The following is a 72,089-nucleotide window of genomic DNA, read 5'->3' as shown; positions in this document are numbered from 1 at the left end:
GACACCGTCCTACTCCTAAAAACACCTTGAGGGGCAACCCCGGGTGTGCGGTCGGACCCAAAACACCGACAGCTGGCGCGCCAGGTAGGGGGTGTGTCGACGATCCAAGCTAGCTCAATGGCCGTCACCTTCCACAGCAAGATCACCCTTCGTCCCGGATCCGTATTCTGCTTCGGAACAATCTCATCCGTAGCAGATGAAGAGGGAACTTTACACCGCATTGCAGATCTGCCGAAAAAGAAGTCTCCTCCAACAAACTCCGAAAATGTCGGAGAAGCGCAACCTCCAGCTCTCCGGAAAAAGATCGCCTTCGGAAAGTCAGGGGCCGAGAGCCCGCTGACCCGGAGAACTCCACTGTCTGCTTCCCCGACAAAAGAATGGACACAGATCGCGAGGAAGAAGGAGACCAAGGGGAAGCAAGTTGTTCTTTCCGTTCCTCCGCCCTCAAAGGAGAACGGAAAGAAGGTCGCCATGACAGCAGCACCATTCTATCCCGACGTCCTCTTCATCGGGAGAGCGGAGTCGCCTCCCGTCTCCGACGACGAGCCGACCGCACCCGGAGAAGAACCACCTCAACGAGAATCCCGCCGACGGAGAAACCGGCGCCGGAACGTTCGGCGACATCACGAGGCCGGAGAACGGGATCCGGAGCAACCTGTCTCGCGGGACGAGGTCTCGGAGATAGGAGAAACTCCGGAGGAGCGCGTCTTCAGGGAACGAAGGAACTCCCGACGACGTGATCGCCGCCGAGCTCAAGAACAAGCTGAGCAAGACGCAAGGCAACGCCAGGAGAATCCACTCTTCGGGCGCAACCTGAATCCCGACTTCGCCCGAGCCATGAACACGCCGAGCGAAGTTGGGGGAGTACTAGCTCGGATAGCTGATGGACTCCCTCGGACTCCCGACACCGAGGGCTATCGACGATTGTTCACTCAGGCAGCCAACCATCTTCTACCGCTCGCTCACCCGCCGAACGATCTACGACACGCTATCAACAGCCGTCGGGATGCGCGAAGATCCATCAATGCTTCGCGTGAACGACGGCACGAGAACGAGATTCGCCGCCGGGAGGAGTACGACAGGGATCATGGCATCCCAGCTCGGAGCCAGGCCAATAGAACTGAGTCGGCAACAGCCTCAACTGGCGGTACTACCCGGGGACGGTCGAGGAACCACAACAATTACTCCCCTCCCCGGGACAGACATCATCCCCGACGACAGGAGGACACGTGTGGAGTGTCTGCTCTTACTCCATGCCTTAGGGCCATCCAATGGCCTCCTAACTTCAAGGTATCCAATGTCGATAAATATGAACCTAAGCAGGATCCAGGGGGCTGGCTAGCTGTCTACACCACCGCTGCTCGAGCTACCGGGGCGTCCAAAGACGTGATGACCGCGTACTTACCCATTGTCCTCGGGCAAGACGCGCTGCAATGGCTGCGACATCTACCCCGACATTGCATCGACGACTGGGGCGACTTCAGCCGACGCTTCACCGCCAATTTCCAGTCCCTCTCCGACAAACCGGCGCAACCGTGGGACCTCAAATCCATGAAGCGCCGGGGAGACGAAACTCTCCGGTCATACCTCAAAAGATTCCAGACCATGAGAAATCGTATCCCTGAGGTCACGGAGGCGGCCGTGATCGAGGACTTCTACAGAGGATCCAATGACTCGGCCTTCGTCCGAGCCATATTGCAAAAGGCGCCGACTACCTCCGAGGAGCTGTTTCGGGAAGCCGACCTCTACATCACCGCCGACGAGCGGGCCCAGGACCTCATCGGAGGAGCGAAGCCCGCACCGGCGGCACCACGACGCGACGCGAACCAGCAACCCGACAAACGCTGGGAGAAGAGGCCCCGCGAAGAAGTACACGCCGCCGGGCCACCAGCCTCTCGCGCCCGAGGAGGACCTCGCGGAGGCGAGCGCACGCTGGACGACATCCTCGACGCCCCGTGCCCGTACCACAAGGACATGCGCCACACTCTTCGGAACTGCCGGGACTTCAAGCACTCCGTCGGGCACGACCGACCCTTCCAACCTCTACCTCCTCCTCCGCCGAGGGGAGGACCAGAAGAACCGCGACAACCCCATCAGCAGGAGGAGGGAGGAGGAGGAACTTTCCCGCGCGTTGACAGGGAGGTCAACGTCATCTTCGGCAGACACGGGTCGCAGGAGAACAAAAGACAACAAAAGCTCAACGATCGCCAGATACTGGTGGCGACCGCCGGTCCTCCCGCCCCATACCGGTGGTCGGAGCACCCGATCACTTTCACTCGGGTGGATCAATGGCTCAACTTCGACCACCCTGGCAAATACCCGCTCCTCGTCGATCCGGTGATCCGAGAGAGCAGGGTGAAGAAGGTGCTAGTGGACGGGGGGAGCAGCATCAACGTCATGTAACACCCTGAATTTTGGGTATAAATTTTCTTTCCTAATATCCACCAAATTCAGGTGTTACCCTCTTCTTCACTTGATTTTCTTCTCCCTTTGTTGTTTCTAAATAATGGACATTAACTTTATTATATGTATATATGTGAGTTTTTGGCGTAGTAAAATAAAATCCTTGAGAAACTTTGATTGTTGCATTCATGTCGTTGCATAGTGTTTATGAGTGCAAAGTTTTTTTTCAAACTAAATCGAATTATCTTGATCTTGTTTCCGAAATTTTTTGGGAACCTTCGAAATGTTTCTTCGAGTATTAAAATATGAATTTTAGTTGTTCTAATATTATTTAAATACCAAAAAATTAGTATTTGTAAAAAACTACGAAATCTTGGAAACGCGATTATATATATATATATATATATATATATATATATATATATATATATATATATATATATATATATATATATATATATATCCTCCTCTCGTCGAACCTGTTCCAGATCTTGTACCCTTTTTTCGTGAGATCATCGAACCGCGTCTTCTCGCGAACGGCATGCTGTTCGCGTTGGCTATCCTCGTCATCTTGGGCCCGCAGGACAGCTCTGACCGTCTTCGTCTAATTTTATCTAACCTTGTCTGCTACCTGTCTGACTCAGTCTCCGTCTTACACTATCTCGCGCAATTCGTCCCGCTACAGTCTCCTTTGCTCGATCAGAACGCAATCTGCGACAAATTTTGCAACCGTCTCCACATCCTCTCTTTTCTATAAATATATCCGTAGCCGTCGCATAACCCCTCGCCTTGCCCTCAGATCCAGATCGTGCGAGCCCTTCGGTTACCAGGTACGCTACTTTCGTCCTTCTCTCTCTGCGTTGGTCTCTACGCGCGTAGACCAGGCTGACCCGACGGCGTCTTTGTCCCTTGCCCCTACGCTCCTCCCTGCGCGCAGCGCAGCACGCAGCCAGCATGGCCAGGCCCGACGTCACGGCACGGCCAGCCTCGACACGCGGGTGCGCGGAGGTTTCGGCATGGCCCGCGGCAGCCAGCGCGGCGGCGGCTTGCCCGGGCGCCTGGACCCCCTGCGCCCTCGCGCAGCGGCGCACTCGTTTGCCCAGCGCGAGTGGCCTGGCTCCCAGTGCCGCCCGCAGCCCCGCCGTCCTCGGCAAGTCCCCTGCTCCAGCCGGCGTCCTCGACGAGTCGTGCCATGGCTTGGCTCAAGCTCCCTCGCACGTGAAGTCTAGGTCCTGGCCACAGCTCCCCATTGGTCCCTGCTGTGCTAAGGCGCCGAGCGGGCGAGCGTCCACAGTTCCTATTGACCGGCAACAAGGCGCCATGGGTGGCCCTTCTCCTTCCCCTCTTCACCTTCCTGTTATTCCTATGGAGACCGGAGAAGAAGAGAAGACGCTCGTGCAGTTACAGGCTTTTAGAAAAAATAGAAAAAGTGACGTGCGTACATGCCTAGAGAAGAAAGCAATGGCCCACGTCCTGCCCCAAATCTAATTTTCTGCGCATACTATCCTTGTAGCCATCCGTATGGCAAATTTCACAGCCGATAAAAATGCGCCACGTCGCCACTAGTTTGTGATAAATTAAATATGCGATATCTTTTGTGTTACAAATCTGATCCTTTCTGTCCAAATTGCGTTAGATTTATATTAACATTGTCTACCTATTAAAAATGTTGTGTCATCATTTCTCATGTTTTAGATAATTTATTAAATATTTGTTTCACTAATGTTTTAATATTAGTTTTTTCCATTGAAGCTAATTTACTGTTTTCTACCCGCGCTTTTATAAATAAATGCTAACTTAATTATTACCAACTTAAATGTTTCGATGCAATACTTCTTTAGTATAAACATGTCATCTAATTAGTTTTTCTCCGCCTGTCGCGTGGGCTGTTCCGCATGCGGTGGCCTGCTGTTTCATGTGTCGTTGCGTGCTGCTTGTACGTCGTCGTTCGTTCGCGCGTTCGCGCCACACGTATGGTTCGCGTGTTGTCGCTTGCTGTTCGCGCGTGTCGTCACGCGTCAGTCGCACATGGTCACGCGTTGTCGTGCGCGCTGTCCGTGTACTCATTCGCGCGTGCCGTTCAACACGTAGTGACGTGCTGGTTCGCGCGTCGTTCGCGTTGTTTGCGCACGCTGTTGCGGGTGTCGCCAGCATGCTATGTCGCGCGTGTCCGCACGTCGTTTGCACGCTGTCGTGCTGTGTTACATGTGTATTTTATCTCGCTCCACTAATTCGTCCCGCTTAGAGTCACTGGTATTTAATTTACTTATTTAACTAAGAATTATTAGTGTGGTCAGCTAATTAAGATTGTGTGATAGCTCTAATTTTTATTTTAAATAAATATCGATTAATATAATCAGATCAAACTAAATGTTATGATTAATATTCGTTTAGTGTAGACGCGATAGCTTCTCGACCGTAGTTCTGACTGTCGTGTTTCTTCTTCCTCGCAGAACTGTAGAAGCGCTCTCTATTTTATATTGCTTGCTTTTATAATGTTTTATCTTGTATGGTTTAATGTTCTTATGTGTATATATATGTTTGTTTGCTTGTGCCTGTTCGTCTTCGCTTCGCGTTGCGAATAGATCGCAATCTGTTTCCGAGCTTCGACGGATCGAAGATCAAGTGTTGGTGACCAAGTGATCTGATTCTTCGAGTTCTGCAAAGTTGAAGACTCTGAGCATCTGTTTGGTGAAGGCAAGTGTCCTCTGACCCATTATGTCTCATTTACTTTATAATACACTGTCCCGCATACTATGAACAACCTAAGGATTTACTAGCTTTCTATTTACCTGGTCCTTGATTTACCTTTTGGGTTACTATGGTCAGCTACATGCTAGCGCTTTATTTTAATCAATGAACATGATGAGATACAATGATGATACTATGATTTTATTCTGGATATGATGATATACTTGTGGCATTTAAGGGGACTCGGGTTGTTTCCCGAGTACCTCTCCGTAAGGACCTATTCGTTGAGAGACCACCCGGGATAACAGTGCAACCATGAGGGTGAAATGGGATGCCCTTAGCTAATTAATTAGAGGAACTAGAGGTGTAGTTGCTTCGCCGTCATGCCGTCAATGGGGTCCAGGCACAGTGTTTGCTCTACCGAGGCTGGGTGCCGAGGTTCTTTCATTTTGCTTTTGTTAGTCACCCCTCTTCGGGGAGAGGTACTGTGTTTATCAAACTGGAGAAACCTAACGGGCGGCTATGACCTCTAGAGAATCTTTGTAAAGGCTACGTAGTGATACCCGGCCGGACCACCTAGGAAGTGATCAATGGGGAGTCATGATCCCCAGGCAAAACGGGAATCACGGCTCATGGGTAAAGTGTGCGACCTCTGCAGAGGGTAATGAAACTGATATATCAGTCGTGCTCACGGTTATGAGCGGCCTTGGGATCCTCTTTGATTAGAGATACAGATGATCTTAGATACAATGGTTCTATTTATGGTTTTGGTTCGATGATAATAATGATGTTCCTCGATAAGGAAATGATTCATGGGTTGGTTATTGCTAAAACTTGGCTTCCACTAATAATAAATACTTGACCAACTAAAAGCAACTGCTTTGACCTTAACCCCACATAAAGCTAGTCCACTACAGCCAAACGGGACATTTGCTGAGTACGTTGATGTGTACTCACCCTTGCTTTCACAAAACACCAGGTTGCCTTTGGTGCAATCTATGCTCAGGTAAAGAAGGTGTCGAGGCGAATCTCCAGGAGTTCCAAGACTTCGACGAGTCCGAGGATTAGGCTAGCGACCTCCCCCAGTCAGCTGCCTGTGGTGGGTTGTTTACGTTGGCTATGTTTCGATTCTGTGTACTTTGATTTATATTATGTAAATGGCTCTAGTCTGTAATATTATTACTTACTCTTTATTGTAATTCGAAGCATTGTGCTATGATGAGTCATTTATGTAATCGCTGTGTACGTGAATAACTGATCCTGGCACGTACATGGTTCGCATTCGGTTTACCTTCTAAAACCGGGTGTGACATAAGTGGTATCAAAGCCAGGTTGACTGTAGGACCGCTGACCTAGAGTAGCATTGGCCGTTTTAAGGACTTATTGATTATTACTTCACCTCATCCTTGATTCAGCTTCAAAATATTAGTCATCTCGACTAATTCTATGTTATGTTCTTATATGCCCCCTTGCCAAACTATTTTATTCTAGTATGATCCATACTTTTCTCAATCTATTAGATCTGATCTCACTCTTGTGCTTGCGACATCTTTGTAGATGCCCCCTGACCAATAACCTTTTGTCTGTTGGGACTCTTCCCACCACTGTCATTAAATTGCTACCCTTTGACTATCTTTATTCCCTTAGTATTGGCATGCTCGTACTTCTAGATTTTTCAATACTCTTGTTTCAAATGCTTAAATCATAATTTGTATTGCCTACTTGAACACTTCAGTTTATATGTCCATGATCACCTTGTCTTTTGAGACCCTTTCCTATTCTGTTGTTAAGTCGTTATCTTTCGGCAATTCTACTCCCTTGATCTTGGTGTGCTCGCACCGAATCTCGCATACTCTTACTTTTTATATAAATGCTTACCTTTATACCCTAGTGTATGTTTAAGATATTCCAGTTTACATGCCCTTGACCACCCTTGTTTCTTGATGACCCATGAGCAATCATTTCATTTTGCACATCCTTGGTAATCTCGTTGCTTCCTTATAACTTCCCTCGGTAATGAATTCTTACTTCAACCATTTTATTGAAACATCACCTATCTTACCTTGATTGTTTTCTCCACTTCGCTATTTCGTGAGTCTTGCCTTAACTCTATCCTTAGTTATGACTTTCGTTATTATCACCTTTGCCTTTGACACCTCTACATCTTACCTTGATGCTTATATTATACCTGGCCTTTAAAACCTTCTCTCTTCCATCTCAATTTTATAGTTGTATTTAACCTATTTTCCCTTGGTCGTATACTATTCCTTGTCGCTTGCAAGTTTTAACTCCATCCTTGGTCGTGCTCCAGTTGGGTATTACCTTTACCTTTCTCATCTTTTAATCTCACCTTGGTGATCAAACTATGTCCATTCCCTAAGATCCTCAATCTCCTATCCTAGTTTGGGAGCTGTGAGTTACCTATCTCTCCCTTGATTTTTTTCACTCCTTGTCGCCTTACAAGTTTTGTCTTAATTCCATCCTTTGTTGTGTTTATTTGCTATGACCATCCCCTTGTCATCCATCGATCCCTCCCTGATACTTACATTTATTCTTGCTCTTTAAAAAAATCCCCTCTTTTCCACCTCAAGTTGAGAGTGGCAATTTACCTATATGGTCCTTGGACGTACCCTCTCCTCTTTCACTTGCAGGACCAATCTTAACCTCATCTTTTATGGTATTCATATCCTTTGTTCCTATGCCTATTTACCTCCTCTCCTACATCCTTGTCCGTTATTACCTTTAAAACCATTGTAATATCTATTCCCTTACCTTCATGCTTCCTTTGAACCTACCCTTCAAAGCCTCCTATTTTTTTATCCCTGTTCGAGAATAATGCCTCACCTACTTCATCATTGACTACTCTTCCTTCTTTGACACCTTGCAAGTTTTGTTTAAACACACCCCTTGCTGTGTGTTTGTCTGTTATCACCTTAACCCTTCTCATCCCTCGATCTTTACCTTGATGTATAACCCGTGCTTGCATTTTGATGTCGCCTCTCCCATTTCATTCCAAGAGTGATGTCTTGCACATCCCGCTCTTGGTCGTTTCTTTTCCTCTTTCGCATTGCAAGTCTTAGCTTTTGTTTGATATCACCCTTACCTTTGTAATCACTAGATCCTGTTTGGATGCTTATCTCATATCTGCTTTTTGGAATCTCCCCTTGTCTATCTCAACTCGAGAGTAGTGTTCTGCCCATTATACCCTTGGTCATATCCTTTTCCTGGTCGCCTACAATGCTTTCTTTAGCTCTATCCTTTATGGTGCTTGTGCCCCTATCCTACACGTCTTGTTCTTCTCCTCCTCATTCAACAACCTTAGGGAGTAGTTATTTTTTAAGGAAAGACCACTATCTAGTTAACATTAATGTGTAGCAATGAGATGTTTGTTGCTGTGTGCTCATGATTCTTGTCTTTGTGTGATGACTGATTTGCTTCTTTGTGATGAGTGTTGATGTGTTGTGGCCCTTGATCCGCAATGACATCAGTGTACTAGCTGAGTGCCATAGAGTTAGGTAGTTGGGTGCTCTCCCTTTTCGCTCTTTAATCCATCTATGCTTACCTTGTCTATCCATACCCTTTCCTCCTGGACCTGTCCGGTTGGCAACCTTCAACCTCTCTTAATCAGTCAAGATCAGAGTTGGCAGCATCTTCACCATGTGCATATCAACGCTCCTATTAAGGGGGTTAGCCGCTAACCCCAATGAAGACAATGCGATCAACATCAACCAACAAGATCAGAGCGGCGCAGCAAAAGCGTGTGTGGGTCCTAACCCACAGGTCTAGGAGATCCTCAAGAATTGCCTTAGCTGGTCATGATCATCTGAAGGTCAAAGCAACCAATTCGCAAGTTAAGCTGGAAGAATCAAAGTTGAGTTAAAGAACCTAAAAAAACCAATAAAACAATCTCATTTTCTTGCTAGCCTCTTCTTGAATCTCGAGGGCGAGATTCCTGTTAAGGGGGTTAGATTTGTAACACCCTGAATTTTGGGTATAAAATTTCTTTCCTAATATCCACCAAATTCAGGTGTTACCCTCTTCTTCACTTGATTTTCTTCTCCCTTTGTTGTTTCTAAATAATGGACATTAACTTTATTATACGTATATATGTGAGTTTTTGGCGTAGTAAAATAAAATCCTGGAGAAACTTTGATTGTTGCATTCATGTCGTTGCATAGTGTTTATGAGTGCAAAGTTTTTTTCAAACTAAATCGAATTATCTTGATCTTGTTTCCGAAATTTTTTGGGAACCTTCGAAATGTTTCTTCGAGTATTAAAATATGAATTTTAGTTGTTCTAATATTATTTAAATACCAAAAAATTAGTATTTGTAAAAAACTACGAAATCTTGGAAACGCCATAATATATATATATCCTCCTCTCGTCGAACATGTTCCAGATCCTGTACCCTTTTTTCGTGAGATCATCGAACCGCGTCTTCTCGCGAACGGCATGCTGTTCGCGTTGGCTATCCTCGTCATCTTGGGCCCGCAGGCCAGCTCTGACCGTCTTCGTCTAATTTTATCTAACCTTGTCTGCTACCTGTCTGACTCAGTCTCCATCTTACACTATCTCGCGCAATTCGTCCCGCAACAGTCTCCTTTGCTCGATCAGAACGCAATCTGTGACAAATTTTGCAACCGTCTCCACATCCTCTCTTTTCTATAAATATATCCCTAGCCGTCGCATAACCCCTCGCCTCGCCCTTTAGATCCAGATCGCGCGAGCCCTTCGGTTACCAGGTATGCTGCTTTCGTCCTTCTCTCTCTGCGTTGGTCTCTACACGCGTAGACCAGGCTGACCCGACGGCGTCTTCGTCCCTTCCCCCTACGCTCCTCCCTGCACGCAGCGCAGCACGCAGCCAGCATGGCCAGGCCCGACGTCACGGCACGGCCAGCCTCGACACGCGGGTGCGTGGAGGCTTCGGCGTGGCCCGCGGCAGCCAGCGCGGCGGCGGCTTGCCCGAGCGCCTGGACCCCCTGCTCCCTCGCGCAGCGGCGCGCTCGCTTGCCCAGCGCGCGCGGCCTGGCTCCCAGTGCCGCCCGCAGCCCCGCCGTCCTCGGCAAGTCCCCTGCTCCAGCCGGCGTCCTCGACGAGTCGTGCCATGGCTTGGCTCAAGCTCCCTCGCACGTGAAGTCTAGGTCCTGGCCACAGCTCCCCATTGGTCCCTGCTGTGCTAAGGCGCCGAGCGGGCGAGCGTCCACAGTTCCTATTGACCGGCAACAAGGCGCCATGGGTGGCCCTTCTCCTTCCCCTCTTCACCTTCCTGTTATTCCTATGGAGACCGGAGAAGAAGAGAAGACGCTCGTGCAGTTACAGGCTTTTAGAAAAAAATAGAAAAAGTGACGTGCGTACATGCCTAGAGAAGAAAGCAATGGCCCACGTCCTGCCCCAAATCTAATTTTCTGCGCATACTATCCTTGTAGCCATCCGTATGGCAAATTTCACAGCCGATAAAAATGCGCCACGTCGCCACTAGTTTGTGATAAATTAAATATGTGATATCTTTTGTGTTACAAATCTGATCCTTCCTGTCCAAATTGCGTTAGATTTGTATTAACATTGTCTACCTGTTAAAAATATTGTGTCATCATTTCTCATGTTTTAGATAATTTATTAAATATTTGTTTCACTAATGTTTTAATATTAGTTTTTCCATTGAAGCTAATTTACTGTTTTCTACCCGCGATTTTATAAATAAATGCTAACTTAATTATTACCAACTTAAATGTTTCGATGCAATACTTCTTTAGTATAAACATGTCATCTAATTAGTTTTTCTCCGCCTGTCGCGTGGGCTGTTCCGCATGCGGTGGCCTGCTGTTTCATGTGTCGTTGCGTGCTGCTTGTACGTCGTCGTTCGTTCGCGCGTTCGCGCCACACGTATGGTTCGCGTGTTGTCGCTTGCTGTTTGCGCGTGTCGTCACGCGTCAGTCGCACATGGTCACGCGTTGTCGTGCGCGCTGTCCGTGTACTCATTCGCGCGTGCCGTTCAACACGTGGTGACGTGCTGGTTCGCGCATCGTTCGCGTTGTTTGCGCACGCTGTTGCGGGTGTCGCCAACATGCTATGTCGCGCGTGTCCGCACGTCGTTTGCACGCTGTCGTGCTGTGTTACACGTGTATTTTATCTCGCTCCACTAATTCGTCCCGCTTAGAGTCACTGGTATTTAATTTACTTATTTAACTAAGAATTGTTAGTGTGGTCAGCTAATTAAGATTGTGCGATAGCTCTAATTTTATTTTAAATAAATATCGATTAATATAATTAGATCAAACTAAATATTATGATTAATATTCGTTTAGTGTAGACGCGATAGCTTCTCGACCGTAGTTCTGACTGTCGTGTTTCTTCTTCCTCGCAGAACTGTAGAAGCGCTCTCTATTTTATATTGCTTGCTTTTATAATGTTTTATCTTGTATGGTTTAATGTTCTTATGTGTATATATATGTTTGTTTGCTTGTGCCTGTTCGTCTTTGCTTCGCGTTGCGAATAGATCGCAATCTGTTTCCGAGCTTCGAGGGATCGAAGATCAAGTGTTGGTGACCAAGTGATCTGATTCTTCGAGTTCTGCAAAGTTGAAGACTCTGAGCATCTGTTTGGTGAAGGCAAGTGTCCTCTGACCCATTATGTCCCATTTACTTTATAATACACTGTCCCGCATACTATGAACAACCTAAGGATTTACTAGCTTTCTATTTACCTGGTCCTTGATTTACCTTTTGGGTTACTATGGTCAGCTACATGCTAGCGCTTTATTTTAATCAATGAACATGATGAGATACAATGATGATACTATGATTTTATTCTGGATATGATGATATACTTGTGGCATTTAAGGGGACTCGGGCTGTTTCCCGAGTACCTCTCCGTAAGGACCTGTTCGTTGAGAGACCACCCGGGATAACAATGCAACCATGAGGGTGAAATGGGATGCCCTTAGCTAATTAATTAGAGGAACTAGAGGTGTAGTTGCTTCGCCGTCATGCCGTCAATGGGGTCCAGGCACAGTGCTTGCTCTGCCGAGGCTGGGTGCCGAGGTTCTTTCATTTTGCTTTTGTTAGTCACCCCCTCTTCGGGGAGAGGTACTGTGTTTATCAAACTGGAGAAACCTAACGGGCGGCTATGACCTCTAGAGAATCTTTGTAAAGGCTACGTAGTGATACCCGGTCGGACCACCTAGGAAGTGATCAATGGGGAGTCATGATCCCCGGGCAAAACGGGAATCACGGCTCATGGGTAAAGTGTGCGACCTCTGCAGAGGGTAATGAAACTGATATATCAGCGGTGCTCACGGTTATGAGCGGCCTTGGGATCCTCTTTGATTAGAGATACAGATGATCTTAGATACAATGGTTCTATTTATGGTTTTGGTTCGATGATAATAATGATGTTCCTCGATAAGGAAATGATTCATGGGTTGGTTATTGCTAAAACTTGGCTTCCACTAATAATAAATACTTGACCAACTAAAAGCAACTGCTTTGACCTTAACCCCACATAAAGCTAGTCCACTACAGCCAAACGGGACATTTGCTGAGTACGTTGATGTGTACTCACCCTTGCTTTCACAAAACACCAGGTTGCCTTTGGTGCAATCTATGCTCAGGTAAAGAAGGTGTCGAGGCGAATCTCCAGGAGTTCCAAGACTTCGACGAGTCCGAGGATTAGGCTAGCGACCTCCCCCAGTCAGCTGCCTGTGGTGGGTTGTTTACGTTGGCTACGTTTCGATTCTGTGTACTTTGATTTATATTATGTAAATGGCTCTAGTCTGTAATATTATTACTTACTCTTTATTGTAATTCGAAGCATTGTGCTATGATGAGTCATTTATGTAATCGCTGTGTACGTGAATAACTGATCCTGGCACGTACATGGTTCGCATTCGGTTTACCTTCTAAAACCGGGTGTGACAACGTCACCTTCCCCCGGACACTCCAAGGCTTGGGAGTTCACCTCAAAGAGCTCCACGAGTCGGACACTCCCTTCTTCGGCATCGTGCCGACTGAAGGGGAATACCCGCTGGGCCACATCTACATGCCCGTCACCTTCGGAACTCCGGAGAACTACAGGACCGAGTTCCTGAGGTTCGAAGTGGCGAACTTCGACTGCGGGTATAACGCCATCATCGGGAGGCCGGGATTGGCCAAGTTCATGGCCATTCCTCATTACACGTACATGATACTGAAGATGCCAGGATCACAAGGAATCATAACTGTGCGCGCCGACTTCCAAGGCGCCGTAGAGTGTTTCCGAGTGGCCATCCAAGCGGCCCTCACCACCAAGCCGTCGACGATTTCTTCAACACAGGCGAACTCTAAGCCTGAGGAGGACCTTGCAGTACCGACAAACGAAGCTTAGGCCGCGACCTCTATGCGGCCGACTGAAGAAACTAAAAGGATCAACCTAGGGTTCGCTGATGAACGCAAGACTGCCATCATCAGCTCCAGCCTGGACGACAAATAGGAAAGCGCGCTCGTCCAGTTTCTGCAAGATAACCGAGACGTATTCGCGTGGCAACCTGCGGATATGCCGAGAGTCCCAAGAGAACTGGTCGAGCACAAACTGAAGGTCTATCCCCAGGCAAGGCCGATCCGGCAAAAACTACGACGTTTCACGCCCGACAAGAGAGAGGCCATTCGCGTCGAGCTAGCTCGCTTGGTCGCGGCTGAATTCATTAGAGAGGTGTTACACCCCGAGTGGTTAGCCAACCCTGTTCTTGTACTCAAAAAGAATAAAGTGGATTGGCGCATGTGCGTTGACTATACTGATCTCAACAAACATTGTCCAAAGGATCCCTTCGAGCTCCCGAGGATAGACCAGGTGGTGGACTCCACCGCTGGATGTTCTATGCTGTCTTTCCTGGATTGCTATTCCGGATACCATCATATTAGTTTGGCAAAGGAAGACAAGGAAAAAACAGCGTTCATCACTCTGTTTGGTGCTTTCTGTTATACCTCCATGTCGTTCGGTCTCAAAAACGCTGGAGCAACTTATCAGAGAGCTATTCAAACATGCTTAGCCGATCACTGGGGCAAGCGTGTGGAGGCCTACGTAGATGATGTGGTAATCAAAACGGAGAACTCGGAAAACTTCATCGAAGACTTACAACTGGTTTTTAACAGTCTGAGGCGGTATCGATGGAAGCTTAATCCCGAAAAATGTGTTTTTGGGGTACCAGCAGGAAAGTTACTCGGGTTTATTGTCAGCCACCGGGGAATTGAGGCTAATCCGGATAAGATTGAAGCTATCATGAAGATGGAAGCACCTCGATCACAAAAGAAGGTTCAGCGACTTACTGGATGTATGGCAGCTCTGAGCAGATTTATATCCAGGCTGGGAGAAAAAGGTTTACCGTTTTACAAGCTACTCAAGAAAGTGGATAAGTTTCAGTGGACTTCAGAAGCACAGGAAGCTCTAGATGCACTGAAGAAATTCTTGACGACACCACCAGTGCTGAAGCCGCCACGACGAGCCACGTCAACTCAACCAACTGAAGATCTGCTACTGTATATCTCTTGCACGACTCACGTGGTAAGCACCGCGTTGGTAGTCGAGCGAGCAGAAGAAGGACATGCCTACCCAGTGCAACATCATGTTTACTTCATCAGTGAAGTTCTGGGTCCCTCGAAGAAAAAGTATCCTCAAGTTCAGAAGCTATTGTATGCAGTACTTCTAACTGCCCGCAAGCTACGTCACTACTTTGACGACCACAAAGTCATAGTGGTTACTGGTTTTCCAATAGGGGATATTCTTCACAACAAGGAAGCCATTGGCCGAATAGCCAAGTGGGCCTGCAAACTGGGATCTCATGACATCGAATTTCGACCTCGCACTGCCATTAAAACTCAAGCATTGGTTGACTTCGTATCAGAGTGGACTGAACAGCAAGTACCAGATAACCCAGAGACTGCAGAAGTATGGCGAATGTATTTTGATGGCTCGCTGAAGCTGCAGGGAGCCGGAGCAGGAATTCTCTTCACCGCGCCTGGAGGCGAGCACCTCAAATATGCCCTCCAGTTGCTGTTTCCGGCCTCCAACAAGGCAACCGAGTATGAAGCTCTGATCCATGGATTGAACATTGCCATATCATTGGGCATCAAGAGACTGATGGTGTACGGAGACTCTCTGGTAGTCATTAGCCAGATAAACAAAGAGTGGGATTGTTCAAGCGATTCAATGGGAAAGTACTGCACTGTCGTCCGAAAGCTAGAAGATAAATTTGAGGGTCTGGAATTTCATCATGTAGAAAGAGATCGGAACACGGCAGCCGATGTATTGTCCAAGCTAGGATCCAGTCGAACTCAGGTCCCACCTGGAGTCTTTGTACAAGAAATACTACAACCGAGCATCTCAATGAATCAAGCAGAGGAGTGTAATATTGTGAATCAACTAGAGTCAGACTTTGATGAGTGGAGAAGGCCAATCATCAGGTATATAAAGAATGAAGAGGAACCAGATGACAAAAATGTGGCCGAACGTATTGCCAGGCAGTCAGCTCACTACACACTCATTGGGGAAACATTATATAGAAGGGGTGCATCAGGCGTCCTTATGAAGTGCGTTCTCTCATCTACTGGGAAGCAACTTCTGGATGAGGTCCATTCTGGGCAGTGTGGAGTACACGCAGCATCTAAGACACTAGTCAGGAAGGTCTTCAGGTCAGGATTCTATTGGCCAACAGCGAAGAGTGATGCAGCCGAATTAGTTCAGAGGTGCGAAGCTTGCCAGTACTTGTCAAAACAACAACATTTACCAGCACAGCAACTGCAGACCATACCAGTGACTTGGCCCTTCGCGTGCTGGGGACTGGATATGATTGGACCTTTCAAGAAGGCTCAAGGAGGATACACTCATGTACTGGTAGCAATCGACAAATTCACTAAATGGATAGAATTCAAACCCATTGCCTCTTTGACCTCAGCTAAGGCCGTGGAATTCATACAAGACATAATATTCAGATTCGGGATACCAAACAACATCATAACTGACCTAGGATCCAACTTCACAAGTTCAGAGTTCTTCGACTTCTGCGAGCAAAAAAGCATTCAGATCAAGTATGCTTATGTAGCACATCCAAGAGCCAACGGGCAGGTTGAGCGAGCCAACGGGATGATACTGGAGGCACTCAGGAAAAAGGTCTTTGATAAGAATGAAAAGTTCGCAGTAAAATGGATAAGGGAATTGCCCTATGTCGTCTGGAGCCTAAGAACCCAGCCTAGCCGAGCTCTGCATGGAAACACTCCTTTCTTCATGGTCTATGGGTCAGAGGCAGTATTACCAGCCGACCTCAAGTTCGGAGCGCCAAGGTTGATCTTCTAAAGCATAGCAGAAGTCGAAGCCACCAGGCTAGAGGACATTGATGTACTCGAGGAAGAACGGCTGAATGCAGTAATCCAATCAGCACAATACCAGCAGACTCTAAGGCGCTATCACGACAAGGTCGTGCGGCAGCGATCCTTCTCAGTAGGAGATCTCGTCCTCCACCGAATTCTAACGGGGGAGGGACGGCACAAGTTATCACCCTTATGGGAAGGACCCTTCATAGTAGCAGAAGTCACTCGGCCAGGATCATATCGTCTCACTCAGATGGACGGCACAGAAGTCGGGAACTCCTGGAATATAGAACACCTCAGGAAGTTTTATCCCTAGCTGTATTTCAAAAGCTATCGGGACGACGATGTACTCTGTAAAATGGAAATATGTCATCAATAAAAAAAGGGCTTCAAAGATACTCAGTTTGTTCATGATTAACTTGCATTCTTACTTAACTCGGGGTGACCACTATGCCCTGCTGAACGGAGCAATCGGCTTAAGTCGGCAACAACTTAAACCGGTGCAACATGCTCGCGCTTACTTAACTCGGGGTGACCACTATGCCCTGCTAACGAAGCAATCGGCTTAAGTCGGCAACGACTTAAACCGGTGCAACATGCTCGCGCTTACTTAACTCGGGGTGACCACTATGCCCTGCTAACGAAGCAATCGGCTTAAGTCGGCAACGACTTAAACCGGTGCAACATGCTCACGCTTACTTAACTCGGGGTGACCATTATGCCCTGCTAACGGAGCAATCGGCTTAAGTCGGCAACGACTTAAACCGGTGCAACATGCTCGCGCTTACTTAACTCGGGGTGGCCACTATGCCCTACTAACGGAGTAATCGGCTTAAGTCGGCAATGACTCAAGCCGGTGCAACATGCTCGCACTTATATAACTCAGGGTGGCCACTAAGCCCTATGAACAAAAGCAACCGACTTAAGTCAGTAGCAACTCAAGGCGATCTGACGCGCTTACGATTACTCACATAGGGATGGCTTCTATATCCCGCAAACAAGTTTCAAAACCATCGCACATCATTTTACTACTGCAAATTTACGAACTGATGAATTCTGAAACAATAGGAGAATAACAATGCCATTTAAGTACTGAAATGACGTCCTCTAACAAATGTCTGACCATGCTAACCGCGCGCTCAAAGCACGCAAAGTGTTTCTCTATTTTGTGATATCTTTCTTAGGAGCAATCGACGAGGAAGGGCGACTCGAGGAATCAGGAGCAGCATTCACGTCAGCCCTTATATCTTCGGGAACAACCACGCCGGGTCTCCTCATCAAGATTCGCCCCGCCCGAATGGCCTTATCCATGGCTCTGTCACGCTGGGCTCTGAGAGTAACGGAAGTTTCTTCAGCAACCTTGACAGCCAACCGAGCAGCTTCTAACTCCTGGGCGATGGATTTCTTGGAAGCATGGAGTTCTTTGATAGTAGCATCCTTCGCTGATATCAATTGCTTGAGCCGAGTCACCTCATCCGTGGATTCCTGCAGCTTACAGCGTTGGTTGTCTAACTCTTCCATGGTGAAGCGATGGCTCCTCTCCAGGATGGTCAGCGAGTTGCTAGAATCGCGATACAATCTGTCAAGACTATCGCGAGAAGCAGCAAGGATACGTTTTTCTTCCTACAAACAAAAGTCAACTCCCTCAAGCATCAAGCAAGCAATAAGAGCACAACAAGGCAAGGCACAGTTTCATAAGTCACCTTTTCAGAATTAAGCTGAGCGTGAAGGGAAGAGCTCAGTGCATTGGCGTCATCTAAGGCAGCAGAGACCTGAGCTAGTTCAGTCTGACTTTGAGAATACTTTTCTTCAAAGTCAGAGCACCGCTGGACCAATTCAGCCTGATCTCGAGAATGTTTTTCTTCAAGAGTGGAAATCTGCTGAGTCATACCTATCAGGAGACAATCAAACAAAAGGGGTTAGAATGTAAAGCAGTTTAATAGTGAAGACAAAGAGAAGCAAAAAAGCACTAACCAGCATTGGTCGCCTCCAAGTCAGAGACACGATGTTGAAGTAACACTGGATTCCAACGTGCAAGAGACGAAGCTACTTCTGGAACAGAAGCACCCTGTAACCTCAGCTGGCTAGCCATCCCGTCCACCAAAGCCTGATAAGGAGAACAGATGAGTGTAATGACAACAGTTCATGCGGTGTAAAAATCTAGCTAAAGTACATCACAGTACCTGGAGGTTGGAAAAGAACGAAGGGATCCCCAAATCATGAGAGATCAATTGATGACCGGGCGTAAGGCCGCCACCCGAAGTAGCTTGCAACGAACTAGCAGGAACCAACTCGGTGCCATCAACAGAGCCCAAAACTCGGTCAGCGGGGACGCTGCCCTCTAAAGCGACTCCCTGGTCCAAAGCTTGGGCCACCACCATGCAGCCGGAGTGCGGAGGCGATCCCGCATGAACGTCCATGGAAGTACAAGAGGGAGACCCCACTCGGACACCCTCGGGGGCTGGGTCATAGTTTGCACTGCCCACTTGAGTCGGATCATCCCCGGCAGCACCCTCGGGGGCTGGGCAGTGGCTTGCGTTTCCCACCCTAACCAAGTCATCCCCGGCAACATCCTCGGGGGCTGGGTAAGTGTCAACACCATTCCTGGGGTCCAAGTTCTCTGCGGTAGCCACCTCTAAGGCTGATGGGCCCTCAGTTACTTCCATGGGACCGGGACGATCCAAGTCAGTCTCCTGACCCTCGAGATCGCGCTCTAAGGTCGACGAGGCACGGGATGACCTCAACCCAGCATCAAGCACATCAGCGCAAACCTCCATCACACCATCATCTGCTGACTCTGATAACAAATCCTCTGGAACCATATCCTCAAGAGTCTGATCAAAATTCGCCAGGGACAATTCTTGCAGACCAATGAGAGCAGACAAAGCAGGAGAAGGAACTCCACTACTTTCACCACTAGCGATGAACTGCCGACTGTTTTTCCGAGTCAAAGGAACTTCATCCTCTTCCTCCCCGTCGTCTTCATTAGCAACACAGGCAGCACCCCCATTGGGATCAGCAACAATGGAGCACCCACATTGGGATCAGCAGCAGATTGGGCACACCCATTGGGGTCAGCGTCAATAAATTCAGTCACGGGCGCTTCTTCAGCAGCAGGAACCGAAGTACCAATGTCCTGACCCAAACTGGATACTCGCCGGAGGCGTCTCTTTTTCTTTTTCCGCTCATCAGCAGAAGGATCAGGTTGATTGGCTTGGCAAGGGCGCCTCGGGCGAGTACTGGCAGGCTTCTGAATATCCAAGGTCGTACCAGCCTCTGGGAGGGGTGCCACCACCAATGTCCCAGCAGGAGCAGCATCAGAAGAGTCCTCAGCCAGCAAATCAAGCATAGCACTTATTTCTGCATCACTAGGATTCAGGGGCACCTCAAAATGGACCTGCCGTTCATCATCAGGAATCTCCCCGAGCGAGGCAACCAAGGCACTAACTTCTTCAGCAGAGGGCCGCACTCTAAGGCCCAAACTGCCATCAGTGACAGGTGGATTCGACACAAAAAGGGTGAAGGCTTTGGGAGGAGGCAAGTTCCAGGCTGAGTATGCCACTGGGGCACCAACATTTGACACCTTGCCTCTAAGGATCATCTCAAGTCGGTTCACCAAGTCTACAGAGGGAATTCTTCTGTTGGTAATCCGAGTTGAGTCGGCTAGGCCTCGATACAGATAAGCCGGGTATGCCCTGTCCTTCAACGGCTGAATATTCTTGAAGACAAAATCAGCAACCACAGCTTCAGCAGCCAGACCCCTCTCCTTCAGCAATCCAACTTCAGCTAGCAAAGCACCTGCCTCAGCTACCTCCTGATCCGTGGGGGACTCGGTCCAACTCGGGGTGCGAACGTCCGGTTGTCTTCCTGACCGAGGGGGAGAGAGTTTCCATAATTCTCAACAATGAACCACTCCAAGCGCCATCCCTTGATGCTGTCTTTGAGAGGGATTTCAAGATACTCAGTCTTCCTCCCGCGACGCATCTCCAAGCTAGCACCCCCAACCAACTGATGTTGTCCTTCGGCCATCCCAGGGCGACAGTGATACAAGTACTTCCACAACCCAAAATGTGGCAACACGCCAAGAAAAGCTTCGCATAAATGAACGAAAATGGAAATTTGCAGGATAGAATTGGGATTCAGATGGGTCAAGTTAAGATGGTAGAAATCAAGGAGGCCGCGGAAAAAGGGAGAAATGGGAAGACCGAGGCCGCGGAGAAGGAAAGGAGCGTAAATCACGGACTCATGGGTATCCTCTGTCGGGACAGTGACCCCATGGCAAATCCGCCAAGAACAGAGCTCCCTCGGGGAAGGACCCCGATGGACACAAGGTGGAGAAGTTCGGGCTCGAAGATGACAAACATGTGGTTACCTGCGGAAGGCAACTAGCTGTTGGGGTCGATTGGAGGAATCACTGCGGCAGACGAACTCGAGGCTTTCCTCTTGGGCGCCATCTCGATTCTACCGGCGAGCAGAGTGGGAGGCGAATTGCAGAGAGGATTCGGAAGCAAGAAAGCAAGAACTAGGGCACGGAAAGCAGAGGCGGCTAAAAGCGCAGCACTTATAGGATATTCCCGAGCCAGATACCGTTTCAAAAAGCGCCCAGTCAGCACCCGGCGGTTATTTCCAAAACACCGGCGTGCCACGTCATCACCCGGCAGTTATTTCCAAAACAACGGTGCACCACATCATCACTCGGCCATTATCCTCAAAGTGGCCCACGCAGCCCGCTATCGCTCGGCGTTACCTCTAAAACGCTGATGTCGTCTTCAAATCGCTCGATGTTACCTCTAAAACGCTGACGTCGCCCTTAAGTCGCTCGGCAGTTGACTCTAAAACTCCGACATCGTGTTCAGTCACTCGGCGTCACCTCTAAAATGCTGACGTCGTCTTCAAGTCGCTCGGCGTTACCTCTAAAACGCTGACGTCACCCTCAAGTCGCTCGGCAGTTGACTCTAAAACTCCGACATAGTGTTAAGTCGCTCGGCGTTACCTCTAAAATGCTGATGTCGCCCTCAAGTCGCTCGGCAGTTGACTCTAAAACTCCGACATCGTGTTCAGTCACTCGGTGTTGCCTCTAAAACGCTGACGTTGTCTTCAAGTCATTCGGTGCTACCTCTAAAATGCTGACGTTGTCTTCAGTCGCTCGGCAGTTACCTCTAAAACTCCGACGTCGTCTACAAGCTACTCGGTAGCTACCTCTAATCGAAATGATGCCAGAGTTATTTACTTACAAACTCCAAGGAAATCAACTTCACAAATAAGCAGGATAATTGGCACAGAGAAGGCAACATAATTTCTTCATTAAAGGGAAGATATCATACTTACAAATCAACTCAGTATGAGTTGATACTTCCCTACTACTACTACATTACATTATACTACTACTACTACTACACTACACTATACTACTCTACACTACTAAATACTACTACATTATTCTAACTATACTATACTAACATCTAAGGACCAGTGGCATCTAGCCACTGGCCCTGTTGCTGCCTCTGCCGCTGCCGCCCCTGTTGCTGTCCCTGCTGCTGCCGCCGCCGCCATCCTTGCTGCCGCCGCCGTCACCGTCACCGCCGCCACCGCCTTCGTCGTCGTCCTCGCCATCGCCGCCGCCGTCCTCCTCGGACGAGTCCTCCTCGTCCGAGGAGTACTCCGACTCATCCGAGCCCTCGAGCCCGGAGCGCTCGATGGCCCGGATGTAAGTCCAGACCTCCGCCGCAAGCCCCTGGGAGTCGTCTGAATCATCAAACGACTCACGCAGAGGAATGGAAGCCGGGGACCCCTCGGACTCAGAGGAGAACTCCTCCTCTGAGTACTCCGAATCACCGAAGTCCTCGGATGGAGGAGTCGGCTCACGCTTGCGCTTGTTGTTCTTGCCCATGGTGGAAGCGCGAGAAGGAGAAGAAAGCAAGCAGTGGAGAACAACAAGAGATATGAAAAAACCGGAGAGGCAAAGGCACTATTTATAGAAGAAGGCAACCTCTCACCTCCAACCATGGTCACTGAACAGTCGTGAGGCATTCAATACACACTTCAACTCGTCTGAAGACACGTCAGGCGGCTGACGCCGTTTTACGCAACGCAACACCCATTGGGACTCCAGTCAACAGCATGGACGATATGATTACACCCGCTGTCGCATCACATTACTACTCAGAAGCAGCCGGTTAAAACACTCAGCGTACCAAGTCGTCCCTTGTCTACACCCATTGGGGGGACGCCCAGGAATTATCAGTATATTTTTCAAAACTGTCACATCTGTGCAGGGCATGCAATGAATACCTCAAGACAAAAATGAGATATCAGTAAGGATCAGAGGAAAGCCAAATATAGCCGGGGAAGTACAGAATTTGACCGACAGAAGCGACGTGAAGACTAGACAGGGAACGTCCATCAAATGTCCAACCAGTTGCAGAGCAAATAAATTGCACCACCTAGCAAGATATGGGCGGATCACGAACTCGGCTGCAAAAGACAAAATACATGCTGACCTCTGAAGCATAATATTGATGACATAATGCTGACCTCTAAAGCATAATGTGGATGACATAATGCCGACTTCTAAGGCAGAAAAAGATAACCTTCAACAAAAAGACACGAAAGGAAGACCTTCAAGTGGATTATCCTCAAAAATCCACTTGAAGCTCGAGGGCTACACCCATTGGGTGCACCTTCGGTGCACCCCATGAAATACCATTTCAAAGCCAAGATAGTGCCGATTTCTAAGGCATAGAACAAGATTAAAGACAAGGCTGGCCCTCAACCAAAATACAAGAGTAAAATAAAAATAATTTCTGATGAAGACCTTCGAGCACATTGTTTTCCAAAATCTACTCGAAGCTCGGGGGCTACACCCATTGGGTGCACCTCCGGTGCACCCAATGAAGTCCAAGGTCCCACAAAAAGAAATGCTGACCTCTAAGGCACAAACATGAAGCAAGGCTCCAGTCTACGAATGACCTAAGGAGAAGGAGATAGTAAAAAATCATTTTTACTGGACTGCATGGAAAGCATCCCTTATCATAAATGAAGACTGCAAGCTGGACCTGGGATCGTTGAGTTGATTACCTCAAAATCAACCCAAAGATTGGGGGCTTGTGGGGGATAGACATCCCCCGGGTCCACTGGAAGGGTAAAAGACCTCACGAGAGGGCCAAGGGCCCAATAAATCATAAGGCCATTCCTTCGTGGGCCTGGGGAGGGACAATCAGTAAAGCAGGTTGACGTAAGGCCGGATTGGTGTAAGCCTAGACGACCCACAACGTTGAGCAAGCGACCACAACAAAGATCCGACTCTCCCGCGCTGGAGCCCCATGCAACGAAACCAGGCGAGGATAGGTCGGCAGAACCATAGGAAGATAGACTCAAGCAGTTTACTATCTTTTAGGTGCATATTGTTATCATATCCACATGTATTGCCTCACGGTCGAATATATAAGGCCTAGGGGGCACCCCTTCAGAACGATCGATCCTATTACTCAGCCACCCACCTCAACTCTCTGCATTATCAATTCAGAGAGTTACCTTGTAACCCCATTCACCAAGCATACTCACCAGGACGTAGGGTGTTACGCATCTCTAAGCGGCCCGAACCTGTAAACATTGTCCACTGTCCCTCGTGCACCTGGCACGAACCATTTTGCTACAGTCGGCGACACCTTCCTACTCCTAAAAACACCTTGAGGGGCAACCCCGGGTGTGCGGTCAGACCCAAAACACCGACAGCGACCGTGAAATTTTGAAGATGGGGTATGACAAAGCGATGGATAAAGTTGTCTATGATGGACGTCTTCTAGTGAAGAAACCTAGTATTGAGGTTCCTGAGGATATTGGTGCAGATGTTCAATCTACATTAGGGACTACGGCTAAGGCTCCTACCCCTAGTGGCACTCTGGTTGTTTCCACTCCCGGAAATGCTCCTGCATGATACATTATGAACTTGGAAAGTAGAACAATTATTTCTTGAGTGGAGGGCGCTTCCCCTTTTTGTAAATGTATGTGATAATTTAGTTTGAATCTGAGCTTTTGGAGTTGTTTTCCTGTATTGTGATGAGTTGTGCAAGGGGGAGAGGACTTAGTGGGCGTCCTTGTATTTTGTTTTTCCCTCTTTGATGGGGTTTTGTGTGTGTATGTGTGTGTCACCGACTTAAACCACTTCTCGATTCAAGTTGACGACTCTGTTAGTAGGGTATGGTGTGCACCCTTTTTTATAAGCGTCAGCATGTTACACCGACTTAAGTCGATACTCAACTTAAGTCGATTGCTCCGTTAGCAATGTATAGTATACACCCTTTGTTTGTAAGCGTGAGCATGTAACACCGACTTAAGCCAATCCCCGACTTAAGTCGATTGATTCGTTAGCAGGGTATGGTATGCACCCTTTGTTTGCAAGCGTGAGCATGTAACACCGACTTAAGACGATTGCTCCGTTAGCAGGGTATAGTATGTACCCTTCATTTGTAAGCGTGAGCATGTAACACCGACTTAAGTCGATCCCTGACTTAGGCTGATTGCTCCATTAGCAGGGTTTAGTATGCACCCTTCATTTGTAAGCATGAGCATATAACATCGACTTAGGTCAATCCCCGACTTAAGTCGATTGCTCCATTAGTAGCATGCGAAAGTACAGTTGTATGTAGGCAGAGGGTAGAAACTTTATTGAGAATGAGATTACAGAATTACAAGTGGTAGCCTACCATCTAGAGTTTATGGTGCTACTACGGGTAAAACTTCCTGAGATGCTCAATGTTCCAAGAGTTTTCGATTGGAATACCATCCATCTGAGTTAGCCGATATGAACCTAGTCGAGTTGCTTTTGTGACTACGAAGGGTCTTTCCTAGGGTGGTGATAGTCTGTGATGTCCTTCTCCTGATTGTATGCGACGGAGCACCAGATCTCCTACCGCAAACGTCGGTGACGTATTGCCTTGTCGTGGTAGCGGCTTATGGTCTGCTAGTATCTGGCCAACTGAATAACAACGTTCAACCGTTCCTCTTCTAGTACATCAATTTCTTTGAGTCAGGTTGCTTCCGCTTCCGCAATGCTTTTAAAGTTTAGCCTTGGTGCCCCAAAAGTAAGTCTACTGGCAATACTGCTTCTGACCCATACACCATGAAGAAGGGAGCATTTCCATGGAAACCTCGGTTGGGTTGGGTTCGTAGGCTCCAAACCACATAGGGCAGTTCCCTGATCCATTTTCCTGCAAACTTCTCATTTTTATCGAAGACCCTCTTTCTGAGTTCTTATAGTATCATTCCATTTTCCCTTTCTACCTGCCCGTTGGTCCGGGGGTGTGCTACCGAAGCATACTTGAGCTGGATGCATTTTTGTTCGCAAAAGTCGAAGAATTCAGCACTGGTGAAGTTTGAACCTAGATCTGTGATGATGTTGTTGGTGAAAGCTCGCTTGTGGGTTTTGGTGGTTTGGATGACAACCCAGTTATAGGACTAACAAGTGTGCTAAGTGTTGAACATGTGCTTAATGCAAAGCTAACAGGGTTCAACACAAGTGAACAAGTGTGATGGTCCAAAGACTGGATTATCTATAGATAATGGACATCACAAGTAAGATGAACATTGCTTAAGTGAGACTCGGTGTGCGTAACTCAGAGACAACTGATCAAGCCAAGGATGGAGGCAAGAAGAGCTTCGAGGTACCGAGTGCACGGGAGAAGGTCAAGGAGACCAGGAACCCAAAGCCAGGGGTGAAGAAGAAGACTTGCAAAGTCAAGGTTGATCGAGTTAAGAAGAGTTATGGTGCATCAAGGATCACTACATCAGGACATGACTTACAACCAATGAGGTAACATCTACAGTTATGTGGTGTAAGTCATAAGGCTCAAGATCAAGCTCGAGAAGTGAACAAGGAGGTTGGAGCTCAGATATGTCAATCTAGATCAAGTCAAGTTGACTTGATGGTTTAGAGTCCAACATCAACCTCAAACATGCCAAATTGGGTAAAACGATGAAAAAGGTTAAGTATGTAAGGTTTGAGTGTTCAACCATGTTGCATACACCTCTTACTACAAGTTTGGTGCTTTGGTTTGCTCTTTAACTCTTTCTGTAGAGAAAATGCCATTCTGAGCTCTGCTTGAGGAGAAACATAAAAGCTAGGAGAAGAACAAGAAAGAGGTAAGTTTCTGGGACTAAGTCAATTGGATTATACTCTAAATGTGTTTGTTTAAGTCTCAGGAAAATCCTCCCAAAAGTTGAAGTCAAACGGAGAAAGAATGGAGGAAAAAGCACTTAGTGTGTTGTTGGCTGGTGCACAGGACAATGAATAGTAACTGTCCGGTGCATAGGGCAGTGAATAGTAACATGTCCAGTGCACAAGACAATGAATAGTAACATGTCCGGTGCACAGTACAGTGAATAGTTACCTGACCGGTGCATAGGACAATGAATAGTAACATGTTCGGTGTACAGGTCAGTGAATAGTAACATGTCCGGTGCACCAATGGCTAGCTCTTCCAGAGAAGGAAACTGTCAATCAGATCCGTTACTGTGCACTGTTCGGTGGCGCACCGGACAATCCGGTGCACCCGCAAACAGGGAAGGCTGGGAGCTTCCAAATGAAGCTCCAACGGCTCCTAGGCCCTTTGGGACTATAAAAGGACCCCTATGCGCCTCCAACAAGTGAATAAGAGCAGCCAACAAGTCCATACATCATTTGGATCAATTCTTTCTCTCCCTCTCTTGTGTATCTCTCTAGTTTGTGTAGAGGTGAAGTTTTAAGCCTTTAGAGAGAGGGGAAGTGCTGCTGAAAGCTATAGCAAAATCTTGGGCGCATTATTACTCTGCCGGAGTGCTGTCAAGAAGATTGTAAGCAGCCACGACATCGTTGTAACTGATATCAACATAGTGGAAGGCTCTATCTGTCGCACTTACAGATCTGAGCAAATGGAGGAAGGAGTTGAAATAGACTCCAAGCCAAGGTGTGGCTAACTCCAACGAGGACTAGACAAGCATTTCACGCTTGGCCGAACCTCGGGATAAATCCCTATGTCTATGTGCTCTGCTCTGTGTTGTGTGTTGTTTATCTGTCTTATTTGCTTTTTATACTTGCACTTCAATACTTATATGTGGTACAAGCTATCTTCGAAGTGCAAGGTATTTTAAGACAGGAACTTCAATTCCACTGCAACCTACTCGAAGGGTCTTTAATTCCACTGCGATCCTGCCTTCGAGTAGAGTAAGAATTTCCAGTTTTTACAGTGATAATTATTATTCGCCTATTCACCCCCATCTAGGCGACATCCAGATCCTGTTCCCAGGCATAGGGAACATTCATTTGGATATCCCAGATCTAAATATAATCTCCTAAATGAACTCTACCACCTTGGGCGAGATCAGGGTAGCTACTAGCTTGTACTCTATCCATTTTGTGAACTTGTCAATAGCTACCAACACATGTGTATATCCTCCTTGAGCTTTCTTGAATGGCCTAATCATGTCTAGACCCCAGCATGCGAAGGGCCAGGTGACTAGAATAGTCTGCAATTGCTGTGCTGTCAGATGTTGTTGCTTGGCTAAGAATTGCCAGGCCTCACATCTCTGGACTAGGTCGGTTGCATCTTTTTTGGCAGTTGGCCAGTAGAAACCAGCTCTTAATGCCTTCCTAATGAGTGTTCTCGATGTTGCGTGTACCCCACATTGCCCGACGTGAATTTCCTCCAATAAACGTTTCCCAGCGCCTGAGTCAATGCACTTAATGAAAACACCAGCAACCCCTCTTTTGTACAGTGCATCATCTATGACTGAGTAGTGAGCTGACTGTCTCGCAATGCACTCGGCAGTGGCTTTATCATCTGGCTTGTCTTCATTTTTTATGTACTTGATGATCGATGTTCTCCAGTCGTTCGGATCTGATTCTGCTTGCTCTATTGCCTTGCATTCTTCCCCTGGCCATGATGTGACACTAGGTTGATGTATCTCTTAGATGAAGATGCCTAGTGGAGCCTACGCTCGGCTCGATCTTAGCTTGGATAAAGCATCAACTGCCATGTTGTGTTCTCTCTCTATACGATGGAATTGTAGCCCTTTAAATTTGTCCTCAACCTTCCTGACTGCGACACAATAATTGTTCATTGATTCCATCCTCTCCAATATCGACATCCATATGGAGCATTGATTTCTGTATCATGAGTCATCATATGTGTGAGACTTGATCCTAGCACACATTTGAGACGCACCTAGATTTGTCCTTAAATCCGAGTGTGATAGCACATTGCATGAAACCACCCATGGGAAAAAGTGGTGCCTGGGATGAGAATGGTATGTTCATCTACACTATAATGAACCATATGAAGTGTTGCCTTCCCAATGGAGACAATGGGATCATAAAAACCCTTGATGTTCCTATTTACATAACAAGGTTTATTGGGAACAACATTTTCTACCTATACCATGATGGAAAGAACAAGCTGATTACAATTGATGCATCAGAGTACATTTTCAAGGTCTCTCTTCTCATAAAACGCTATGATCATGTTATGAGTATGATCAAGAACTCCTAGTTGTGTGGGCAGGTTGTGATTTCTTATTTACAATAGAAAGGTTTCCTAGAAGTTGCTCTTCACTTTGTGAAGGATGAGAAGACCATCTTTAACTTAGCCCTTAGAGAGTGGTAACATTCAAATTGTAGTTGCTTTAACTTCTGCAAAGGAGATTAACGACAAGGATCACTGGTACAGGTTGGGAATTGAGGCCTCGAGGCAAGGAAATGTTGGTATTGTGGAATATGCATACCAACAAACAAATTTTTTTGAGAGGCTTGTTTTTATGTATCGCATTACTAGTTACTTGGACAAGGTGGCCTTCATGTGCAAAATTGTTGGACAGAATAATAATTTGATGGGACAATTCCACAATTTATTGTATCTTGGGAACGCTTAGAAGAGAGTTGAGATCTTGGAAAATGTTGGGCAACTACCTCTTGCTTATGTTCTTGTTGTCACCTATGGGCTCACTGAAATTGCTGAGAGGATTGCTGCTGAATTAGGCGAGCATGTTCCTTTGCTGCCTGAAGAAAAATCAACTCATTACTGATTCCCCCTGCACCTCTCACAACATGTGGTGATTGGCCATTACTAATGGTTATGTGTGGTATTTTTGAAGGTGGATTGGATGCTATTGCAAGGGCAGAGCTTAAGGAAGATGAAGCTTCTCGTGGTGACTGGGGTGATGAAGACTTGGACATTGTTGATGCAAGTGAGGTGGTGGCAATTATTTTGATGTGGAGGAAGGTGAACCAAATGAAGACGAGGGTGAGGAAGGTGGTTGGGACCTAGAAGATCTGAACTTCCACCTGATACAGAGACTCTAGAATTTGTCGGCAATGCTCGCTCTATTGTATCTGTCACTCCAACAACAGACATCCCTGTCAGCCAAACCTGGACTCAAAAATCTTCTCTGGCTAGGGAGCATGCGACCATAGGGAACTTTGACACAACAGTGAGGTTGCTTATCCGGCAGTTGGGCATCAAGAACTTTGTTCCGCTGAAGCCCTTATTTGTTGGTCTGTATATGGACATTCATTCATTTCTGAGTGCACTTGCTACTGCTCCGGTCATATCAGTTGTTGTCGAGAAAGGTTGAAATGAGTCTGCAAGTCCTAATGTAAGAGGCCCTCCTACACTTATTTTCAGCTTCTCGCAGATAGAATACATACTCAAGGCTACCTATAAAGCCACAACTAAGGGCAGGTTCCTAGAAGCACTAAGGTTGTTCTTTAGCATCTCACATACCATTCCTATTATTGTTGTAGACTCATGGAGAGAAGTTGATGAAGTGAATGAATTAATTGAGATAGTGAGGGAGTACATTCTTGGTCTGAAGATGGAACTCAAGGGAAAGGAATTGAGGGATGATGTGACCTGCCAATAGGAGTCGAATGCTTACTTCACAAGTTTCAGGCTTTAGAAAATTCACATGAGGCTTGTGCTTGCAAGCACCATGGCTCTTTGCTCCAAGCAGAAAAACTATGTGAAAGGGAAATAGGGTTAACCTTTTCCCACAATTTTGGTGGTTGAATGCCCAACACAAACAAATGGACTAACTAGTTTCTCTAGAATACATGTTCTACAGGTGCAAAAAGGTTCAACACAAACCAATAAATATTCAAGTTAGGGATCAAATTCAAAGGAGCAAAGAAACCAAGTGTGTTGTGGTCTGGCGCACTAGACTGTCCGGTGTGCCATCGGATAGTGTCCGGTGCACCAGGACCGTACAGAGTCCAAACAACCACTCTCGGGTTTCCGCCAGCGCGCTCCGCTATAATTCACCGGACTGTCTGGTGCACCAGTGGAGCAACGGCTACCCAGCGCAACGGTCGACTGCAACGACGCTCTGACGTGTGAACAGTGAAGAACAGTGCGCACAGAGTCAGAACGCAGAAGTCAGAGGCGCACCGGACAGTGAATAGTACCTGTCCGGGGCCACAAGAGGACAAAGCCTCCAACGGTCAACTGCTCCAATACCCTAACGGTTGGGTGACATGGCGGCGCACCGGACTGTCCGGTGCACCCATCGACAGCAGCCATCCCCAACGACTTGTTGGTGGTTGAGGGCTATAAATACCCCAACTACCACAACTCCAAGCACCCAAGCATTCTAAACATTGCATTCAATACAAGAGCAATAGACTTCACTCCAAGACACAATCAAAGCAATCGATCCACTCAAAGTCCCCAAATCAACTCTAGTGCATTAGGACTTGTGAGAGGATCTCTTGTGTTTCTTTGTTGCTATAGTTTGCTTGGCTTGGCCTTCTTTTTCTTTTCAATTCTTACTCTCAAGTGCTTTGTAAGCAAGGCAAGAGACACCAATTGTGTGGTGGTCCTTGCGGGTCTAAGTGACCCGTGAGATTTAGGAAGAAAACTCACTCGGTCTAAGTGACCGTTTGAGAGAGGGAAAGGGTTGAAAGAGACTCGGTCTTTGTGACCACCTCAACGGGGACTAGGTTCTTTAGAACTGAACCTCGGTAAAACAAATCACCGTGTTCATCTGCTTTATTTCTTGGTTGATTTGTTTTCCCCCTCTCTCCCAGACTTGATATTTGTTCTAACGCTAACCCCAGCTTGTAGTGTGTGTTTAAAGTTGTAAATTTTAGATTACGCCTATTTAGCCCCCTCTAGGCGACTTTCAATTGGTATCAGAGCCCGGTGCTTCATTAGAGTCTAACAACTCGAAGTGATGTCGGGAGAACACGCTAAGAGGGAGATCATGACCGGCGACAAGCCCGCAAGCTCGGGGAGAACCCTCTCAAGGGAGTCCGGCCTCAAGCATTAGGAGGAATCCTCTTCCTCCAACAAGACGCATCGGAAAGGCGAGAAGAAGAAGAAGATGGAGAAGGTGGTCTACTACGAGACCGACTCTTTGTTGCCATCCACGTCTTCAAGCTCCGACTCGTCCGTCGCTTCTAAGCGCCATGAGTGCAAGAAGTATAGTAAGATGCCCCTTCGCTATCCCCGTATTTCATAGCGCGCTCCTTTACTTTCCGTTCCCTTAGGCAAACCACCATATTTTGATGGTGAGGATTATTGTATGTGGAGTGATAAAATGAGGCATCACCTAACCTCACTCCACGCAAGTATTTGGGACATTGTTGAGTTCGGAGCACATATACCTAATGTGGGGGACGAAGGCTATGACTCGAACGAGGTCGCCCAAATTAGGCACTTTAACTCCCAAGCCACAACTATACTCCTCGCCTCCTTGTGTCAAGAGGAGTATAATAAGGTGCAAGGGTTAAAGAACGCCAAAGAAATTTGGGACGTGCTTAAGACAGCGCACGAAGGGGATGAGGTGACCAAGATCACCAAGCGCGAAACGATCGAGGGAGAACTCGGTCGATTCGTCCTCAACAAGGGAGAGGAGCCACAAGCAATGTACAACCGGCTCAATACCTTGGTCAATCAAGTGCGCAACCTCGGGAGCATCAAGTGGGATGACCATGAAATGGTCAAGGTTATTCTTAGATCACTTGTTTTTCGTAATGCCACTCAAGTGCAACTAATCCGTGGAGACCCTAGATATAAACAGATGTCTCCCGAGATGGTAATTGGCAAGTTTGTGAGCTTTAAACTTATGATCAAAGACTCCAGACATATTGTCAACTTGGAGCAAGGTGCCACCTCTACACCTGAGGTGCAACCCGTCGCATTCAAAGCGACGGAAGGGGAGAAAGAGAAGTCTACACCAAGTAGGCTTTCTATCGATGCCTCCAAGCTCGACAACGAGGAAATGTCGCTCATCATCAAGAGATTTCGCCAAATCCTCAAGCATAGGAGGGGGAAGGACTACAAACCCCGCTCCAAAAGGATGTGCTACAAATGTGGTAAGCCCGATCATTTTATTGCTAAATGTCCAATTTCAAGTGATAGTGATACCGGCGACGACAAGAAAAGGAAGAAGAAGGAAAAGAAAAGGTACTACAAGAAGAAGGGCGGCGATGCCCACGTGTGTCGGGAATGGGACTCCGACGAGAGCTCCACCGACTCCTCCTCCGACGAGGACGCCACTAACATTGCCATCAACAAGGGCCCCTCTTCCCCAACGCCGGCCACAAATGTTTCATGGCCAAGGACGACAAAAAGAAGAAGGTACAATCTAGAACCACCCCAAGTATACAACATCTAGTGATGAGGGTAGTTCTAATGAAGATGTGTTGAAAGGGAATTAGGGTTTCACCTAGTTCCTAAATAATTTTGGTGGTTGAATTGCCCAACACAAATCTTGGACTAACTAGTTTGCTCTAGTGTATAAGGTATACAGGTGCAAAATGTTCACACTTAGCCAATAAAAAGACCAAGAGTTGGGTTCAACACAAGAGCAAAGGAGCAACAGAAGGCTTCTCTGGTCTGGCGCACCGGACTGTCCGGTGTGCCACCGGACATGTCCGGTGCACCAGGGGACTCCAACTTCGAACTGCTCGGCTTCGGGATTTTCCAGAGACCACTCCGCTATAATTCACCGGACTGTCCGGTGTGCACCGGACATGTCCGGTGCTCCAAGGAAGGGCGGCCTCAGGAACTCGCCAGCCTCGGGTTTTCACTTCAGCCGCTCCGCTATAATTCACTGGACTGTCCGGTGTACACTGGACTGTCCGGTGCATCTGCGGAGCAACGGCTACTTCAGGCGCCAACGGCTACCTGCAGCGCATTTATTGCGCGCCAGCGCGCGCAGAGGTCAGACACGCCCATGCTGGCGCACCGGACACCCTACAGTGCATGTCCGGTGCGCCACCGGACATCAAGGCGGGCCCAGAAGTCAGAAGCTTCAACGGTCGGAATCCAACGGAACTGGTGACGTGGCTGGGGCACCGGACTGTCCGGTGTGCCATCAAACAGACGGCCTCCACCAACGGTCAAGTTGGTGGTTGGGGCTATAAATACCCCAACCACCCCACCATTCATTACATCCAAGTTTTCCAGCTTCCAACCACTATACAAGAGCTAGCATTCATTGCAAAGCACACCAACAAGAGATCAAATCCTCTCCCAATCCCATTCAAAGCCCTAGTGACTAGAGAGAGTGATTTGTAGTGTTCATTTGAGCTCTTGCGCTTGGATCGCTTCTTTTCTTTCGCATTCTTTCTTGTGATCAAACACTCACTTGTAATTGAGGCAAGAGACACCAATCGTGTGGTGGTCCTTGCGGGAACTTTTGTTCCAAGTGATTTGAGAAGAGAAGCTCACTCGGTCCGAGGGACCGTTTGGGAGAGGGAAGGGTTGAAAGAGACCCGGCCTTTGTGGCCTCCTCAACGGGGAGTAGGTTTGCGAGAACCGAACCTCGGTAAAACAAATTCGTGTGTCACACTCCTCATTTGCTTGCGATTTGTTTTACGCCCTCTCTCGCGGACTCGATTACATTTCTAACGCTAACCCGGCTTGTAGTTGTGTTTATATTTGTAAATTTCAGTTTTGCCCTATTCACCCCCCCTCTAGGCGACTTTCAATTGGTATCAAAGCCCGGTTCTTCATTAGAGCCTAACCGCTCGAAGTGATGTCGGGAGATCACGCCAAGAAGGAGATGGAGACCGGCGAAAAGCCCACTACAAGCCACGGGAGCACTTCATCGGAAGAGTCCCGTACCAAGAGAAGGGAGAAGAAGAAGAGCTCCTCCAACAAAGGGAAGGAGAAGAAATCTTCTTCTCACCACAAAGAGAAGAAGGAAAAATCTTCTTCCCACAAACCGCATCGGAGTGGGGACAAGCAAAAGAGGATGAGGAAAGTGGTCTACTACGAGACCGACACTTCATCAACATCGACCTCCGGCTCCGATGCGCCCTCCGTAACTTCTAAACGCCAAGGGCGTAAGAAGTTTAGTAAGATCCCCCTACACTACCCTCGCATTTCTAAACATGCACCTTTACTTTCCGTCCCATTAGGCAAACCACCAACTTTTGATGGTGAAGATTATGCTAGGTGGAGTGATTTAATGAGATTTCATCTAACCTCACTCCACAAAAGTATATGGGATGTTGTTGAGTTTGGTGCAAAGGTACCGTCCGTAGGGGATAAGGATTATGATGAGGACGAGGTGGCCCAAATCGAGCACTTCAACTCTCAAGCGACAACAATACTCCTCGCCTCTCTAAGTAGAGAGGAATATAACAAAGTGCAAGGGTTGAAGAGCGCCAAGGAGGTTTGGGATGTACTCAAAACCGCGCATGAGGGAGATGAGCTCACAAAGATCACCAAGCGGGAAATGATCGAGGGGGAGCTCGGTCGGTTCCGGCTTCGCAAAGGGGAAGAGCCACAACACATGTACAACCGGCTCAAGACCTTGGTGAACCAAGTGCGCAACCTCGGGAGCAAGAAATGGGACGACCACGAAATGGTTAAGGTTATTCTAAGATCTCTCATTTTCCTTAACCCCACTCAAGTTCAATTAATTCGTGGTAATCCTAGATATACTAAAATGACCCCCGAGGAAGTTATCGGGAATTTTGTAAGTTTTGAGTGCATGATCGAAGGCTCGAGGAAGATCAACGAGCTTGATGATCCATCCACATCCGAAGCTCAACCCGTCGCATTCAAGGCGACGGAGGAAAAGAAGGAGGAGGCTACACCAAGTCGACAACCTATAGACGCCTCCAAGCTCGACAATGAGGAAATGGCGCTCGTCATCAAGAGCTTCCACCAAATCCTCAAGCAAAGGAGAGGGAAAGACTACAAGTCCCGCTCCAAGAAGGTTTGCTACAAGTGTGGTAAGCACGATCACTTTATTGCTAAATGTCCATTATCAAGTGATAGTGACAGGGGCGACGACAAGAAGGGGAGAAGAAAGGAGAAGAAGAGGTACTACAAGAAGAAGGGCGGCGATGCCCATGTTTGTCGGGAGTGGGACTCCGACGAAAGCTCAAGCGACTCCTCCGACGACGAGGACGCCGCCAACATCGCCGTCACCAAGGGACTTCTCTTCCCCAACGTCGGCCACAAGTGCCTCATGGCAAAGGACGGCAAAAGGAAGAAGGTTAAATCTAACTCCTCCACTAAATATGAATCTTCTAGTGATGATAATGCTAGTGGTGAGGAAGATAATTTGCGTATCCTTTTTGCCAACCTTAACATGGAACAAAAAGAAAAACTAAATGAATTGATTAGTGCTATTCATGAAAAAGATGACCTTTTGGATTCCCAAGAGGATTTTCTAATTAAAGAAAACAAGAAGCATGTTAAGGTTAAGAATGCTTATGCTCTAGAAGTAGAAAAATGTGAAAAATTGTCTAGTAAGCTAAGCACTTGCCATGAGACCATTGACAACCTTAGAAATGAAAATGCTAGATTAAATGCTAAGGTTGATTCTCATGTTTGTGATGTTTTAATTCCCAATCCTAGAGATAATAATGATGATTTGCTTGCTAGGATTGAAGAATTAAACATTTCTCTTGCTAGCCTTAAAGTAGAAAATGAAAATTTGATTGCTAAGGCTAAAAACTTTGATGTCACTATTTCCGATCTTAGAGATAATAATGATATCTTGCGTGCTAAGATCGTTGAACTTGATTCGTGCAAACCCTCTACATCTAGTGTTGAGCATGTTTCCATTTGTACTAGATGTAGAGATGTTGATATTGATGCTATTCATGATCACATGACTTTGATTAAACAACAAAATGATCATATAGCAATATTAGATGCAAAAATTGCCGAACATAACTTAGAAAATGAAAAGTTTAAATTTGCTAGAAGTATGCTCTATAATGGGAGACGCCCTGGCATCAAGGATGGCATTGGCTTCCAAAAGGGAGACAATGTCAAACTTAATGCCCCTCCAAAGAACTTATCCAACTTTGTTAAGGGCAAGGCTCCCATGCCTCAGGATAACGAGGGTTACATTTTGTACCCTACCGGCTATCCTGAGAGCAAGATTAGGAGAATTCACTCTAGGAAGTCTCACTCTGGCCCAAATCATGCTTTTATGTATAAGGGTGAGACATCTAGCTCTAGGCAACCAACCCGTGCTAAGTTGCCTAAGAAGAATACTCCTAGTGCATCAAATGATCATGACATTTCTTTTAAAACTTTTGATGCATCTTATGTTTTGACTAACAAATCCGGCAAAGTAGTTGCCAAGTTTGTTGGGGGCAAACACAAGGGCTCCAAGACTTGTGTTTGGGTGCCCAAAGTTCTTGTTTCTAATTCCAAAGGACCCAAAACCGTTTGGGTACCTAAAGTCAAGAACTAAACTTGTTTTGTAGGTTTATGCATCCGGGGGCTCAAGTTGGATACTCGACAGCGGGTGCACAAACCACATGACAGGGGAGAAAAGGATGTTCTCCTCCTACGAGAAAAACCAAGATCCCCAAAGAGCGATCACATTCGGGGATGGAAATCAAGGTTTGGTCAAAGGTTTGGGTAAAATTGCTATTTCACCTGACCATTCCATTTCCAATGTTTTTCTTGTTGATTCATTAGATTACAATTTGCTTTCCGTATCCCAATTATGTCAAATGGGCTACAACTGTCTATTTACTGATGTAGGTGTTACTGTCTTTAGAAGAAGTGATGATTCAATAGCATTTAAGGGAGTGTTAGAGGGTCAGCTATACTTGGTAGATTTTGATAGAGCTGAACTCGACACTTGCTTGGTTGCTAAGACTAACTTGGGTTGGCTCTGGCACCGCCGACTAGCCCATGTTGGAATGAAGAATCTTCATAAGCTTCTAAAGGGAGAACACATTTTAGGATTAACAAATGTTCATTTTGAGAAAGACAGGATTTGTAGTGCATGCCAAGCTGGGAAGCAAGTTGGAACCCATCATCCACACAAGAACATCATGACGACCGACAGGCCGCTTGAGCTACTCCACATGGATCTATTCGGCCCGATCGCTTACATAAGCATCGGCGGGAGTAAGTATTGTCTTGTAATAGTGGATGATTATTCTCGCTTCACTTGGGTGTTCTTTTTGCAGGAAAAATCTCAAACCCAAGAGACCTTAAAGGGATTCTTGAGACGAGCTCAAAATGAGTTCGGCTTAAGGATCAAGAAAATAAGAAGCGATAACGGGACGGAGTTCAAGAACTCTCAAATCGAAGGCTTCCTTGAGGAGGAGGGCATCAAGCATGAGTTCTCTTCTCCCTACACGCCACAACAAAATGGTGTAGTGGAGAGGAAGAATCGAACTCTATTGGACATGGCAAGGACCATGCTTGATGAGTACAAGACTTCGAATCGGTTTTGGGCCGAGGCAGTCAACACCGCTTGCTACGCCATCAACCGGTTGTATCTACACCGAATCCTCAAGAAGACATCCTATGAACTCCTAACCGGTAAAAAGCCAAATATTTCATATTTTAGAGTTTTTGGTAGCAAATGTTTTATACTTGTTAAAAGAGGTAGAAAATCTAAATTTGCTCCTAAAACTGTAGAAGGCTTTTTACTAGGATATGACTCAAACACAAGGGCATATAGAGTCTTTAACAAGTCCTCAGGACTTGTTGAAGTTTCTTGTGACGTTGTGTTTGATGAGACTAACGGCTCTCAAGTAGAGCAAGTTGATCTTGATGAGATAGGTGAAGAACCGGCTCCATGCATAGCGCTAAGGAACATGTCCATTGGGGATGTGTGTCCTAAGGAATCCGAAGAGCCTCCACATGCACAAGATCAACCATCCTCCCCCACTCAAGCATCTCCACCAACTCAAAATGAGGATGAGGCTCAAGTTGATAAAATAGAAGATCAAGCAAATGAGTCACTTCAAGATAACGGCAATGATCAAGGGGGAGATGCAAATGATCAAGACAAGGAGGATGAAGAGCCAAGGCCGCCACACCCAAGAGTCCACCAAGCAATTCAACGAGATCACCCCGTCGACACCATCCTCGGCGACATTCATAAGGGGGTAACTACTCGATCTCGTGTCGCACATTTTTGTGAACATTACTCTTTTGTTTCCTCTATTGAGCCACACAGGGTAGAGGAAGCACTACAAGATTCGGATTGGGTGGTGGCGATGCAAGAGGAGCTCAACAACTTCACAAGGAACGAGGTATGGCATTTAGTTCCACATCCAAACCAAAATGTTGTAGGAACCAAGTGGGTCTTCCGCAACAAGCAAGACGAGCATGGTGTGGTGACAAGGAACAAAGCTCGACTTGTGGCCAAGGGTTATTCACAAGTCGAAGGTTTGGATTTCGGTGAAACCTATGCACCCGTAGCTAGGCTTGAGTCAATTCGCATACTATTGGCCTATGCTACCTACCATGGCTTTAAGCTTTATCAAATGGACGTGAAAAGTGCCTTCCTCAATAGACCAATCAAGGAAGAGGTCTATGTTGAGCAACCTCCCGGCTTTGAAGACAGTGAGTATCCTAACCATGTCTATAGGCTCTCTAAGGCGCTTTATGGGCTCAAGCAAGCCCCAAGAGCATGGTATGAATGCCTTAGAGATTTTCTTATTGCTAATGGCTTCAAAGTCGGAAAAGCCAATCCTACACTCTTTACTAAAACTCTTGAAAATGACTTGTTTGTATGCCAAATTTATGTTGATGATATTATATTTGGGTCTACTAACGAGTCTACATGTGAAGAGTTTAGTAGGATCATGACACCGAAATTCGAGATGTCTATGATGGGGGAGTTGAAGTATTTCTTAGGATTCCAAGTAAAGCAACTCCAAGAGGGCACCTTCATTAGCCAAACGAAGTACACTTAAGACATTCTAAACAAATTTGGGATGAAGGATGCCAAGCCCATCAAGACACCCATGGGAACCAATGGGCATCTCGACCTCGACACGGGAGGTAAGTCCGTGGATCAAAAGGTATACCGGTCGATGATAGGTTCTTTACTCTATTTATGTGCATCTCGACCGGATATTATGCTTTCCGTATGCATGTGTGCAAGATTCCAAGCCGACCCTAAGGAATCACACCTTACGGCCGTAAAACGAATCTTGAGATATTTGGCTTATACACCTAAGTTTGGGCTTTGGTACCCTCGGGGATCCACATTTGATTTGATTGGTTATTCGGATGCCGATTGGGCAGGGTGTAAAATTAATAGGAAGAGCACATCGGGGACTTGCCAGTTCTTGGGAGATCCTTGGTGTCTTGGGCTTCAAAGAAGCAAAATTCGGTCGCTCTTTCCACCGCCGAAGCCGAGTACATTGCCGCATGTCATTGTTGCGCGCAACTACTTTGGATGAGGCAAACCCTGCGGGACTACGGTTACAAATTAACCAAAATCCCTTTGTTATGTGATAATGAGAGTGCAATCAAAATGGCCGACAACCCTGTCGAGCATAGCCGCACTAAACACATAGCCATCCGGTATCATTTTCTTAGGGATCACCAACAAAAGGGGGATATCGAGATTTCTTACATTAACACTAAAGATCAATTAGCCGATATCTTTACCAAGCCTCTTGATGAACAAACTTTTACCAAACTTAGGCATGAGCTCAATATTCTTGATTCTCGCAACTTCTTTTGCTAGATTGCACACATAGCTCATTTATATACTTTTGATCATATTTCTTTCATATGCTATGACTAATGTGTTTTCAAGTCTATTTCAAACCAAGTCGTAGGTGTATTGAAAGGGAATTGGAGTCTTCGGCGAAGACAAAGGCTTCCACTCCGTAACTCATCCTTCGCCGTCGCTCCAAGCCACTCTCCATCTTTGGGGGAGAAAGCAAGAAGGACTTCATCTTTGGTATAATCTTAACTCATTTTGTTTATGACCAAAGGGGAAGAAATTACTTAGAGGGCTCTAATGGTTCCGTTTTTGGCGATTCATGCCAAAGGGGGAGAAAATATGAGCCCAAAGCAAAACCGCACCACCACCTAGTTTTTTAAAAAATTGGAGATTTTCAATTGGTCAATTTCAAATTGGTATCTTATTATGTTCTAAAGGGGGAGGAAGTAGTATTTCAAAACTTAATATCCTAAAACCCTCTCGAACACTAAGAGGAGAATTTATTTGAGGAGGTGTTTTGTTTAGTCAAAGGAAAAGCATTTGAAACAGGGGGAGAAAATTTCAAATCTTGAAAATGCTTTGCAAAATCTTATTCATTTACCTTTGACTATTTGCAAAAGAACTTTGAAAATGATTTACAAAAGAGTTTGCAAAAACAAAACATGTGGTGCAAACGTGGTCCAAAATGTTAAATAAGAAAGAAACAATCCATGCATATCTTGTAAGTATTTATATTGGCTCAATTCCAAGCAACCCTTGCACTTACATTATGCAAACTAGTTCAATTATGCACTTTGATATTTGCTTTGGTTTGTGTTGGCATCAATCACCAAAAAGGGGGAGATTGAAAGGGAATTAGGGTTTCACCTAGTTCCTAAATAATTTTGGTGGTTGAATTGCCCAACACAAATCTTGGACTAACTAGTTTGCTCTAGTGTATAAGGTATACAGGTGCAAAATTTTCACACTTAGCCAATAAAAAGACCAAGAGTTGGGTTCAACACAAGAGCAAAGGAGCAACAGAAGGCTTCTCTGGTCTGGCGCACCGGACTGTCCGGTGTGCCACCGGACATGTCCGGTGCACCAGGGGACTCCAACTTCGAACTGCTCGGCTTCGGGATTTTCCAGAGACCACTCCGCTATAATTCACCGGACTGTCCGGTGTGCACCGGACATGTCCGGTGCTCCAAGGAAGGGCGGCCTCAGGAACTCGCCAGCCTCGGGTTTTCACTTCAGCCGCTCCGCTATAATTCACCGGACTGTCCGGTGTACACCGGACTGTCCGGTGCATCTGCGGAGCAACGGCTACTTCAGGCGCCAACGGCTACCTGCAGCGCATTTATTGCGCGCCAGCGCGCGTAGAGGTCAGACACGCCCATGCTGGCGCACCGGACACCCTACAGTGCATGTCCGGTGCGCCACCGGACATCAAGGCGGGCCCAGAAGTCAGAAGCTTCAACGGTCGGAATCCAACGGAACTGGTGACGTGGCTGGGGCACCGGACTGTCCGGTGTGCACCGGACTGTCCGGTGTGCCATCAAACAGACGGCCTCCACCAACGGTCAAGTTGGTGGTTGGGGCTATAAATACCCCAACCACCCCACCATTCATTGCATCCAAGTTTTCCAGCTTCCAACCACTATACAAGAGCTAGCATTCATTGCAAAGCACACCAACAAGAGATCAAATCCTCTCCCAATCCCATTCAAAGCCCTAGTGACTAGAGAGAGTGATTTGTAGTGTTCATTTGAGCTCTTGCGCTTGGATCGCTTCTTTTCTTTCGCATTCTTTCTTGTGATCAAACACTCACTTGTAATTGAGGCAAGAGACACCAATCGTGTGGTGGTCCTTGCGGGAACTTTTGTTCCAAGTGATTTGAGAAGAGAAGCTCACTCGGTCCGAGGGACCGTTTGGGAGAGGGAAGGGTTGAAAGAGACCCGGCCTTTGTGGCCTCCTCAACGGGGAGTAGGTTTGCGAGAACCGAACCTCGGTAAAACAAATCCGTGTGTCACACTCCTCATTTGCTTGCGATTTGTTTTACGCCCTCTCTCGCAGACTCGATTACATTTCTAACGCTAACCCGGCTTGTAGTTGTGTTTATATTTGTAAATTTCAGTTTCGCCCTATTCACCCCCCCCCTCTAGGCGACTTTCATGTGTCACAACCGGTTCCAGGGGGTAGAACCGAGCGCATAACATATGTGTGCCAGGATCCATTTCCACACATATGTTGACGTCACAAGTGTAATATATCAAAAGACAATGCAATAAAAGCGTAAAGAGAGTAGAATACTTTATTACATCATCTGAATCATTGTATCTTTAACAAGTATCACATCAAAGTAAAGCGGAATTTAAATAACAGAGGCAATCTCCCACAGGAAGATGACCGATGCATCATTAGACTTAGTATTCGCCATCGTTAAAATCTCCATCAAAGTCTCCAGCATCACCCTCTGATCAAAATATTAGCAAGGGTGAGCTCACTTATGGTCGGGGCTCAGCAAGTGGGGAAAAAATTAATGCAGGTATAACAAGGTGAGGCTAAGGTTGAGTAGTAAGCATTTTAATTGGTCAATATTTTATTAACAACACCTGTCTTACTAATAAGTGTGAATCCCAAATATCCCAATTAAACAAATGAATATGAGTATAACAAAAACACTTAAGTGAAACCACTTAAGCAAACCATTGGCAGATCATCGGATCTCAATTTAATTCCGTCTTCAAGTTCAATTATCATGTGAGGAGTCCATGTCGCTCATAACCGGGAGCACGACTGATATATCAGTTTTACACTCTGCAGAGGTGGTACAACTTTACCCACAAGCCATGTATCCCATCTAGCCCGGGTTGATCGGACCCTTAAACACTGCCGAGGTGAATGGCTAGGGATCCATTATGAGGCTTTCACAAAGTACACTTAATACGAAGCAACCCGCTAAGGTTTCTAAAGACGATGGTGGTGGCCCCCTGGGTGAGGTACCTTAGCCAAGAATACGTCCCCATGTTAACGTGGGCTGCCAGCACCCACCGCTCCCCCTCTTGCCCATATTTCAGGTAAAGTTGCCAGGCACTAAGCATATAAAGCTAATTACCAAAGCCAGAGCCATGATAGCACTCGTGGTTGCAATGTTATCCTGGGTGGTCACTCCATGTTTCAATTAATTTCAAATAATGTTGCGTTAACCATCGGGTTAATGTCATAATTGCCAATTTAATTTTTGGAACATTAATACCAATTAATGAGTGACGTTAAAATCATTAAGTTGAGCGGTAGCACAAATTAGCACAGCTTAATAATTTCCCAGGTTAAACAAGGAATACAGTTGGTAAATCTAGGAAATCCTTAATTAGTTAAAACTCATCAAATTATGCAATATATCAAAAAGTAAACATTATTATATGCAATGATTGGGTACAAAAAGAATATGCAGAGGGAGAATCCACTTGCCTTGCTCAAACGTGTCCTATGGTTCGTCTTCGAACGTATTCGAATCCTCTACCACACAGTCGGCTTCTAATAGAGTCGCACATCGCACATACAAAAATAAAATATACACCAATAAATAAACACGCACCATTACATAAACATACACCATTACATACACATTAACATATATCGCACTTATCACACTTTAAATACGTCCTAAACGCGTAAATACTTATTAATTCAATTATAGCTATTATTGTGAGTCCTAAATGATGAATTTATGAGTGGATGCAATAAATACAGTTTTAACTAGTATTAATATATTTTAACATCATCAATGAAATTAAATGATATTTATCGTCTTTAATACTAATAAATAAATTAATAGCTTTTATCCTTTTTATTTCTAACTCGAATTATTGAGTATAGCAAAAATGAATTTAATATTCTAAAAATCCCTATAAATTACTAATTGGACTTTTTATAACATAAGCAGGGTTATTTTGACATAAACTAGTACTTTACTAACACTAAAAATTTAGGTGCTATATTTGCGAACATGTTTATTTGGCTAGTAAAAATCTACTTTCCATCCTACTAGTGATATTTTCTCCTTTATTTATAAAAAGAAAATGTTAATAAAATAACCTAGTGATAAATCATCTAAAAATCATATATTGTTTATATGACATGAGTTCTTATACCATTTTCTAAATTCATTAAAATGAACCTATGACTATAATTCTCCAAATAGTTTCTAAAGTTCGTTGTAACCAAATTTAACTACAGCAATTCCTATCTATTGTTTTTTTTATCACCAACGTGTGACTACTAAACTCTCATCATATTTCTCTAATCCAAAAATCAACGCATCGATTAACATGAATTATCACGGTGTACTAATAATCACATATCTCTACCAAAATTCCATAACGCACATACACATGAATTTCGGATCACACGTATTCATATTACAACAAACTAAATATACAATTCATGAATCGAATCAAAAGTATTTTGAAAATACACAAATTAATTTGAGTCTTCAACCTTGGGTTCGCACGTGTGACGGGGAGAGTTCGACGGGGGTTCGGCCGGGTGGAGAAGAGCAGGGGCTCGACTTCGGACGGCGGATGGCGTAGCTCCGGTGAACTCCACAGCTCCGGCGATGACGAAGTCCGGCGACGGCGGCGGTGGCTCTAACGGCGAGGAGAGTGAGAGAGATGGGGGCGAGCTTGGGTAGGGAGAACGGAGAGACTCGCTGCCCTTTTATAGAGAGAGGGAGGGGAGAGAAAGGGTCGGCTGTTCTTCATGGCCATCAATGGTGCTGCTGTTTTCTGCTCATAATGGGGAGAGGAGGAATGAGGGGAGGGAAACGGATGCAGCGATGTTCCAATAAATTGTGAAGAAGAAACGGACGCGCGGGGTCGGAGCGGCTGGCTCGGACACGGCGTGCAGGGCGCCGGTGTCTTCGGTGTCGCGTCCTAGCGTCGGGCGCGTTGGGTCGTCGCGGGGCAGGGACTCCTAGCGGCACGGCCTTCGGTGTGGGCGTCGAGCGCAGCCTGGGCGGCTCGGCCGGCTTGGGGCGCGCACGCGGCAGCGGTGGAGCCGGCCGGTGCGGTCGGGCGCTGGGCGCGAGAGTGAGAGAGAGCAAGGGAGAGAGATAGAATGGAGGAGAGAGAGAGTTAGGGAGGGAGAAGAGAAGTGCAGGCGGTGGCTGCTGCTGGCTGGGAGCCAGGCGTGCGGCTAGGTTAGTAGATGGGCCCCTAGTGGGCCAGTTTAGATTAGGGTTTTCCTTTTTTTCTAATTCCGAAATACATTTTTAGATAGCTCAAAAATTCTCAGAAATTCACCAAAATTATTTATAAATACAATATTTATTTTTAGACTAATAATTATTTAATTATCATATTAATTACAAGGATTTCTTTTAAGAAGCATTGCTATAAAACATCTGATGCGCATACAAAGAAAATGATTCGAAATGCAAATAAATAATTAAACACTTAAAAAAATTATTACCATATTTAACATAATAACCAAATTTATTATTTTTAGTTGATGGATTTTATGGTGTTACAAGACGAAGATGATTTACTTACTCTTTTTGTCATCCTTAACATGTAACAAAAAGAAGAATTAAATGAACTAATAGGAGCTATTGATGAGAAGGATGAACTCTTGAATAACCAAGAGGAATTCCTTATTAAAGAAAACAAAAAGCATGTTAAAGTAAAAATGCCTATGCTCAGGAAGTAGAGAAAAAAATGAAAACTTGACTAAGGAGCTTAGCATTTGTCATGATTCAATTATTTGTCTTAGAAATGATAATGCTAGTCTAAATGCTAATATTGATGAATTGAATGATACAATTTCTAGCCTTAATAATGAAAATGCTAGCCTAGTTTCTAAGATTAAAAATTGAATATTTGCAATGATTCTATTTCCTGTCTTAGAGATGAAAATGCCATGTTAAAATCTAAGATAGAAGAATTAAATGTTTGCAAAACCTCTACATCTACTGTCGAGCATGTTTCAATTTGCACTAGATATAGAGATATTAATGTTGAAAGGGAAATGTGTCGTTGGGCCATTTCTATAAGATTTTGGTGATTAAGTGCCCAACACACATTAAGGGAATGAGTATATGCCAAAGGGTGGACAAAGTGCAAATCAATACAAAGGTATGATTCTAGACTTAGTACATTGGTTTTTGTGTACTAACATATTCGTCTAAGTGCTAGAATCAGAGAAAAGAAAAATGGAAAAGACTTGGCTCAAGCAGCCAAGACTCTGCTCAGTCTGGGTGCACCGGACTGTTCGGTGGTGCATCGGACAGTGTCCGGTGGTGCACCGGACAGTGTCCGGTGCGCCAGGCTGGCTCTGGTGAAAAGGCCACTCTCGGGAATTCGTCGGCGGCGTACGGCTAAAATTCACCGGACCGTATGGTGTGCACCGGACTGTCCGGTGAGCCAACGGTCGGCCGCTCAATCCGCGCGTGACGCGTGGCCAGGCCAACGGTCTGAAGGGGCACCAGACTGTCCGGTGTGCACCGGACAGTGTCCGGTGCGCCAATGGCTCCAAACCTTCAACGGTCGGCTGCGCCAGAACAGGAAAGAAATCCGCACCGGACAGTGTCCGGTGGTGCACCAGACTGTCCGGTGCGCCAGTCGACAGAAGGCAAGAATTGCCTTCCTGGAATGCTCTTAACGGCTCCTAGCTGCCTTGGGCTATAAAAGGGACCCCTAGGCGCATGGAGGAAGACACCAAGCACACTTTGAGCATTCTTGATCATGCACACTTCGTCTTTGCTCACTCGTTTGATATTCTTAGTGATTTGAGCTCCGTTCTTGTGAGAACTTTGTGATATTCATTTGAGCTCAAGTCTTGGTTGTGTGTGTGCGTATTGCTGTGGACTTGTGTGTGTTGCTCATCCCATCCTTACTTCCGTGTTCATTTGTGATCATCTTTTGTAAGGGCGAGAGACTCCAAGTTGTGGAGATTCCTCGCAAACGGGATATAGTGAAAGGAAAAGAAATACCGTGGTATTCAAGTGGATCTTTGGATCACTTGAGAGGGGTTGATTGCAACCCTCGTCCGTTGGGACGCCACAACGTGGAGTAGGCAAGTGTTGAACTTGGCCGAACCACGGGATAAACCACTGTGTCTCTCTGTGTTGATATTCTTGTGGTTATTGTGTTTTGCAAGAACTCCTTTCTAGCCACTTGGCTTTATTGCTCTAACACTTAATCAAGTTTGTGGCATCAAGTTTTAAGTTTTTACAGGATCACCTATTCACCCCCCCTCTAGGTGCTCTCAATTGGTATCAGAGTCGTTCTCTTCAAGAAAGGGACTAATCGCCCGAAGAGATGGATCCTAAGGGAAAGGGGATGGTGGTCAACGACAATGAGAAGGAGTCCATCTTCAACGAGACAAGGGATGACAAAGTCAATGACTCTGGCTCGAGTCAAAAGAAGAAAGACGGAAAGAAGAAGAGGCGCATCAGGAAGGTTGTCTACTATGACAGTGACGAATCTTCCTCTTCTCAAAAGGACAATGAATACGAGGAGAAAAAGAAAACGGTTAACTCGAACTTTTCTTTTGATTACTCTCGTATTCCGCATAATTCCAATGCTCATTTGCTTTCTATTCCACTTGGTAAATGTTGGGGACTTGTTCTCAAATGCTATGAGTTAAGAACAAGGCAACATAGAAAACGTTAATCGTTAAAGCCCTTCGTCCTTCGAAACATCGTTTCCCTTAGGGTATAATGGTCTTCGGACGAAGGTTATGAAGGGTATACCTTCATAAATTCATTATATAATGACGAAGGATGAAACGTAAGGAATAAAAATGACAACATGAACAATTATGTATTATTATTAAACATAAACAGAAACATCGTTGAATTACAAATGTACCTTCAACTGGAAGGAGATGATAGTACAAGCGTGACGCAAAAAGCGAATGCCAAGTCAGCGTGAACAGTACGGGGATACTGTTCACCTATTTATAGGCACGGGACACAACCCATGCAAAATTACATTCATGCCCTTTACACTTGATAATAATTCTATAGTAATCTGTCGAGGTCTAAATAGCCTTTTCATCTTTAAGTCGGTTTCACTCTTTGCTGTCACACCGAAGCTTTCCTGCTTACACCTTCGGCGCTGCACCATCCTTCGTATTATTCTGGTCTACTGTGATGCCTGGCCTGAGTCCGAAGATACCTGTTCACACATTATACTCCAGAAACACTATTAAATCATGTTTTTGAGGACCTTCGGATGCCGAAGGTCCCCAACAGTAGCCCCTCGCAATATTATTTTGTTTAAAATAATAAATTTAGATTGCGACATGGACGAAGGCTTCACGCCGAAGGTCCGAAAAAACACCTTCCCTTTGCTAGAATAGCAACATTCACTGACAAGCGGGGTCTTTCAATTTTCAACGCACTTGGCGTATAAATACGGCCATACCGCAAGCGCATTTGACACGCTCTCTGGTCAACTGCTCCCGCTTACTCAATTTTTAGCTCTTGTGTACTACGATTTGCTAGGCTTTTAGTTTTGAAGCTTCGGCTTTGAAAATTGTTTTTTAGCGTCTCCGAAGATGTCTGAAGATAAGAAGACTGCTGCTGAGATGAAGCTGAGCCTCGACGAAGAGAAAAACTTGGGGTTTCTCATAGCGATGTCAAAGACCAACACAGAAAAAATTACCAAGGAGATTCTGGAAGGTTTGTCTGAAGATACTGGTGACAGTGACAGCTATGATGTGGACAGTGGTGGTGAAGACTCCGAAGATCGTCCCTGGCGACCAAGCCATTCAGTTTATGGTAAATCAACTATCAAAGAGAATCATCTTGTCAACATGAGAGGAAGGTATTTCTGGGATTTGTCCATTGTGAGGGCCGACGAAGGGGAAAAAACTTGCCCACACCCTGAAGAGAATGAGGCCGTAGTGTACCGAAGCTTTTTGAAAGCTGGACTGCGATTTCCCTTGAGCAGCTTCGTTGTAGAGGTGCTGAAAATATTCGAAGTCTATCTCCATCAACTTACCCCCGAGGCAATTATAAGGCTGAATATCTTCGTGTGGGCCGTGAGAAGCCAAGGTCTGAAGCCTGACGCAAAAAGCTTCTGCAATATACATGAATTATCATATGAAACAAAACCTTGGGGTAAGGAACAATATCACAATAATTTTGGTTGCTATAGTTTCGTTTCCCGGTCCGGGTCAAGCTGCCCCGTGCCAACCTTTCGGAAGAGATGGCCCGGCGACTGGATGACAGAATGGTTTTATGTGAAGAATGATCTGACAATACGAGAAGATATCAAAGGTATAATTATGCGTCCTATTTGGCAAAGCTTCGGCCTTCGGAGGCCGAAGGTTGAAATGAATGAAGCTGCCGAAGAATGCCAGAGAGCCTTCGGCGTTATCTGTTCTTTTATTGGAACGAGAGACTTAGTACAAGAACATATTGCCTTCAGGGTATGGCCGCTCGCGGAGAAATGGGAAATGCCACAGGAAACCATAAAAGAGGCCGACGAAGGTGGACTTATCAGATTGAAGTATACTTTTAAATTTGGAGATAAATTCATTGAGCCAAATGATGACTGGTTAAAAAGCATTGAAAATTTAAGTGATGAACTTCTTGGGGCTTATTCGAAGGCTGAAGACACTGCAATGTCAGCAGCCTTCGAAGGCCGAAAAAAGAAGAGGCTAAATCGGGTATTTGATGCAATCGGGTTTGTCTACCCTGACTATTGCTATCCCATTCGAAGGCAAAAGAGAAAAAACCCAACTTCTGCAAAAGAAGAAGTTGCAACTGCTCCTAGCGAGCCAGAACCGAAAAGAAAAAAGATAAAGGTCCTCACACACCGGCCGCGCTATATTGAACCAGCTTCGGTGCCTGAATTTACCGGAGAAACCTCTTCGGCCACCGAAGCTGAAAAACTAACCGAGCCAACCCTGCTGCCAGAAGTCCCAGAAACGGCCGAAGTGCCGACAAAAATAGAATTGGAACAACCAAAGATTTTGTTATCAGAAACGAAAGAGAAGGCCGAAGCGCCGTCCACAGAAAAAATGGTGCCAGCAGAAGTAAAAGAAGCAACTGAGGGATCAAAAACATCAGGAGTTTTGAGTCCTGCAGCAAATATTGAAGCAGTAAAAAACCAAAAGGTGCCAGCAGTGACTCCAAAAAGGAAGAGAATGGTCAACGTGCTAGATGTTCTGGAGACAATTAAATCTTCAAGCACACCTCCGAAGGAGACTGCTGTCATCCCTGAAGAGAAAACTGAAATCTCTGACACTAAAGCTTCAGAACAAGAAACTGAAGCCGAAGCTGGGTCCTCAGAACCCACAAAAATAAAATCCTTGGAATTCGAGGAAGAAAAAATTGCAGAGCCAACTTTTGTTGAAGAAACCAGTGCTGCTGCTTCCGAAGCATCTCCCAAAGTCCTTGATTATATTATTCGCCATGCTTCGGGGAAACAGTTATCAGAAAAAGAAAAACAAGAGGCCCAACTTTACGCCCAAAAACTGAAGTATCCAAAGGGGGCATTAATATTCAATGGCAGTGGAGAAGAAGACTTTTTGTATTGTCTCCCTGACAGCAAAGAAATTTCTGTCTGTCGGGAGATGAGCAAGAGCTTCGGATTCCCAACACTGGAAGACGGGCTCTCAGTGCTATCGAAAAATGATCTGGCCGACAGCCTGGCGTATAATAGCTTGAAGGTATAAAAAATGGAATCTTTGCATTTTTTTGTTGAGACCAAAATTTTTCGTTTGTTTAAACCTATTGACACACACATATTTCTCTTTGCAGGGCCTGATACTTAGCAATGCCCTCAGGGCACAGAAAAATGCTGAAGACGAAGGGTGTACTATAGCCCTGAGCAACCTTCGTTTCGAAGTAATTGAACTGAGGAACGAAGGTCTCGAGAAAGATAAAATATTACACTCATTGATAAATAAAATAAAGGAAGACAAAGCTGTTTTTAAAGGTCAAGCTGAAGCTCATAAACGCGAACTTGAAGATCTTCGGAAACAACTGGCCAGAGCCAAGGAAGAACGTATACTTGAAGAAACAAAGCGAGAACTCAGCGACCAATGGGCAGATCACTTAGAAGGAACTGTTGAAGAGCTTCGGTCGTCCAAAAAGAGATGCTATAACAAATCTATAGAATGTGTTAAAAAGCTAAAGGCTAGCTTCGCCAAGGTCGGCGCATTCTCAAGTGAGGAAAACTTTACGAGAGGCAATCCCGAAGGTCCCATCGAATGGGTTGACCACGAAGCTGAAGCCTTCGAAGAAATTTTAAATAGCCGTGGAGATATATGTGCCTTCTCAGGTGCCAGAGGAATTGCCACTATTTTAGAGAAAAAAGGCTGCGAACATGTAAAGATTCTAGCGCAATCCGAAGGTGCTCTTTCCTTCGAAGATGCAAGGGATCCATCGGCCGAAGCTAGCATGGCTGGTGGAAAATTTTTCACCGATATCTGGGATAATGGTGGCCGAGAAATGGCCCGAGAGATTATTCAAAGAAGCGAAAAGGGGATTCACGATGCTAGAGAAGTAGCTGAGGCTGCTGAGAAGAGCGCAGAGCCCGAAAGTCAATTAGGTACTATCTAATGGTTTTTATTGTGCTGTAATTTTAGGTTTTAAAATTCGTTTGCAATTTGTCATAGCAATGTGGTCGTATTCTGTTTTACTTCAGATTCTGCTAAAGCCCCTTCGGACACTCAGCCGAAAGGAGACGACGAAATAAAAAAGATGGCCGAAGCTATTATGGACGAAGTCGTCAATCGACTTCTAAACGAGGCTGCAGAAGTCGTCTTGAGAGAGGATTAAGTATTATTATAGAAACTTCTGAAATGTAATATATATTGTAACATTTTGTAACCCTGAATGTAATATACCTGTTTGTCTTGCTTAATTCTTTACGATGCATGAAACTTGACACGTACCGCTTTTGAGTCTTTGACGAAAAAACACCTTCCCTTCTTTTCATGCTTCGTGAAGAAGAATTTTTCAACAATATCCAGTGTTCTGATGAATAATATCCAGGCTTCGTGAAAATATTTTCCGAAGCTACACCTCCGAAGATCGATAATGTATCTCCTTATGACATTATGATTTTTCCCTTTCTTCAAAACGTTTTTCTGTAGATTGATATTGCGTCCACCTCTTGTGTCATATGCAACATGATGTATGATGCTTATGCTATGCGAAATGATGCGATGATGTTATGTTATGTGATGCAATGCGTATTCCGAAGATGCACACGCATCCCTGCAATAAAACATACAATTTTTTACAAGCCTCCCTTAGGAGCTTCTTCGCCTTTTACTTTAGCGGAATCAGCGTTTATTTTTCGCTGTAAGCCTCCCTTAGGAGCTTCTTCGCCTTTTACTTTCAGCGGTATTCGCGTTGACTTTTCGCGCTTCGCCTTTTACTTAGGCGGTATCAGCGTTGACTTTTCGCTGTATGCTCTGCATTCCCTTTAGAACGACTTTGGAGCAGAAAACTTACACTGCGCTCCCTCTGGAGCGGCTTTTTGTGACTTCGGCAAACTTACTCTACGTTCCTTAGAACGACTTTTTGTTACTTCGAAGAATTTTCAATAGTTCAAAGGTCCTCTTTGCTGTCACAAGTCTTTCAACAATTTAAGCCTGTGAAGAAAATATATTTTCCTTGTGGGAATCGACAAAACTATTTACATGAAACCTGAGCAATGTCCTTTATTACAGAAAATAAAACTGAATGAAAAAGATTGCTATTAAGGTAGGATATTTGTCAATAGATGTGCTTTGACTCTGGTACAGTGCTGTTAACTGTGCGAGCTTCGGACTGCTCTCTGAAGTCCCTTTGGTGTGGAGCATATTGGCTTCCTTCTGGCTGCTGGCCTTGTTGCAGCGGTGGTGGAGGCGGAGGTTGTTGCCAGGAAGCCTGAGGTTGACTCGCCGAAGCAACAGAAACTGCAGGGTGATTGCCTACATACTCTGGGATGTAAGGCGAATGATACGAAGCAGTGTGCATGACCTGCTTCGGCTGAGCCTGCTGTGCTGCCGCTTCGGCTATTTCTTTTTGCTTCTGGATGGTAACATGGCACATCCTGGTGGTATGACCTTTGTTCTCACCACAGAATAAGCAAAAGGTTCTTCTCGGTTGATCACCAAATCTTCCTCCGAAGCCCCTGGCGCCTCTGCCCCTTGGAGCTGGTGGTCGGAAAGAGCCTTGCTGTTGCCCCAAAGCCTGTGAGGAACATTGTGGCCTTTGCTGTTGGCTCCCTCTATCATCATTTTGTGTAGAGTTATGAATTGATCTAACGTGCCTCGGGTAAAACCTCCCTCCGAAGCCCCTGGTCATTTCAGAAAACCTGAAAGCCTCCTCCCTTCTTTGGCGAAAATCATTATCGGCCCGAATGTACTCGTCCATCTTCTGGAGCAGCTTCTCCAAAGTTTGAGGGGGCTTCCTAGCGAAGTACTGAGCTGACGGTCCTAGCCGAAGCCCCTTGATCATGGCCTCAATGACAATTTCATTGGGCACCGTTGGTGCCTGTGCCCTCAGGCGCAAGAATCTGCGGACATACGCCTGAAGGTATTCTTCGTGATCCTGGGTGCACTGGAACAGAGCCTGGGCAGTGACCGGCTTCGTCTGAAACCCTTGAAAGCTAGTTAACAACAAGTCCTTCAGCTTCTGCCATGAAGTGATCGTTCCTGGTCGAAGGGAGGAATACCAGGTTTGAGCAACACTCCTGACAGCCATAACGAAAGATTTGGCCATGACTGAAGCATTGCCACCATACGAAGATACTGTTGCTTCGTAGCTCATCAAAAACTGCTTCGGGTCTGAGTGACCATCGAATACGGGAAGTTGAGGCGGCTTGTAGGACGGAGGCCAAGGTGTAGCCTGCAGCTCAGCGGACAGAGGAGAAGCATCATCAAAAACAAAATTCCCATGATGGAAATTGTCATACCAGTCATCTTCGTTGGGAAAACCCTCCTGATGAAGGTCTTGGTGCTGAGGCCTTCGGTGTTGCTCATCCTGGGCAAGATGACGAACTTCTTCAGAGGCTTCGTCTATCTGCCTCTGCAGTTCAGCTAGCCTGGCCATCTTTTCTTTCTTCCTCTGTACTTGTTGATGAAGCATCTCCATATCTCTGATTTCTTGATCTATCTCGTCCTCTGGTGGTGTCGGACTGACAGCCTTCCTTTTCTGGCTTCGGGCCTCCCGCAGAGAGACTGTCTCCTGATTGTGGTCCAGTGGTTGCAGAGCTGCAGCCCCAGTCGCTGAAGCTTTCTTCGGCGCCATAACAAAGGTTTATGACCGCCGAAGGTGTTCAAAAAACTTCGAAGAGTGGAAGTGAGTTCACCGGAGGTGGGCGCCAATGTTGGGGACTTGTTCTCAAATGCTATGAGTTAAGAACAAGGCAACATAGAAAACGTTAATCGTTAAAGCCCTTCGTCCTTCGAAACATCGTTTCCCTTAGGGTATAATGGTCTTCGGACGAAGGTTATGAAGGGTATACCTTCATAAATTCATTATATAATGACGAAGGATGAAACGTAAGGAATAAAAATGACAACATGAACAATTATGTATTATTATTAAACATAAACAGAAACATCGTTGAATTACAAATGTACCTTCAACTGGAAGGAGATGATAGTACAAGCGTGACGCAAAAAGCGAATGCCAAGTCAGCGTGAACAGTACGGGGATACTGTTCACCTATTTATAGGCACGGGACACAACCCATGCAAAATTACATTCATGCCCTTTACACTTGATAATAATTCTATAGTAATCTGTCGAGGTCTAAATAGCCTTTTCATCTTTAAGTCGGTTTCACTCTTTGCTGTCACGCCAAAGCTTTCCTGCTTACACCTTCGGCGCTGCACCATCCTTCGTATTATTCTAGTCTACTGTGATGCCTGGCCTGAGTCCGAAGATACCTGTTCACACATTATACTCCAGAAACACTATTAAATCCTGTTTTTGAGGACCTTCGGATGCCGAAGGTCCCCAACAGTAAACCTCCTCACTTTGATGGAGAGGACTACGGATTTTGGAGTCACAAAATGCGTAGTCATTTGTTCTCTCTTCATCCAAGTATATGGGAGATAGTAGAAAACGGAATGCAATTTGATAGTTCGGATAATTCTATGTTTATCAATGAACAAATCCATAAGAATGCACAAGCTACTACTGTTCTTTTAGCATCCTTGTGCAGGGAAGAATACAATAAGGTGAGCGGCCTGGACAATGCCAAGCAGATTTGGGACACCCTCAAGATCTCACATGAGGGGAACAACGTCACCATGCTCACCAAGATGGAGTTGGTGGAAGGCGAACTAGGAAGGTTCGCGATGATCAGGGGGGAGGAGCCAACCCAAATGTACAACAGGCTAAAGACCCCCGTCAACAAAATAAGGGGCTATGGAAGCACGCGATGGACGGACCACAACGTCGTCCGACTTATGCTAAGGTCTTTCACCGTCCTTGATCCTCATCTTGTTAACTCTATTCGTGAGAATCCTAGGTACACCAAGATGACGCCCGAGGAAATACTTGGAAAGTTTGTAAGCGGGCGGATGATGATCAAGGAGGCAAGATACGTTGATGATGCGTTGAATGGCCCAATCCACGAGCCTCAAACCGTTGCTCTCAAAGCAATGAGGAGCAGGGAGGCGCTACCTAGCAAGGTGGCGCAAGTTGAAGCGGTCGGGCTTAACGAGGAAGAAATGACCCTCATCATCAAGCGTTTCAAGACGGCACTCAAAGGTCGCAAGGAGCATCCCAACAAGAGCAAGATGAAGGGAAAGTGCTCCTGCTTCAAGTGTGGTAAGGTTGGTCACTTTATTGCTAATTGTCCCGATAATGATAGTGACCAGGATCAAGAAAAGAAGAGGGAAAAGAAGAATACCTACAAGAAGGCTAAGGGCGAGGCACACCTTGGCAAGGAGTGGAACTCGGATTGTTCATCGTCCGACTCCGACGACGAAGGACTCGCCGCCTCGGCCTTCAACAAATCGTCCCTCTTCCCCAACGAGCATCACACATGCCTAATGGCAAAGGAGAAGAAGGTAAGTACTCGAAATAATACTACGTATGCTTCTTCAAGTGATGATGAATCTAGTGATGATGAAATAAACTATGCATGTTTATTCAAAGGATTAGATAGAACTAAAATTGATAAGATCAATGAATTGATTGATGCTTTGAATGAGAAGAATAGACTTTTAGAAAAGCAAGAAGATCTTTTATATGAAGAGCATGATAAATTTGTAAGTGCGCAAAATTCTCTTGCTTTAGAAATTAAAAGAAATGAAATGCTTTCATGTGAATTGTCTACATGCCATGAATCCATTTCTAGCTTAAAGAGTATCAATGATGACTTGAATGCTAAGTTAGAAATAGCTAATAAATCAACCTCTTGTGAAGAACATGTTGTGATTTGCAATAGGTGTAAGGATTTTAATGTTGATGCTTGTAGTGAACACCTAGTTGCCATTTCTAAATTAAATGATGAAGTGACTAGTCTTAATCCTCAACTTAAGACTAGCAAGAATGAATTTGACAAACTAAAATTTGCAAGGGATGCCTACACGATTGGTAGACACCCGTCAATTAAGTATGGGCTTGGCTTTAAGAGAGAAGCCAAGAACTTAACAAGTCATAAGGCTCCCATTCCCGCCAAGGAGAAAGGGAAGGCTCCTATGACTAATAGCGCTCAAAAGAACCATGCTTTCATGTACCATGATAGGAGATATTCTAGAAATGCTCATCATGATAGGAGTTGTAATGCTTATGATTCAAATGTCATGTTTGCTTCAAGTTCTTCCTATGTGCATGGTAGAGATATGCCTAGGAAAAATGTCATTCATCATATGCCTAGGAGAAATATTGCTCATGTTCCAAGGAAAATTAATGAACCTTCTACAATTTATCATGCTTGCAATGCTTCCTTTGCAATTTGTAGAAAGGATAAGAAGGTGATTGCTAGGAAATTAGGGGCAAAATGCAAAGGAGATAAAACTTGCATTTGGGTCCCTAAGACCATTGTTACTAACCTTGTAGGACCCAACAAGAGTTGGGTACCTAAGACCCAAGCCTAAATTGCCTTGCAGGTTTATGCATCCGGGGGCTCAAGCTGGATTATCGACAGCGGATGCACAAACCACATGACAGGGGAGAAGAAGATGTTCACCTCCTACGTCAAGAACAAGGATTCCCAAGATTCAATCATATTCGGTGATGGGAACCAAGGCAAGGTTAAAGGGCTAGGAAAAATAGCAATTTCATCCGAGCATTCCATTTCTAATGTGTTTTAGTAGAATCACTCGGATATAACTTGTTGTCTGTTAGTCAATTATGTAATATGGGATATAATTGCTTATTCACAAATGTAGATGTGTCTGTCTTTAGAAGGAGTGATAGTTCATTAGCTTTTAAGGGTGTACTAGACGGCAAACTCTATTTAGTTGATTTTGCAAAAGAGGAGGCCGGTCTAGATGCATGCTTAATTGCTAAGACTAGCATGGGCTGGCTGTGGCATCGCCGTTTAGCACATGTGGGGATGAAGAACCTTCACAAACTTCTAAAGGGAGAACATGTGTTAGGTCTAACAAATGTAAATTTCGAAAAAGATAGACCTTGTGCAGCTTGTCAAGCAGGTAAACAGGTGGGAAGCTCTCATCATATCAAAAATGTGATGACCACGTCAAGACCTTTGGAGTTACTTCATATGGACCTCTTCGGACCCGTCGCCTACCTAAGCATAGGAGGAAGTAAGTATGGTCTTGTTATAGTTGATGATTTTTCCCGCTTCACTTGGGTATTCTTTTTGCAGGATAAATCTGAAACCCAAGGGACCCTCAAGCGCTTCCTAAGGAGAGCTCAAGGTAAAGAAGATAAGGAGCGACAATGGGTCCGAGTTCAAGAACCTTCAAGTAGAGGAGTACCTTGAGGAGGAAGGAATCAAGCACGAGTTATCCGCTCCCTACACACCACAGCAAAACGGTGTGGTAGAGAGGAAGAACAGGACGCTTATCGACATGGCGAGGACGATGCTTGGAGAGTTCAAGACGCCCGAGCGGTTTTGGTCGGAAGCCGTGAACACGGCTTGCCACGCCATAAACCGGGTCAATCTTCATCGCCTCCTCAAGAAGACTTTGTATGAGCTTCTAACCGGTAACAAACCCAACGTTTCATACTTTCGTGTATTTGGGAGCAAATGTTACATTCTAGTGAAGAAAGGTAGAAATTCTAAGTTTGCTCCCAAAGCTGTAGAAGGGTTTTTGTTAGGTTATGACTCAAATACAAAGGCGTATAGAGTCTTCAACAAATCACCGGGTTTGGTTGAAGTCTCTAGCGACGTTGTATTTGATGAGACTAATGGCTCTCCAAGAGAGCAAGTTGTTGATCTTGATGATATAGATGAAGAAGATGTTCCAACGCCCGCAATACGCACCATGGCAATTGGAGATGTGCGACCACAGGAACAAACAGAGCAAGGTCAACTTTCTTCCTCAACAATGGTGCAACCCCTAACTCAAGATGATGAACAGGTTCATCAAGAAGAGGCGTGCGATCAAGGGGGAGCACAAGATGATCATGTTATGGAGGAAGAAGCACCTCAAGCCCCTCCAACTCAAGTTCGAGCGATGATTCAAAGGAATCATCCCGTCAACCAGATATTGGGTGATATTAGCAAGGGAGTAACTACTCGCTCTAGATTAGTTAATTTTTGTGAGCATTACTCCTTTGTCTCTTCTATTGAGCCTTTCAGGGTAGAAGAGGCCTTGCTAGATCCGGACTGGGTGTTGGCCATGCAGGAAGAGCTCAACAAATTCAAGCGAAATGAAGTTTGGACACTGGTGCCACGTCCCAAGCAAAACATTGTGGGAACCAAGTGGGTGTTCTGCAACAAACAAGACGAGCACAGAGTGGTGACAAGGAACAAGGCTAGACTTGTGGCAAAAGGTTATGCCCAAGTCACAGGTTTGGACTTTGAGGAGACTTTTGCTCCTGTGTCTAGGCTAGAGTCAATTCATATTTTGTTAGCCTATGCTGCTCACCATTCTTTCAGGTTGTTCCAAATGGACGTGAAGAGCGCTTTCCTCAACGAGCCAATCAAGGAGGAGGTGTACGTGGAGCAACCCCCTGGCTTTGAGGATGAATGGTACCCCGACCACGTGTGTAAGCTCTCTAAGGCGCTCTATGGACTTAAGCAAGCCCCAAGAGCATGGTATGAATGCCTTAGAGACTTTTTAATTGCTAATGCTTTCAAGGTTGGGAAAGCCGATCCAACTCTTTTCACGAAGACATGTGATGGTGACTTATTTGTGTGCCAAATTTATGTCGATGACATAATATTTGGTTCTACTAACCAAAAGTCTTGTGAAGAGTTTAGCAGGGTGATGACGCAAAAATTCGAGATGTCGATGATGGGCGAGTTGAACTACTTCCTTGGGTTCCAAGTGAAGCAACTCAAGGACTGCACTTTCATCTCCCAAACGAAGTACACGCAAGACTTGATCAAGCGGTTTGGGATGAAGGATGCCAAGCCCGCAAAGACTCCAATGGGAACCGATGGACATGTCGACCTCAACAAAGGAGGTAAGTCCGTTGATCAAAAAGTATACCGGTCTATGATAGGTTCCTTGCTTTACTTATGTGCTAGTAGACCAGATATTATGCTTAGTGTATGCATGTGTGCTAGATTTCAATCCGATCCAAGGGAGTGTCACCTAGTGGCCGTGAAGCGAATTCTTAGATATTTAGTCGCTACGCCTTGCTTCGGGATCTGGTATCCAAAGGGGTCTACCTTTGACTTAATTGGATATTCAGACTCCGATTATGCTGGATGTAAGGTTGATAGGAAGAGTACATCAGGGACGTGCCAATTCTTAGGAAGGTCCCTGGTGTCCTGGAGTTCTAAGAAACAAACTTCCGTTGCCCTATCCATCGCTGAGGCCGAGTATGTTGCCGCAGGACAGTGTTGCGCGCAACTACTTTGGATGAGGCAAACCCTCCGGGACTTTGGCTACAATCTGAGCAAAGTCCCACTCCTATGTGATAATGAGAGTGTTATCTGCATGGCGGATAATCCTATTGAACACAGCCGCACAAAGCACATAGACATCCGGCATCACTTTTTGAGAGACCACCAGCAAAAGGGAGATATCGAAGTGTTTTATGTTAGCACCGAGAACTAGCTAGCCGATATCTTTACCAAGCCTCTAGATGAGAAGACCTTTTGCAGGTTGCGTAGTGAGCTAAATGTCTTAGATTCGTAGAACTTGGATTGATTTATAGCATACATGTGTTTTATGCCTTGATCATGTTCGTTATGCATATTGTTGTTCATTTATGGTGCTCAAGTTGTACAAGCACTCCCCGGACCTCACAAGTCCATTTGCAAATGGTGCATATATTTAGGGGGAGTTGTGCTACAACTTGACCCTTTGAGACTAACCATGTGTTTGAGCCTGCTTGATTTAGTCTCAAAGGTGGATTGAAAGGGAAATATGGACTTGGACCATGAAAGACTTCCACTGCACTCAGATGAGAGGGTAACTTATTCCAAGTTCATCTCCATGTCTCTTATTGCCTTTTGCTCTTAATTGACAATTTTGGTGAGGCAATGAGGTTAAAAGGGCCAAAAATGATCCCGTTTTGGTGCTTGATGCCAAAGGGGGAGAAATTAAGGGCCAAAGCAACAAATGGATCAGCTACCACTTGAGAAATTTTGAAAATAGTAGAGTTAGGGCTTTTTAATTTGTCAAAATTCTGAATGTCTCTTTGTGTCCAAAGTTGGTCTCTTGTGGGGAGAATGTTTGATAATGGGAAATAAGGGGAGTTTTTTGAATCAGTGATCAATTTCTCTTGGAATACCTTTCTCTATGCCTCAACAAGTGAATTTGACTTAGAGATAGGAAATTGAGTTTGATTTGCAAAAACAAACCAAGTGGTGGCAAAGAATGATCCAAATATGCCAAATTTGAATCAAAACAAATTTGTGTTCTCATTTGCATTGATGTTGCACTTCTTTTAGTTGCTTTTTGTTGTGTTGGCATAAATCACCAAAAAGGGGGAGATTGAAAGGGAAATGTGCCCTTGGGCCATTTCTATAAGATTTTGGTGATTAAGTGCCCAACACACATTAAGGGAATGAGTATATGCCAAAGGGTGGACAAAGTGCAAATCAATACAAAGGTATGATTCTAGACTTAGTACATTGGTTTTTGTGTACTAACATATTCGTCTAAGTGCTAGAATCAGAGAAAAGACAATTGGAAAAGACTTGGCTCGAGCAACCAAGACTCTGCTCAGTCTAGGTGCACCGGACTGTTCGGTGGTGCACCGGACAGTGTCCGGTGCGCCAGGCTGGCTCTGGTGAAAAGGCCGCTCTCGGGAATTCGTCGCCGGCGTACGGCTAAAATTCACCGGACCGTCCGGTGTGCACCGGACTGTCCGGTGAGCCAACGGTCGGCCGCGCAATCCGCGCGTGACGCGTGGCCAGGCCAACAGTCTGAAGGGGGCACTGGACTGTCTGGTGCGCCAACTAGGGGTGGATATCGAGCTGACTTGGCTCGACTCGACTCGACTCGAACTGGCTCGTTAAGATAACGAGCTGGCTCGGCTCGACTCATTATGTTAACGAGCTAAAGATCCAACTCGGCTCGACTCGTTTGCCGACTCGAGTTGGCTCATTTAGCTCACGAGCCAGCTCGATAATACCATGTCTAGTGTCTACGAACGGATATAAAAACATGTAGCAAAAGAAAAGGAGATCTATTTAGAAAAAAAGAGTTTGCAACTTAAGGTTCCACACTCAACAAAGAACAAGATTAACTATAGTAGAGTAGAAGATTAACTATTTTGGATCGGAGATTATTGTGATTTGACTAATTACTCCAACTCGTTTGGCTCGCGAGTCAGCTCGAGGTGGCTCGTTATCATAGCGAGTTGAAATATAAGCTCAACTCGTTACAAATTATACACGAGTCGAGTCGAGTCGAGCCACTATCGAGTCGAGTCGAGCGAGTTAACGAGCTACGAGTTTTTCGTCCAGTCCTAGCGCCAACGGCTCCAAACCTTCAACGGTCGGCTGCGCCAGAATAGGAAAGAAATCCGCACCGGACAGTGTTTGGTGGTGCACCGGACTGTCCGGTGCGCCAGTCGACAGAAGGCAAGAATTGCCTTCCTGGAATGCTCTTAACGGCTCCTAGCTGCCTTGGGGCTATAAAAGGGAACCCTAGGCGCATGGAGGAAGACACCAAGCACACTTTGAGCATTCTTGATCATTCACACTTCGTCTTTGCGCACTCATTTGATATTCTTAGTGATTTGAGCTCCGTTCTTGTGAGAACTTTATGATATTCATTTGAGCTCAAGTCTTGGTCGTGTGTGTGCGTATTGTTGTGGACTTGTGTGTGTTGCTCATCCCATCCTTACTTTCGTGTTCATTTGTGATCATCTTTTATAAGGGCGAGAGACTCCAAGTTGTGGAGATTCCTCGCAAACGGGATATAGTGAAAGGAAAAGAAATATCGTGGTATTCAAGTGGATCTTTGGATCACTTGAGAGGGGTTGATTGCTACCCTCGTCCGTTGGGACGCCACAATGTGGAGTAGGCAAGTGTTGAACTTGGCCGAACCACGGGATAAACCACTGTGTCTCTCTGTGTTGATATTCTTGTGGTTATTGTGTTTTGCAAGAACTCCTTTCTAGCCACTTGGCTTTATTGCTCTAACACTTAATCAAGTTTGTGGCATTAAGTTTTAAGTTTTTACAGGATCACCTATTCACCCCCCTCTAGGTGCTCTCAAATGTTGATGCTATTAATGATCACATTGCTCTAATTAAACAACAAAATGATCATATAGCTCAATTAACTGCTAAAATTAATGAGCATGAAATTGAAAATGAAAAGTTTAAATTTGCTAGAAGCATGCTCTATAATGGGAGACGCCTTGGCATTAAAGATGGCATTGGTTTCCAACAGAGAAGCAATGTGAAGCTTAATGTCCCTAAGAAATTGTCTAACTTTGTTAAGGGCAAAGCTCCCATGGTTCAGGATAATGAGGGCTACATTTTATGTCCTGTTAATAATCCTGAATATAAGATCAGGAGAATTCATGCTAGGAAACCTCATAACATTTCTCACCATGCATTTATGTATAAGAATGAGGCTTCTAGGTCTAGGCATTCTACACATGTTAAAATGCCTAAAAAGAAAACTCCTGCTGCATCAAATGAGTCTAACATTTCATTTAAAACTTTTGATGCATCTTATGTGCTTACTAACAAATCAGGCAAAGTAGTTGCCAAATATGTTGGGGGCAAACACAAGAGTTCAAAGACTTGTGTTTGGGTATCCAAGGTGCTTGTTTCTAACATCAAAGGACCCAAGACTGTTTGGGTAACTAAGAACAAGGCCTAAATTGTTTTGCAGGTTTATGCATCCGGGGGCTCAAGTTGGATAATAGATAGCGGATGCACAAACCACATGACAGGGGAGAAAAGAATGTTTTCCTCCTACGAGAGAAACAATGATCCCCAACGAGTTATCACATTCGGTGATGGAAATCAAGGTTTGGTCAAAGGACTTGGTAAAATTGCTATATCATCTGACCACTCTATTTCCAATGTTTTTCTTGTAGACTCTTTAGATTACAATTTGCTTTCTCTATCTCAATTATGCAAAATGGGCTACAACTGTCTTTTTACATATATAGGTGTTACTATCTTTAGAAGAAGTGATGATTCAATAGCATTTAAGGGAGTGTTAGAGGGTCAGCTATATTTAGTTGATTTTAATGAAAACACAGCTGAACTCATCACTTGTTTGATTGCTAAGACTAATATGGGTTGGCTCTGACATCGCCGACTAGCCCATGTTGGAATGAAGAATCTTCACAAGCTTCTAAAAGGAGAACACATTTTGGGACTAACAAATGTTCATTTTGAGAAAGACAGGGTTTGTAGCGCATGCCAAGCAGGAAAGCAAGTTGGCGCCCATCATCCACACAAGAACATCATGACGACCGACAAGCCTCTTGAGCTACTCCACATGGATTTATTCAGCCCGATCGCTTACATAAGCATCGACGGGAGTAAGTATTGTCTTGTAATTGTGGATGATTATTCTCACTTCACTTGGGTGCTCTATTTTCAGGAAAAATCTCAAACCCAAGAGACCTTAAAAGGATTCTTAAGACGGGCTCAAAATGAGTTTGGATTAAGGATCAAAAAGATAAGAAGCGATAATGGGACGAAGTTCAAGAACTCACAAATCGAAGGCTTTCTTGAGGATGAGGGCATCAAGCATGAGTTCTCTTCTCCCTACACACCTCAACAAATGGTGTAGTGGAGAGAAAGAATAGAACTCTACTAGATATGGCAAGGACCATGCTTGATGAGTACAAGACTCTGGACCGGTTTTGGGCTGAGCCGATTAACACCGCCTGCTACTCCATCAACCGGCTCTACCTTCACCGAATCCTCAAGAAAACATCATACGAACTCCTCACCGGTAAAAAGCCCAATGTTTCATATTTTAAAGTCTTTGGTAGCAAATGTTTTATTCTTGTTAAAAGAGGTAGAAAATCTAAATTTGCTCCTAAGGCTATAGAAGGCTTTTTACTTGGTTATGACTCAAACACAAGGGCATATAGAGTCTTCAACAAATCCATTGGATTAGTTGTGGTTTCTTATGACATTGTGTTTGATGAGACTAATGGCTCCCAAGTAGAGCAAGTTGATCTTGATGAACTAGATGATGAAGAGGCTCCGTGCGTCGCGCTAAGGAACATGTCCATTGGGGATGTGTGTCCAAAGGAATCCGAAGAGCCTCCACAAGCACAAGATCAGTCGTCATCTTCCATGCAAGCATCTCCACCAACTCAAGATGAGGAACAGTTTCAAGATGATGAAAATGAAGATCAAGAGGATGAGCCACCTCAAGAGGAGGACAATGATCAAGGGGGAGATGATAATGATAAAGACAAGGAAGATGAGCAGGAAATTCAGGGTCAAAGACCGCCACACCTAAGAGTTCACCAAGCAATTCAACGAGATCACCCCATCAACTCCATCCTTGGTGATATTCATAAGGGGGTAACCACTAAATCTCGAGTTGCTCATTTGTGTGACCATTACTCTTTTGTATCCTCTATTGAGCCATATAGGGTGGAGGATGCACTAAGAGATTCGGATTGGGTGCTGGCTATGCAAGAGGAGCTCAACAACTTCACGAGGAATGAGGTATGACATTTAGTTCCACGTCCTAATCAAAATGTTGTAGGTACCAAGTGGGTATTCCATAACAAGCAAGATGAGCATGGTGTGGTGACAAGGAACAAAGCCCGACTTGTGGCCAAGGGTTATTCACAAGTCGAAGGTTTGGACTTTGGAGAAACTTATGCACCCGTAGCAAGGCTTGAGTCAATTCGCATATTACTTGCCTATGCTACTTACCATGGCTTTAAGCTTTATCAAATGGACGTGAAAAGTGCCTTCCTCAATGGACCAATCAAGGAAGAAGTTTATGTTGAGCAACCTCCTGGCTTTGAAGATAGTGCGTACCCTAACCATGTGTATAAACTCTCAAAGGCGCTTTATGGGCTCAAGCAAGCCCCAAGAGCATGGTATGAATGCCTAAGATATTTTCTTATTACTAATGGCTTCAAAGTCGGAAAAGTCGATCCTACACTCTTTACTAAAACTATTGCAAAAGATTTGTTTGTATGCCAAATTTATGTTGATGATATCATATTTGGGTCTACTAACAAGTCTACTTATGAAGCGTTTAGTAGGATCATGATACAAAAATTCGAGATGTCTATGATGGGGGAGTTGAAGTATTTCCTAGGATTTCAAGTCAAGCAACTCCAAGACGGCACCTTCATCAGCCAAACAAAGTACATTCAAGACATACTTAACAAGTTTGGAATGAAGGATGCTAAGCCCATCAAGACACCCATGGGAACCAATGGGCATCTCGACCTCGACACGGGAGGTAAATCCGTAGATCAAAAGGTATATCAGTCTATGATAAAATCTTTACTCTATTTATGTGCATCTCGACCGGATATTATGCTTTCCGTATGCATGTGTTCAAGGTTCCAAGCCGATCCTAAGGAAGTTCACCTTAGGGTCGTGAAAAGAATCATGAGATATTTAGTTTACACTCCTAAGTTTGGGCTTTGGTACCCCAAGGGATCCACTTTTGATTTAATAGGATATTCCGATGCCGATTGGGCAGAGTGTAAAATTGATAGGAAGAGCACATCAGGGACTTGTCAGTTTCTAGGGAGATCCCTGGTGTCTTGGGCTTCAAAGAAACAAAACTCAGTAGCTCTTTCCACCGCCGAAGCCGAGTATATTGCCGCAGGCCATTGCTGTGCGCAATTACTTTGGATGAGGCAAACCCTCAGGGACTATGGCTACAAATTGAGCAAAGTCCCTCTCCTATGTGACAATGAGAGTGCAATCCGCATGGCGGATATTCCCGTTGAACACAACCGCACTAAGCACATAGACATTCAATATTACTTTTTGAGAGATCACCAACAAAGAGGGATATCGAGATTGCTTATGTTAGCACCAAAGAACAATTAGCCGATATCTTTACCAATCCTTTAGATGAGAAAACCTTTAGCAAACTTAGGAATGAGCTAAATATTCTTGATTCTCGGAATTTTGATTGAAACATTGCACACATAGCCATTTTATATACCTTTGATCATGTCTCTTTCGTATTGGCACATATACACAGTTCTTATTCTTCTTGTGCCTAAACTAAGACTAATATGGTTCAATGAGCATCTTTTGTATTAAGTCTTAGATTGAAAAGGAAATAGAGTATTTGGCAAAGACATCGCTTCCACTCAACTCCATCGGTATTATCTACCCTTTGCCGGTATTCCGTCATCTCTCTCAAATTGGTATAATCCTTCACTCTTATTTACTTGTACCAATGAGGAGAAAGTAAATAGGGCTCTCAAGGTCTCCGTTTTTGGCGATTTATGCCAAAGGGGGAGAAAGTGTTAAGCCCAAAGCAAAAGGACCGCACCACCACCTAATTTTAAAATTGTGTTTCGAAATTTTTTAATTGGTATATTTCAAATTGGTATCCAAGTGATATTGTTTTAAACTTCAATTGGGATGGTTATTTTTAATTGGTCATTTAAAGATAGATTTTCAAAATTAGTATCTATTAAAACCCTCTTGAAAACTAAGAGGAGAATTTCATTCAGGGGAAGTTTTGTTTAGTCAAAGGAAAAACATTTGAAACAGGGGGAGAAATTTCAAATCTTGAAAATGTTTCTTGCAATCATATTCATATACCTTTGACTATTTGCAAAAGACTTTGAAAAAAAAAATTCATTTTTTTTGCAAAAACAAAACAAGTGGTCCAAAATGTTAAATAAAAGAAAGCAATCCATTCATATCTAATGAAATTATAAATTGGTTTACTTCTAAGTAACCTATGCACTTACCTTATGCAAACTAGTTCATTTCTGCACTTTATATATTTGCTTTGGTTTGTGTTGGCATCAATCACCAAAAATGGGGAGATTGAAAGGAAAATAAGGTTAACCTTTTCCCACAATTAATTTTGGTGGTTGAATGCCCAACACAAACAAATGGACTAACTAGTTTGATCTCGAATACATATTCTACAGGTGCAAAAAGGTTCAACACAAAGCAATACATATTCAAGTTAGGGATCAAATTCAAAGGAGCAAAGAAACCAAGTGTGTTGTGGTCTGGCGCACCGGACTGTCCGGTGCACCAGGACCGTACAGAGTCCAAACAACCACTCTCGGGTTTTCGCCAGCGCGCTCCGCTATAATTCACCGGACTGTCTGGTGCACCAGCGGAGCAACGGCTACCCAGCGCAACGATCGACTGCAACGACGCTCTGACGCGTGAACAGTGAAGAACAGTGCGCACAGAGTCAGAGCGCAGAAGTCAGAGGCACACCGGGTAGTGAACAGTACCTGTCTGGTGCGGCACCGGACTGTCCGGTGCCACAAGAGGACAAAGCCTCCAACGGTCAACTGCTCCAATACCCTAATGGTTGGGTGATGTGGCGACACACCGGACAGTGTCCGGTGGCAGACCGGACTGTCCGGTGCGCCCATCGACAGCAACCATCCCTAACGGCTTGTTGGTGGTTGAGGGCTATAAATACCCCCCAACCACCACAACTCCAAGCACCCAAGCATTCTGAACATTGAATTCAATACAAGAGCAATAGAATTCACTCCAAGACACAATCAAAGCAATCGATCCACTCAAAGTCCCCAAATCAACTTTAGTGCATTAGGACTTGTGAGATGATCCCTTGTGTTTCTTTGTTGCTATTGTTTGCTTGGCTTGGCCTTCTTTTTCTTTTCAATTCTTACTCTCAAGTGCTTTGTAAGCAAGGCAAGAGACACAAATTGTGTGGTGGTCCTTGCGGGGTCTAAGTGACCCGTGAGATTAAGGAAGAAGGCTCACTCGATCTATGTGACCGTTTGAGAGAGGGAAAGGGTTGAAAGAGACCCGGTCTTTGTGACCACCTCAACGGGGACTAGGTTCTTTAGAACCGAATCTCGGTAAAACAAATCACCGTGTTCATCCGCTTTATTTCTTGGTTGATTTGTTTTCCCCCTCTCTCCCGGACTTGATATTTATTCTAACGCTAACCCCGGCTTGTAGTGTGTGTTTAAAGTTGTAAATTTCAGATTACGCCTATTCACCCCCTCTAGGCGACTTTCACTATGCTACCACAACACACTTTGCAAGGATGCTTCTTGAGAACATCCCTCAAGAGGCTCAACCAAGGAAGGCTCGACATGTGCTGCAAGCTTGCCAGTATAAGGATGATTCACACCAACTGAACTATGACTTCATAAATCCATTTGTTGTTTGTGGTGCTACATATGTTACTATCTACCGCGACCAAAAGGATATTTCTTGCCCATACTGTGGATCCCGATTTGTTCCTTCCGTCGAAGGACAACTTTATACCACATGCGAGCTTGCCATAGTTGGGGCAGACGCTTCAGGCATGCTCTACTCCCCTACGTAGCTGAAGTAGATTGTAGGTCTCCTATATTCTTTCTACTGTCTTAAAGGTCTAAGACTATCATATATTTTAATACCTGGAAGTTTAGTGATTATAAGGAATAAGTATATAAATGGTTTTATTGAACTGTTCTTTTTTTTTCATTTTTTATTGCCTAAAGTTTGTTGCTATCACTTGCCATATGCTTAAGGACTGTAGTTATCCATGGAAGCTATGCTAAGTATGAGATGTTTCTTTCATTCCTTTTGGCTGGGGTTGCGTTCAATCTATAATATAGTTCTAAATCTTTGCATGATACATAGCTTTTATGTGCTACTAGGTTAAACTTTATGGTGATTGCATGGTTGCAAATGTAACCAAAGTCATGTATGCTGGATGAACATTGTATTGCTAGGGTTAAAGAGTTTGTTTATGAACATCAGTGGCAAGTAGTAAATCTCTTCAATGTTCTTTTGCTACTTTACCTAGTTAAATAATCTATTTAGATGCTGCACTTGTTGATATTAGCATTCTGCCATCAGAACTATTTGATGTCACACACAGTTTCATTTTATATCCTTAGTTTTTTTTATGAAAGTAAGCATCTATTTTGTACTATCTTGGCTCTTGTGCTGGCTTGATCCTAGTCTAGAATACTGGAATTATATGTTGTAGCTATCATGCAGTTTGCACCTCCGTTTCCAAAATCTCATTTGGATGTAATTAGAATTTCTAAACTGCATCTTGAGTACTGTTATGCAAAGCCGACCATGGTCTGATTGCCTTATCCTAGCCCTAGAATGAACTAGTAATTCTTTATCTAGAGTACTGTTAGCCTTCAGTGAAGCACATCACCTGGCCTGCAGATGAATCCATGCTCAGAACTCCATTGATAGAAGGTAGACCCACATGAGTTTGGTTTAGTGACAACCTGGTATCGTTGGGCCTATGCCCTGAGGACTAAGCCTCGTGCTGACTCGATGAAAATCGCCTAGAGAAGGATATATTAGCAAAACCTAATATTTTAACTCAAACAACAAATTTTGATGCGAGAATTATAACTTGTTCGAACAAGAAGGATTAGTCTAGGATAAAGTCTAAGTTCAATACTTGTGATATGTTGATAATAAATATTAGTGCGAAAATGAACTTTAGCAACAATGTAGAATGTAAACATAGATTAGTGCAAGTAGAACTTATTGAGTAAGGGCAAAGCAAATTGCAAAGTGGAAGTATAAAGAGACACGACAATTTGTTTACCAGAGTTCGGTTTCACAAAGATACTTACATCACCGTTGAGGAGTCAACTAAGGATAGGGTCTCTTACAACCCTTCTCTTACTCAAGTGATCACTAAAATCAAACTTGAGTCTTTCACTTTGCTTAACAGTGAGACAGAATCCCCACAAGGTTGTTCACAACTTAGAGGCTCTTGCTCGCTTTACAATCTCAACGAGAGCTTAACTCCAAGAGCTCAAGATCACAACAACTCCTCTCTTTTAGCTCAAACACAAATGATCTATCACTTACCACTCAAAGATGTTATCTCTAAGCACACTACACAATTTGAGGCACGTAGATCACTTGGGGGTGTTGGAGATGTTGCTTTAGCTTGTATGTTTTGTTTCTCAGCTCATAGATAGTGTATCAACTGATAAAGCTGTATTTATTAGCTTCCAAAGCCCATAGACCCGTTTGAAGTCCACTACCAAATTTGTAGTCCGAACTAGGGCTAGAAACGAGCCGAGCTCGGCTCGGCTCGGTGCGGCTCGGCGTCTGAACGAGCTCGGCTCGTCCATCCGACGAGCTGGTGAAAGAGGCTCGGCTCGGCTCGGCTCGACCTTGGCTCGCGAGCCGGCTCGGCTCGGCTCGCGAGCCATATTCTGGTATTTATCGTTGCATTATTTGGTGAATTAACATTATATAAATTTGAAATATAGAATCATCATTCTACATTATAAGGCTGTCTCCAGCAACGTCCTCTAAATTTCATCCCCTAAAAGAATATTCTTTGTCCTTTACAGCACTCTCTAAAAGATTCTGTACTCTATATATTCTTCATCTCCAGCAATATCCCCTAAATTTCATCCTTTATATCAACAGTGCTACTAGATTTGACATTCTATATTATTTTTTACCGCTCGTCAGCACGTGCACAGAAATCAACACAGTGTATAGAGCACCGCCGTACATCCTCTAGACATAGCGCATGCATGTCATCCTCTAAATCTTAGAGGACCTTTTAGGGTGTGTTTGGTTGTGGGACAGCTAGGACGGGATCGTCCCCTGACGTCCTTTTTCGTCCCTCCAATTTTGAGGGACAACAGGGGACAACATAGGATATTACTGTCCCAACCCTTGACCCAGAACCAAACAAACTAATTTGAGGGATCGTCCCATCCCATCCCGTCCTGTCATTGTAACCAAACGTACCCTTAGAGTCCCTTGTTGGAGGGATAGAGGATCTGACAAACCTCTATATTTAGAGGACAGGAGCTTTTACAGGACCCTGCTGGAGCCAGCCTAAGTAAATTAAATTATAACTTATAATATATTCATTATCAAAGACTAAAAAAATGAGCTATTATCCATAAAACTATCTAATATTCATTATTATTCCATAAAATAATCATTTTTGCAAGGCTCGCGAGCTGGAACGAGCCGACTCGGCTCGGCTCGCTGCAAAAAGAGCTCGAAGAAGGGGCTTGGCTCGGCTCGTTTAAGGC

General features: G+C 45.1%; 1 pseudogene; it reads left to right on the top strand.

The window, feature by feature from the left end:
* Window positions 1-28,681: 28,681 nt before the first annotated feature.
* Window positions 28,682-69,388, top strand: LOC103636827 (coatomer subunit alpha-1-like; annotated as a pseudogene).
* The last annotated feature ends 2,701 nt before the right edge of the window (window positions 69,389-72,089 follow it).

The sequence above is a fragment of the Zea mays genome, chromosome 8 (assembly GCF_902167145.1).
Source record: "Zea mays cultivar B73 chromosome 8, Zm-B73-REFERENCE-NAM-5.0, whole genome shotgun sequence".
Lineage (NCBI taxonomy): Eukaryota > Viridiplantae > Streptophyta > Magnoliopsida > Poales > Poaceae > Zea > Zea mays.
This window is presented reverse-complemented; position numbering and strand designations above follow the sequence as displayed.